At 41.1% G+C, this 70,244-nt stretch overlaps 35 pseudogenes; 31 read left to right on the top strand and 4 right to left on the bottom strand.

Annotated features, from left to right (window-relative positions):
- The first annotated feature begins 10,398 nt into the window (after positions 1–10,398).
- Positions 10,399–10,518, top strand: LOC146727221 (5S ribosomal RNA; annotated as a pseudogene).
- A 96-nt stretch (positions 10,519–10,614) lies between these two features.
- Positions 10,615–10,734, top strand: LOC146727222 (5S ribosomal RNA; annotated as a pseudogene).
- Positions 10,735–10,830: 96 nt separating this feature from the next.
- Positions 10,831–10,950, top strand: LOC146727223 (5S ribosomal RNA; annotated as a pseudogene).
- A 312-nt stretch (positions 10,951–11,262) lies between these two features.
- On the top strand, positions 11,263–11,382 carry LOC146727224 (5S ribosomal RNA; annotated as a pseudogene).
- Positions 11,383–24,432: 13,050 nt separating this feature from the next.
- On the bottom strand, positions 24,433–24,552 carry LOC146727225 (5S ribosomal RNA; annotated as a pseudogene).
- Positions 24,553–24,648: 96 nt separating this feature from the next.
- LOC146727226 (5S ribosomal RNA) lies at positions 24,649–24,767 on the bottom strand (annotated as a pseudogene).
- A 96-nt stretch (positions 24,768–24,863) lies between these two features.
- On the bottom strand, positions 24,864–24,983 carry LOC146727227 (5S ribosomal RNA; annotated as a pseudogene).
- A 747-nt stretch (positions 24,984–25,730) lies between these two features.
- Positions 25,731–25,850, bottom strand: LOC146727228 (5S ribosomal RNA; annotated as a pseudogene).
- A 305-nt stretch (positions 25,851–26,155) lies between these two features.
- Positions 26,156–26,274, top strand: LOC146727229 (5S ribosomal RNA; annotated as a pseudogene).
- Positions 26,275–26,801: 527 nt separating this feature from the next.
- LOC146727230 (5S ribosomal RNA) lies at positions 26,802–26,921 on the top strand (annotated as a pseudogene).
- A 96-nt stretch (positions 26,922–27,017) lies between these two features.
- LOC146727231 (5S ribosomal RNA) lies at positions 27,018–27,137 on the top strand (annotated as a pseudogene).
- Positions 27,138–28,285: 1,148 nt separating this feature from the next.
- LOC146727232 (5S ribosomal RNA) lies at positions 28,286–28,405 on the top strand (annotated as a pseudogene).
- Positions 28,406–29,120: 715 nt separating this feature from the next.
- Positions 29,121–29,240, top strand: LOC146727233 (5S ribosomal RNA; annotated as a pseudogene).
- Positions 29,241–29,336: 96 nt separating this feature from the next.
- On the top strand, positions 29,337–29,460 carry LOC146727234 (5S ribosomal RNA; annotated as a pseudogene).
- Positions 29,461–29,556: 96 nt separating this feature from the next.
- LOC146727235 (5S ribosomal RNA) lies at positions 29,557–29,676 on the top strand (annotated as a pseudogene).
- Positions 29,677–29,772: 96 nt separating this feature from the next.
- On the top strand, positions 29,773–29,892 carry LOC146727236 (5S ribosomal RNA; annotated as a pseudogene).
- A 95-nt stretch (positions 29,893–29,987) lies between these two features.
- Positions 29,988–30,107, top strand: LOC146727237 (5S ribosomal RNA; annotated as a pseudogene).
- A 96-nt stretch (positions 30,108–30,203) lies between these two features.
- Positions 30,204–30,323, top strand: LOC146727238 (5S ribosomal RNA; annotated as a pseudogene).
- Positions 30,324–30,636: 313 nt separating this feature from the next.
- Positions 30,637–30,756, top strand: LOC146727239 (5S ribosomal RNA; annotated as a pseudogene).
- A 312-nt stretch (positions 30,757–31,068) lies between these two features.
- LOC146727240 (5S ribosomal RNA) lies at positions 31,069–31,188 on the top strand (annotated as a pseudogene).
- A 96-nt stretch (positions 31,189–31,284) lies between these two features.
- LOC146727241 (5S ribosomal RNA) lies at positions 31,285–31,404 on the top strand (annotated as a pseudogene).
- Positions 31,405–31,498: 94 nt separating this feature from the next.
- On the top strand, positions 31,499–31,618 carry LOC146727242 (5S ribosomal RNA; annotated as a pseudogene).
- Positions 31,619–31,714: 96 nt separating this feature from the next.
- Positions 31,715–31,834, top strand: LOC146727243 (5S ribosomal RNA; annotated as a pseudogene).
- Positions 31,835–31,931: 97 nt separating this feature from the next.
- Positions 31,932–32,051, top strand: LOC146727244 (5S ribosomal RNA; annotated as a pseudogene).
- Positions 32,052–32,147: 96 nt separating this feature from the next.
- On the top strand, positions 32,148–32,267 carry LOC146727245 (5S ribosomal RNA; annotated as a pseudogene).
- A 96-nt stretch (positions 32,268–32,363) lies between these two features.
- Positions 32,364–32,483, top strand: LOC146727246 (5S ribosomal RNA; annotated as a pseudogene).
- A 96-nt stretch (positions 32,484–32,579) lies between these two features.
- LOC146727247 (5S ribosomal RNA) lies at positions 32,580–32,699 on the top strand (annotated as a pseudogene).
- Positions 32,700–33,008: 309 nt separating this feature from the next.
- LOC146727248 (5S ribosomal RNA) lies at positions 33,009–33,128 on the top strand (annotated as a pseudogene).
- A 96-nt stretch (positions 33,129–33,224) lies between these two features.
- LOC146727249 (5S ribosomal RNA) lies at positions 33,225–33,344 on the top strand (annotated as a pseudogene).
- Positions 33,345–33,440: 96 nt separating this feature from the next.
- On the top strand, positions 33,441–33,560 carry LOC146727250 (5S ribosomal RNA; annotated as a pseudogene).
- Positions 33,561–33,872: 312 nt separating this feature from the next.
- Positions 33,873–33,992, top strand: LOC146727251 (5S ribosomal RNA; annotated as a pseudogene).
- Positions 33,993–34,088: 96 nt separating this feature from the next.
- On the top strand, positions 34,089–34,208 carry LOC146727252 (5S ribosomal RNA; annotated as a pseudogene).
- Positions 34,209–34,304: 96 nt separating this feature from the next.
- LOC146727253 (5S ribosomal RNA) lies at positions 34,305–34,424 on the top strand (annotated as a pseudogene).
- A 96-nt stretch (positions 34,425–34,520) lies between these two features.
- LOC146727254 (5S ribosomal RNA) lies at positions 34,521–34,640 on the top strand (annotated as a pseudogene).
- A 96-nt stretch (positions 34,641–34,736) lies between these two features.
- Positions 34,737–34,855, top strand: LOC146727255 (5S ribosomal RNA; annotated as a pseudogene).
- The last annotated feature ends 35,389 nt before the right edge of the window (positions 34,856–70,244 follow it).

Here is a 70,244-nt window from a genome sequence, read left to right on the forward strand (position 1 = left end):
TTTCAGTACTTTGCCACAACTTTTCAGTACTTTGCCACACATTTCAGTACTTTGCCATGATTTTGCCACAACTTTTCAGTACTTTGCCACACTTTTCAGTACTTTGCCACTACTTTTCAGCACTTTGCCACAACTTTTCTGTACTTTGCCACACTTTTTCAGTACTTTGCCATGACTTTGCCACAACTTTTCAGTACTTTGCCACACTTTTCAATACTTTGCCACTACTTTTCAGCACTTTGCCACACTTTTCAGTACTTTGCCACTACTTTTCATCACTTTGCCACACTTTTCAACTCTTTGCCACTGCTTTTCACTACTTTGCCACTAATTTTCATCACTTTGCCACAACTTTTCAGTACTTGGCCACAATTTTCAGGAGTTTGCCACACTTTTCAGTGCTTTGCCGCTACTTTTCAGCACTTTGCCACAAATTTTCAGTACTTTGCCACACTTCTCAGCACTTTGCCACTACTTTTCAGTACTTTGCCACTACTTTTCAGCACTTTGCCACAACTTGTCAGTACTTTGCCACACTTTTCAGTACTTTGCCTCTACTTTTCAGCACATTGCCACAACTTTTCAGTACTTTGCCACACTGTTGAGTAATTTGCCACGACTTTGCCACAACTTTTCAGTACTTTGCCACACTTTTCATTACTTTGCCACTGCTTTTCAGTACTTTGCCACAACTTTTCAGCACTTTGCCACAACTTTTCAGTACTTTGCCACACTTTTCAGCACTTTGCCACAACTTTTCAGTACATTGCCACAACTTTTCAGCACTTTGCCACAACTTTTCAGTACTTTGCCACACTTTTCAGCACTTTGCCACTACCTTTCAGTACTTTGCCACTGCTTTTCAGAACTTTGCCACAACTTTTCAGTAATTTGCCACACTTTTCAGTACTTTTCCACGACTTTGCCACAACTTTTCAGTACTTTGCCACACTTTTCAGCACATTGCCACAACATTTCAGTACTTTGCCATAACTTTGCCACAACTTTTCAGTACTTTGCCACACTTTTCAGTACTTTGCCACGACTTTGCCACAACTTTGCAGTCCTTTGCCACCATTTTCATTACTTTGCAACTGCTTTTCAGTACTTTGCCACTAATTGTCAGCACTTTGCCACAACTTTCCAGTACCTTGCACACTTTTCAGCACTTTGCCACTACTTTTCAGTACTTTGCCACTGCTTTTCAGCACTTTGCCACGAATTTGCCACAAGTTTTCAGTACTTTGCTACACTTTTCAGTACGTTGCCACTACTTTTCAGCACTTTACCACAACTTTTCTGTACTTTGCCACGCTTTTCAGTACTTTGCCACGACTTTGCCACAACTTTTGAGTACTTTGCCACACTTTTCAATACTTTGCCACTAATTTTCAGCACTTTGCCACAACTTTTCAGTACTTTGCCACTACTTTTCAGCACTTTGCCACAACTTTTCAGGACTTTGCCACACTTTTCAGTCCTTTGCCACTACTTTTCAGCACTTTGCCACAACTTTTCTATACTTTGCCACACTTTTCAGTACTTTGCCACGACTTTGCCACTACTTTTCAGCACTTTGCCACATCTTTTCAGTACTTGGCCACACTTTTCAGGAGTTTGCCACACTTTTCAGTACTTTGCCACTACTTTTCACCACTTTGCCACAACTTTTCAGTACTTTGCCACACTTTTCAGTACTTTGCCACGACTTTGCCACAACTTCTCAGTACTTTGCTAAACTTTTCAGTACTTTGCCACTGCTTTTCAGTACTTTGCCAAGGCTTTTCAGCACTTTGCCACAACTTTTCAATACTTTGCCACACTTTTCAGTACTTTGCCACTACTTTTCAGCATTTTGACAAAACTTGTCAGTACTTTGCCACACTTTTCAGTACTTTGCCACGACTTTGCCACAACTTTTCATTACTTTGCCACACTTTTCAGTACTGTTCCACTGCTTTTCAGTACTTTGCCACAACTTTTCAGCACTTTGCCACAACTTTTCAGTACATTGCCACACTTTTCAGCACTTTGCCACTACCTTTCAGTACTTTGCCACTACTTTTCAGAACTTTGTCACAACTTTTCAGTACTTTGCCACACTTTTCAGTACTTTGCCACACTTTTCAGTAATTTGCCTCTACTTTTCAGCACATTGCCACAACTTTTCAGTAATTTGCTACACTGTTGAGTACTTTGCCACGACTTTGCCACAACTTTTCAGTACTTTGCCACACTTTTCAGTACTTTGTCACAGCTTTTCAGTACTTTGCCACAACTTTTCAGCACTTTGCCACAACTTATCAGTACTTTGCCACTGCTTTTCAGTACTTTGCCACAACTTTTCAGCACTTTGCCACAACGTTTCAGTACTTTGCCACACTTTTTCAGTACTTTGCCACTACTTTTCAGCACTTCGCCACTGCCTTTCAGTACTTTGCCACAACTTTTCAGTACTTTGCCACACTTTTCAGTACATTGCCACGACTTTGCCACAACTTTTCAGTACTTTGCCACACTTTTCAGTACTTTGCCACTACCTTTCAGCACTTTGCCACACTTTTCAGTACTTTGCCACTACTTTTCAGCACTTTGCCACAAGTTTTCAGTACTTTGCCACCCTTTTCAGCACTTTGCTACTACCTTTCAGTACTTTGCCACAATTTTTCAGTACTTTGCCACACATTTCAGTACTTTGCCATGACTTTGCCACAACTTTTCAGTACTTTGCCACACTTTTCAGTAGTTTGCCACTAATTTTCAGCACTTTGCCACAACTTTTCTGTACTTTGCGACACTTTTTCAGTACTTTGCCACGACTTTGCCACAACTTTGCAGTACTTTGCCACCATTTTCAGTACTTTGCAACTGCTTTTCAGTACTTTGCCACTAATTTTCAGATCTTTGCCACAACTTTTCAGTACTTTGCCACACTTTTCAGTACTTTGCCACTACCTTTCAGCACTTTGCCACAACTTTTCAATACTTTGCCACACTTTTCAGTACTTTGCCACTACTTTTCAGCATTTTGACAAAACTTGTCAGTACTTTGCCACACTTTTCAGTACTTTGCCACGACTTTGCCACAACTTTTCATTACTTTGCCACACTTTTCAGTACTGTTCCACTGCTTTTCAGTACTTTGCCACAACTTTTCAGCACTTTGCCACAACTTTTCAGTACATTGCCACACTTTTCAGCACTTTGCCACTACCTTTCAGTACTTTGCCACTACTTTTCAGAACTTTGTCACAACTTTTCAGTACTTTGCCACACTTTTCAGTACTTTGCCACACTTTTCAGTAATTTGCCTCTACTTTTCAGCACATTGCCACAACTTTTCAGTAATTTGCTACACTGTTGAGTACTTTGCCACGACTTTGCCACAACTTTTCAGTACTTTGCCACACTTTTCAGTACTTTGTCACAGCTTTTCAGTACTTTGCCACAACTTTTCAGCACTTTGCCACAACTTATCAGTACTTTGCCACTGCTTTTCAGTACTTTGCCACAACTTTTCAGCACTTTGCCACAACGTTTCAGTACTTTGCCACACTTTTTCAGTACTTTGCCACTACTTTTCAGCACTTCGCCACTGCCTTTCAGTACTTTGCCACAACTTTTCAGTACTTTGCCACACTTTTCAGTACATTGCCACGACTTTGCCACAACTTTTCAGTACTTTGCCACACTTTTCAGTACTTTGCCACTACCTTTCAGCACTTTGCCACACTTTTCAGTACTTTGCCACTACTTTTCAGCACTTTGCCACAAGTTTTCAGTACTTTGCCACCCTTTTCAGCACTTTGCTACTACCTTTCAGTACTTTGCTACAATTTTTCAGTACTTTGCCACACATTTCAGTACTTTGCCATGACTTTGCCACAACTTTTCAGTACTTTGCCACACTTTTCAGTAGTTTGCCACTAATTTTCAGCACTTTGCCACAACTTTTCTGTACTTTGCGACACTTTTTCAGTACTTTGCCACGACTTTGCCACAACTTTGCAGTACTTTGCCACCATTTTCAGTACTTTGCAACTGCTTTTCAGTACTTTGCCACTAATTTTCAGATCTTTGCCACAACTTTTCAGTACTTTGCACACTTTTCAGCACTTTGCCACTACTTTTCAGTACTTTGCCACTACTTTTCAGCACTTTGCCACGACTTTGCCACAACTTTTCAGTACTTTGCCACCCTTTTCAGCACTTTGCCACTACCTTTCAGTACTTTGCCACAACTTTTCAGTACTTTGCCATGACTTTGCCACAACTTTTCAGTACTTTGCCACACTTTTCAGTACTTTGCCACTATTTTTCAGCACTTTGCCACAACTTTTCTGTACTTTGCCACACTTTTTCAGTACTTTGCCATGACTTTGCCACAACTTTTCAGTACTTTGCCACACTTTTCAATACTTTGCCACTACTTTACAGCACTTTGCCACAACTTTTCAGTACTTTGCCACTACTTTTCATCACTTTGCCACACTTTTCAACTCTTTGCCACTGCTTTTCACTACTTTGCCACTAATTTTCATCACTTTGCCACAACTTTTCAGTACTTGGCCACAATTTTCAGGAGTTTGCCACACTTTTCAGTGCTTTGCCGCTACTTTTCAGCACTTTGCCACAAATTTTCAGTACTTTGCCACACTTCTCAGCACTTTGCCACTACTTTTCAGTACTTTTACACTACTTTTCAGCACTTTGCCACAACTTGTCAGTACTTTGCCACACTTTTCAGTACTTTGCCTCTACTTTTCAGCACATTGCCACAACTTTTCAGTACTTTGCCACACTGTTGAGTACTTTGCCACGACTTTGCCACAACTTTTCAGTACTTTGCCACACTTTTCATTACTTTGCCACTGCTTTTCAGTACTTTGCCACAACTTTTCAGCACTTTGCCACAACTTTTCAGTACTTTGCCACACTTTTCAGCACTTTGCCACAACTTTTCAGTACTTTGCCACAACTTTTCAGCACTTTGCCACAACTTTTCAGTACTTTGCCACACTTTTCAGCACTTTGCCACTACCTTTCAGTACTTTGCCACTGCTTTTCAGAACTTTGCCACAACTTTTCAGTAATTTGCCACATTTTTCAGTACTTTTCCACGACTTTGCCACAACTTTTCAGTACTTTGCCACACTTTTCAGCACTTTGCCACAACATTTCAGTACTTTGCCATAACTTTGCCACAACTTTTCAGTACTTTGCCACACTTTTCAGTACTTTGCCACGACTTTGCCACAACCTTGCAGTACTTTGCCACCATTTTCATTACTTTGCAACTGCTTTTCAGTACTTTGCCACTAATTGTCAGCACTTTGCCACAACTTTCCAGTACCTTGCACACTTTTCAGCACTTTGCCACTACTTTTCAGTACTTTGCCACTGCTTTTCAGCACTTTGCCACGAATTTGCCACAAGTTTTCAGTACTTTGCCACACTTTTCAGTACGTTGCCACTACTTTTCAGCACTTTACCACAACTTTTCTGTACTTTGCCACGCTTTTCAGTACTTTGCCACGACTTTGCCACAACTTTTGAGTACTTTGCCACACATTTCAGTACTTTGCCATGACTTTGCCACAACTTTTCAGCACTTTGCCACAACTTTTCAGTACTTTGCCACAACTTTTCAGCACTTTGCCACAACTTTTCAGTACTTTGCCACACTTTTCAGCACTTTGCCACTACCTTTCAGTACTTTGCCACTGCTTTTCAGAACTTTGCCACAACTTTTCAGTAATTTGCCACATTTTTCAGTACTTTTCCACGACTTTGCCACAACTTTTCAGTACTTTGCCACACTTTTCAGCACTTTGCCACAACATTTCAGTACTTTGCCATAACTTTGCCACAACTTTTCAGTACTTTGCCACACTTTTCAGTACTTTGCCACGACTTTGCCACAACCTTGCAGTACTTTGCCACCATTTTCATTACTTTGCAACTGCTTTTCAGTACTTTGCCACTAATTGTCAGCACTTTGCCACAACTTTCCAGTACCTTGCACACTTTTCAGCACTTTGCCACTACTTTTCAGTACTTTGCCACTGCTTTTCAGCACTTTGCCACGAATTTGCCACAAGTTTTCAGTACTTTGCCACACTTTTCAGTACTTTGCTACTACCTTTCAGTATTTTGCCACAACTTTTCAGTACTTTTCCACACATTTCAGTACTTTGCCATGACTTTGCCACAACTTTTCATTACTTTGCCACACTTTTCAGTACTGTTCCACTGCTTTTCAGTACTTTGTCACAACTTTTCAGCACTTTGCCACAACTTTTCAGTACATTGCCACACTTTTCAGTACTTTGCCACTACCTTTCAGTACTTTGCCACTACTTTTCAGAACTTTGTCACAACTTTTCAGTACTTTGCCACACTTTTCAGTACTTTGCCACACTTTTCAGTAATTTGCCTCTACTTTTCAGCACATTGCCACAACTTTTCAGTAATTTGCTACACTGTTGAGTACTTTGCCACGACTTTGCCACAACTTTTCAGTACTTTGCCACACTTGTCAGTACTTTGTCACAGCTTTTCAGTACTTTGCCACAACTTTTCAGCACTTTGCCACAACTTATCAGTACTTTGCCACTGCTTTTCAGTACTTTGCCACAACTTTTCAGCACTTTGCCACAACGTTTCAGTACTTTGCCACACTTTTTCAGTACTTTGCCACTACTTTTCAGCACTTCGCCACTGCCTTTCAGTACTTTGCCACAACTGTTCAGTACTTTGCCACACTTTTCAGTACATTGCCACGACTTTGCCACAACTTTTCAGTACTTTGCCACACTTTTCAGTACTTTGCCACTACTTTTCAGCACTTTGCCACACTTTTCAGTACTTTGCCACTACTTTTCAGTACTTTGCCACAAGTTTTCAGTACTTTGCCACCCTTTTCAGCACTTTGCTACTACCTTTCAGTATTTTGCCACAACTTTTCAGTACTTTGCCACACATTTCAGTACTTTGCCATGACTTTGCCACAACTTTTCAGTACTTTGCCACACTTTTCAGTAGTTTGCCACTAATTTTCAGCACTTTGCCACAACTTTTCTGTACTTTGCGACACTTTTTCAGTACTTTGCCACGACTTTGCCACAACTTTGCAGTACTTTGCCACCATTTTCAGTACTTTGCAACTGCTTTTCAGTACTTTGCCACTAATTTTCAGATCTTTGCCACAACTTTTCAGTACTTTGCACACTTTTCAGCACTTTGCCACTACTTTTCAGTACTTTGCCACTACTTTTCAGCACTTTGCCACGACTTTGCCACAACTTTTCAGTACTTTGCCACCCTTTTCAGCACTTTGCCACTACCTTTCAGTACTTTGCCACAACTTTTCAGGACTTTGCCACACATTTCAATACTTTGCCATGACTTTGCCACAACTTTTCAGTACTTTGCCACACTTTTCAGTACTTTGCCACTACTTTTCAGCACTTTGCCACAACTTTTCTGTACTTTGCCACACTTTTTCAGTACTTGGCCATGACTTTGCCACAATTTTTCAGTACTTTGCCACACTTTTCAATACTTTGCCACTACTTTTCAGCACTTTGCCACAACTTTTCAGTACTTTGCCACTACTTTTCATCACTTTGCCACACTTTTCAACTCTTTGCCACTGCTTTTCACTACTTTGCCACTAATTTTCATCACTTTGCCACAACTTTTCAGTACTTGGCCACAATTTTCAGGAGTTTGCCACACTTTTCAGTGCTTTGCCGCTACTTTTCAGCACTTTGCCACAAATTTTCAGTACTTTGCCACACTTCTCAGCACTTTGCCACTACTTTTCAGTACTTTTACACTACTTTTCAGCACTTTGCCACAACTTGTCAGTACTTTGCCACACTTTTCAGTACTTTGCCTCTACTTTTCAGCACATTGCCACAACTTTTCAGTACTTTGCCACACTGTTGAGTACTTTGCCACGACTTTGCCACAACTTTTCAGTACTTTGCCACACTTTTCATTACTTTGCCACTGCTTTTCAGTACTTTGCCACAACTTTTCAGCACTTTGCCACAACTTTTCAGTACTTTGCCACACTTTTCAGCACTTTGCCACAACTTTTCAGTACTTTGCCACAACTTTTCAGCACTTTGCCACAACTTTTCAGTACTTTGCCACACTTTTCAGCACTTTGCCAATACCTTTCAGTACTTTGCCACTGCTTTTCAGAACTTTGCCACAACTTTTCAGTAATTTGCCACACTTTTCAGTACTTTTCCACGACTTTGCCACAACTTTTCAGTACTTTGCCACACTTTTCAGCACTTTGCCACAACATTTCAGTACTTTGCCATAACTTTGCCACAACTTTTCAGTACTTTGCCACACTTTCAGTACTTTGCCACGACTTTGCCACAACTTTGCAGTACTTTGCCACCATTTTCATTACTTTGCAACTGCTTTTCAGTACTTTGCCACTAATTGTCAGCACTTTGCCACAACTTTCCAGTACCTTGCACACTTTTCAGCACTTTGCCACTACTTTTCAGTACTTTGCCACTGCTTTTCAGCACTTTGCCACGAATTTGCCACAAGTTTTCAGTACTTTGCCACACTTTTCAGTACGTTGCCACTACTTTTCAGCACTTTACCACAACTTTTCTGTACTTTGCCACGCTTTTCAGTACTTTGCCACGACTTTGCCACAACTTTTGAGTACTTTGCCACACATTTCAGTACTTTGCCATGACTTTGCCACAACTTTTCAGTACTTTGCCACACTTTTCAGTACTTTGCCACTACTTTTCAGCACTTTGCCACAACTTTTCTGTACTTTGCCACACTTTTTCAGTACTTTGCCATGACTTTGCCACAACTTTTCAGTACTTTGCCACACTTTTCAATACTTTGCCACTACTTTTCAGCACTTTGCCACAACTTTTCAGTACTTCGCCACTACTTTTCATCACTTTGCCACACTTTTCAACTCTTTGCCACTGCTTTTCACTACTTTGCCACTAATTTTCATCACTTTGCCACAACTTTTCTGTACTTGGCCACAATTTTCAGGAGTTTGCCACACTTTTCAGTGCTTTGCCGCTACTTTTCAGCACTTTGCCACAAATTTTCAGTACTTTGCCACACATCTCAGCACTTTGCCACTACTTTTCAGTACTTTTACACTACTTTTCAGCACTTTGCCACAACTTGTCAGTACTTTGCCACCCTTTTCAGTACTTTGCCTCTACTTTTCAGCACATTGCCACAACTTTTCAGTACTTTGCCACACTGTTGAGTACTTTGCCACGACTTTGCCACAACTTTTCAGTACTTTGCCACACTTTTCATTACTTTGCCACTGCTTTTCAGTACTTTGCCACAACTTTTCAGCACTTTGCCACAACTTTTCAGTACTTTGCCACACTTTTCAGCACTTTGCCACAACTTTTCAGTACTTTGCCACAACTTTTCAGCACTTTGCCACAACTTTTCAGTACTTTGCCACACTTTTCAGCACTTTGCCACTACCTTTCACTACTTTGCCACTGCTTTTCAGAACTTTGCCACAACTTTTCAGTAATTTGCCACACTTTTCAGTACTTTTCCACGACTTTGCCACAACTTTTCAGTACTTTGCCACACTTTTCAGCACTTTGCCACAACATTTCAGTACTTTGCCATAACTTTGCCACAACTTTTCAGTACTTTGCCACACTTTTCAGTACTTTGCCACGACTTTGCCACAACTTTGCAGTACTTTGCCACCATTTTCAACACTTTGGCACTGCTTTTCACTACTTTGCCACTAATTTTCATCACTTTGCCACAACTTTTCAGTACTTGGCCACACTTTTCAGGAGTTTGCCACACTTTTCAGTGCTTTGCCGCTACTTTTCAGCACTTTGCCACAAATTTTCAGTACTTTGCCACACTTCTCAGCACGTTGCCACTACTTTTTAGTACTTTGCCACTACTTTTCAGCACTTTGCCACAACTTTTCAGTACTTTGCCACACTTTTCAGTACTTTGCCTCTACTTTTCAGCACATTGCCACAACTTTTCAGTACTTTGCCACACTGTTGAGTACTTTGCCACGACTTTGCCACAACTTTTCAGTACTTTGCCACACTTTTCAGTACTTTGCCACTGCTTTTCAGTACTTTGCCACAACTTTTCAGCATTTTGCCACAACTTTCCAGTACTTTGCCACACTTTTCAGCACTTTGCCACTACTTTTCAGTACTTTGCCACAACTTTTCAGCACTTTGCCACAACTTTTCAGTACTTTGCCACACTTTTCAGCACTTTGCCACTACTTTTCAGTACTTTGCCACTGCTTTTCAGCATTTAATGCTTCGTCTAGGCAAACAATCATGGGAAAAAGTTAGTATATACAATTCGGACGAATATTCAGCCTACTGCCAAACCATTGCAGAATACACCAGTTCTCGTCCGATCACTGAAGTTAAGCTGCATCGGGCGTGGTTAGTACTTGAATGGGAGGACGGCTGAGAATACCACGTGCATTAGGCTCATCAATATTTTTATTCCACCGTACATACTAACATTTTCCCGGGATTTTTTGCCTAGCCGAAGTATTAAATTACATCCAATTCCGACGAATATTCAGCCTACTGCCAAACCATTGCAGAATACACCGGTTCTCGTCCGATCAATGAAGTTAAGCTGCATCGGGTGTGGTTAGTACTTGCATGGGAGACTGGCTGGAAATACCACGTGCAGTAGGCATATCAACGTTTTAATTCCACCGTACATACCAACTTTTTCCCGGGATTTTTTGCCTTGCCCAAGCATTAAACGACATCCAATTCTGACGAATACTCAGCCTACTGCCAAACAATTGCAGAACACACCAGTTCTTGTCCGATCACTGAAGTTAAGCTGCATTGGGCGTGGTTAGTACTTGCATGGGAGACCGGCTGGGAATACCACGTGCAGTAGGGTCATCAACATTTTTATTCCACATTACATAGTAACTTTTTCCTATGATTTTTTGCCTAGCCGAAGCATTGAATGACATCCAATTGCGACAAATGTTTAGCCTACTGAAAAACAATTGCAGAATTCACCAGTTCTCGTCCGATCACTGAAGTTAAGTTGCATTGGGTGTGGTTAGTACTTGCATGGGAGACCGGCTGGGAACACCACGTGCATTAGGCTCATCAATAATTTTATTCTACCGTACATACTACCTTTTTACAGGGATTTTTTGCCTAGCCGAAGTATTAAATTACATCCAATTCCGACGAATATTCAGCCTACTGCCAAACCATTGCAGAATACACCAGTTCTCGTCCGATCACTGAAGTTAAGCCGCATCGGGCGTGGTTAGTACTTGCACGGGAGACCTGCTGGGAATACCACGTGCAGTAGGCTCATCAACATTTTTATTCCACATTACATACTAACTTTTTTTCCATGATTTTTTGCCTAGCCGAAGCATTAAATGACATCCAATTCCGACGAATATTCAGCCTACTGCCAAACCATTGCAGAATACACCAGTTCTCGTACAATCACTGAAGTTAAGCTGCATGAAAAGTGTGGCAAAGTACTGAAAAGTTGTGGCAAATTACTGAAAAGGGTGGCAAAGTACTGCAAAGTTGTGGCAATGACGTGGCAAAATACTGAAAAGTGTGGCAAAGTACTGAAAAGTTGTGGCAAAGTGCTGAAAAGTGTGGCAAAGTACTGAAAAGTTGTGGCAAAGTCGTGGCAAAGTACCGAAAAGTTGTGGCAAAGTACTGAAAAGTGTGGCAAAGTACTGAAAAGTTGTGGCAAAGTACTGAAAAGTTGTGGCAAAGTGCTGAAAAGTAGTGGCAAAGTACTGAAAAGCTGTGGCAAAGTACTGAAAAGTGTGGCAAAGTACTGAAAAGTTGTGGCAAAGTCGTGGCAAAGTACAGAAAAGTTGTGGCAAAGTGCTGAAAAGTAGTGGCAAAGTACTGAAAAGTGTGGCAAGGTCCTGAAAAGTGTGGCCAAGTACTGAAAAGTTGTGGCAAAGTGCTGAAAAGTAGTGGCAAAGTGCTGAAAAGTGTGCAAGGTACTGAAAAGTTGTGGCAAAATGCTGAAAAGTAGTGGCAAAGTACAGAAAAGTTGTGGCAAAGTCGTGGCAAAGTGCTGAAAAGTAGTGGCAAAGTAGTGGCAAAGTGCTGAAAAGTGTGCAAGGTACTGAAAAGTTGTGGCAAAGTGCTGAAAATTAGTGGCAAAGTACTGAAAAGCAGTTGCAAAGTAATGGAAATGGTGGCAAAGTACTGCAAAGTTGTGGCAAAGTCATGGCAAAGTACTGAAATGTTGTGGCAAAGTGCTGAAAAGTGTGGCAAAGTAATGAAAAGTTGTGGCAAAGTCGCGGAAATGTACTGAAAAGTGTGTTAATGTACTGAAAATTGTGGCAAAGTACTGAAAAGTTGTGGCAAAGTCGTTGCAAAGTACTGAAAAGTATGGCAAAGTACTGAAAAGTTGTGGCAAAGTGCTGAAAAGTAGTGGCAAAGTACTGAAAAGCAGTGGCAAAGTACTGAACAGAGTGGCAAAGTGCTGAAAAGTTGTGGCAAAGTCGTGGCAAAGTATTGAAAAGTGTGGCAAAGTAATGAAAAGTTGTGGCAAAGTACTGAAAGGCAGTGGCGAAGTGCTGAAAAGTAGTGGCAAAGTACTGAAAAGCAGTGGCAAAGAACTGAAAAGTTGTTGCAAAGTGCTGAAAAGTTGTGGCAAAGTACTGAAAAGCAGTGGCAAAGTACTGAAAAGCAGTGGCAAAGTACTGAAAAGTGTGGCAAAGTCGTGGCAAAGTACTCAACAGTATGGCAAAGTACTGAAAAGTTGTGGCAAAGTGCTGAAAAGTAGAGGCAAAGTCGTTGCAAAGTACTGAAAAGTATGGCAAAGTACTGAAAAGTTGTGGCAAAGTGCTGAAAAGTAGTGGCAAAGTACTGAAAAGCAGTGGCAAAGTACTGAACAGAGTGGCAAAGTGCTGAAAAGTTGTGGCAAAGTCGTGGCAAAGTACTGAAAAGTGTGGCAAAGTAATGAAAAGTTGTGGCAAAGTACTGAAAGGCAGTGGCGAAGTGCTGAAAAGTAGTGGCAAAGTACTGAAAAGCAGTGGCAAAGAACTGAAAAGTTGTTGCAAAGTGCTGAAAAGTTGTGGCAAAGTAGTGAAAAGCAGTGGCAAAGTACTGAAAAGCAGAGGCAAAGTACTGAAAAGTGTGGCAAAGTCGTGGCAAAGTACTCAACAGTGTGGCAAAGTACTGAAAAGTTGTGGCAAAGTGCTGAAAAGTAGAGGCAAAGTACTGAAAAGTGTGGCAAAGTACTGAAAAGTTGTGGCAAAGTGCTGAAAAGTAGTGGCAAAGTACTGAAAAGTAGTGGCAAAGTGCTGAAAAGTGTGGCAAAGTACTGAAAAGTTGTGGCAAAGTGCTGAAAAGTAGTGGCAAAGTACTGAAAAGTGTGGCAAAGTCCTGAAAAGTGTGGCCAAGTACTGAAAAGTTGTGGCAAAGTGCTGAAAAGTAGTGGCAAAGTAGTGAAAAGCTGTGGCAAAGTGTTGAAAAGTGTGGCAAAGTGATGAAAAGTAGTGGCAAAGTACTGAAATGTTGTGGCAAAGTGCTGAAAAGTGTGGCAAAGTAGTGAAAAGTTGTGGCAAAGTCGTGGCAAAGTACTGAAAAGTGTGGCAAAGTACTGAAAAGTTGTGACAGAGTTCTGAAAAGTAGTGGCAAAGTACTGAAAGGTAGTGGCAAAGTGCTGGAAATTGTGGCAAAGTACTGAAAAGTAGTGGCAAAGTACTGAAAAGCAGTGGCAAAGTACTGAAAAGCAGTGTCAAAGTACTGAAAAGTGTGGCAAAGTACTGAAAAGTTGTGGCAAAGTCGTGGTAATGTACTGAAAAGTGTGGCAAAGTACTGAAAAGTTGTGGCAAAGTCGTTGCAAAGTACTGAAAAGTATGGCAAAGTACTGAAAAGTTGTGGCAAAGTGCTGAAAAGTAGTGGCAAAGTACTGAAAAGCAGTGGCAAAGTACTGAAAAGAGTGGCAAAGTACTGAAAAGTTGTGGCAAAGTCGTGGCAAAGTACTGAAAAGTGTGGCAAAGTAATGAAAAGTTGTGGCAAAGTACTGAAAGGCAGTGGCGAAGTGCTGAAAAGTAGTGGCAAAGTACTGAAAAGCAGTGGCAAAGAACTGAAAAGTTGTTGCAAAGTGCTGAAAAGTTGTGGCAAAGTACTGAAAAGCAGTGGCAAAGTACTGAAAAGTGTGGCAAAGTCGTGGCAAAGTACTCAACAGTGTGGCAAAGTACTGAAAAGTTGTGGCAAAGTGCTGAAAAGTAGTGGCAAAGTACTGAAAAGTAGTGGCAAAGTGCTGAAAAGTGTGGCAAAGTACTGAAAAGTTGTGGCAAAGTGCTGAAAAGTAGTGGCAAAGTAATGAAAAGTGTGGCAAAGTCCTGAAAAGTGTGGCCAAGTACTGAAAAGTTGTGGCAAAGTGCTGAAAAGTAGTGGCAAAGTAGTGAAAAGCTGTGGCAAAGTGTTGAAAAGTGTGGCAAAGTGATGAAAAGTAGTGGCAAAGTACTGAAATGTTGTGGCAAAGTGCTGAAAAGTGTGGCAAAGTAGTGAAAAGTTGTGGCAAAGTCGTGGCAAAGTACTGAAAAGTGTGGCAAAGTACTGAAAAGTTGTGACAGATTTCTGAAAAGTAGTGGCAAAGTACTGAAAGGTAGTGGCAAAGTGCTGGAAATTGTGGCAAAGTACTGAAAAGTAGTGGCAAAGTACTGAAAAGCAGTGGCAAAGTACTGAAAAGCAGTGTCAAAGTACTGAAAAGTGTGGCAAAGTACTGAAAAGTTGTGGCAAAGTCGTGGTAATGTACTGAAAAGTGTGGCAAAGTACTGAAAAGTTGTGGCAAAGTCGTTGCAAAGTACTGAAAAGTATGGCAAAGTACTGAAAAGTTGTGGCAAAGTGCTGAAAAGTAGTGGCAAAGTACTGAAAAGCAGTGGCAAAGTACTGAACAGAGTGGCAAAGTACTGAAAAGTTGTGGCAAAGTCGTGGCAAAGTACTGAAAAGTGTGGCAAAGTAATGAAAAGTTGTGGCAAAGTACTGAAAGGCAGTGGCGAAGTGCTGAAAAGTAGTGGCAAAGTACTGAAAAGCAGTGGCAAAGAACTGAAAAGTTGTTGCAAAGTGCTGAAAAGTTGTGGCAAAGTACTGAAAAGCAGTGGCAAAGTACTGAAAAGTGTGGCAAAGTCGTGGCAAAGTACTCAACAGTGTGGCAAAGTACTGAAAAGTTGTGGCAAAGTGCTGAAAAGTAGTGGCAAAGTACTGAAAAGTAGTGGCAAAGTGCTGAAAAGTGTGGCAAAGTACTGAAAAGTTGTGGCAAAGTGCTGAAAAGTAGTGGCAAAGTACTGAAAAGTGTGGCAAAGTCCTGAAAAGTGTGGCCAAGTACTGAAAAGTTGTGGCAAAGTGCTGAAAAGTAGTGGCAAAGTAGTGAAAAGCTGTGGCAAAGTGTTGAAAAGTGTGGCAAAGTGATGAAAAGTAGTGGCAAAGTACTGAAATGTTGTGGCAAAGTGCTGAAAAGTGTGGCAAAGTAGTGAAAAGTTGTGGCAAAGTCGTGGCAAAGTACTGAAAAGTGTGGCAAAGTACTGAAAAGTTGTGACAGAGTTCTGAAAAGTAGTGGCAAAGTACTGAAAGGTAGTGGCAAAGTGCTGAAAAGTGTGGCAAAGTACTGAAAAGTAGTGGCAAAGTACTGAAAAGCAGTGGCAAAGTACTGAAAAGTGTGGCAAAGTACTGAAAAGTTGCGGCAAAGTCGTGGTAAAGTACTGAAAAGTGTTGTCAAAATGCTGAAAAGTAGTGGCAAAGTACTGAAAAGTGTTGCAAAGTACTGAAAAGTTGTGGCAAAGTGCTGAAAAGCCTTGGCAAAGTACTGAAAAGTGTGGCAAAGTACTGAAAAGTTGTGGCAAAGTGCTGAAAAGTAGTGGCAAAGTACTGAAAAGTAGTGGCAAAGTGCTGAAAAGTGTGGCAAAGTACTAAAAAGTTGTGGCAAAGTGCTGAAAAGTAGTGGCATAGTACTGAAAAGTTGTGGCAAAGTACTGAAAGGCAGTGGCGAAGTGCTGAAAAGTAGTGGCATAGTACTGAAAAAGTGTGGCAAAGTACTGAAAAGTTGTGGCAAAGTGCTGAAAAGTTGTGGCAAAGTACTGAAAAGCAGTGGCAAAGTACTGAAAAGTGTGGCAAAGTACTGAAAAGTTGTGGCAAAGTCGTGGCAAAGTACTGAAAAGTGTGGCAAAGTAATGAAAAGTTGTGGCAAAGTACTGAAAGGCAGTGGCGAAGTGCTGAAAAGTAGTGGCAAAGTACTGAAAAGCAGTGGCAAAGAACTGAAAAGTTGTTGCAAAGTACTGAAAGGTTGTGGCAAAGTCGTGGCAAAGTGCTGAAAAGTAGTGGCAAAATGCTGACAAGTGTGGTAAAGTACTAAAAAGTTGTGGCAAATTACTGAAAAGGGTGGCAAAGTACTGCAAAGTTGTGGCAATGACGTGGCAAAATACTGAAAAGTGTGGCAAAGTACTGAAAAGTTGTGGCAAAGTGCTGAAAAGTGTGGCAAAGTACTGAAAAGTTGTGGCAAAGTCGTGGCAAAGTACCGAAAAGTTGTGGCAAAGTACTGAAAAGTGTGGCAAAGTACTGAAAAGTTGTGGCAAAGTACTGAAAAGTTGTGGCAAAGTGCTGAAAAGTAGTGGCAAAGTACTGAAAAGCTGTGGCAAAGTACTGAAAAGTGTGGCAAAGTACTGAAAAGTTGTGGCAAAGTCGTGGCAAAGTACAGAAAAGTTGTGGCAAAGTGCTGAAAAGTAGTGGCAAAGTACTGAAAAGTGTGGCAAGGTCCTGAAAAGTGTGGCCAAGTACTGAAAAGTTGTGGCAAAGTGCTGAAAAGTAGTGGCAAACTGCTGAAAAGTGTGCAAGGTACTGAAAAGTTGTGGCAAAATGCTGAAAAGTAGTGGCAAAGTACAGAAAAGTTGTGGCAAAGTCGTGGCAAAGTGCTGAAAAGTAGTGGCAAAGTAGTGGCAAAGTGCTGAAAAGTGTGCAAGGTACTGAAAAGTTGTGGCAAAGTGCTGAAAATTAGTGGCAAAGTACTGAAAAGCAGTTGCAAAGTAATGGAAATGGTGGCAAAGTACTGCAAAGTTGTGGCAAAGTCATGGCAAAGTACTGAAATGTTGTGGCAAAGTGCTGAAAAGTGTGGCAAAGTAATGAAAAGTTGTGGCAAAGTCGCGGAAATGTACTGAAAAGTGTGTTAATGTACTGAAAATTGTGGCAAAGTACTGAAAAGTTGTGGCAAAGTCGTTGCAAAGTACTGAAAAGTATGGCAAAGTACTGAAAAGTTGTGGCAAAGTGCTGAAAAGTAGTGGCAAAGTACTGAAAAGCAGTGGCAAAGTACTGAACAGAGTGGCAAAGTGCTGAAAAGTTGTGGCAAAGTCGTGGCAAAGTATTGAAAAGTGTGGCAAAGTAATGAAAAGTTGTGGCAAAGTACTGAAAGGCAGTGGCGAAGTGCTGAAAAGTAGTGGCAAAGTACTGAAAAGCAGTGGCAAAGAACTGAAAAGTTGTTGCAAAGTGCTGAAAAGTTGTGGCAAAGTACTGAAAAGCAGTGGCAAAGTACTGAAAAGCAGTGGCAAAGTACTGAAAAGTGTGGCAAAGTCGTGGCAAAGTTCTCAACAGTATGGCAAAGTACTGAAAAGTTGTGGCAAAGTGCTGAAAAGTAGAGGCAAAGTCGTTGCAAAGTACTGAAAAGTATGGCAAAGTACTGAAAAGTTGTGGCAAAGTGCTGAAAAGTAGTGGCAAAGTACTGAAAAGCAGTGGCAAAGTACTGAACAGAGTGGCAAAGTGCTGAAAAGTTGTGGCAAAGTCGTGGCAAAGTACTGAAAAGTGTGGCAAAGTAATGAAAAGTTGTGGCAAAGTACTGAAAGGCAGTGGCGAAGTGCTGAAAAGTAGTGGCAAAGTACTGAAAAGCAGTGGCAAAGAACTGAAAAGTTGTTGCAAAGTGCTGAAAAGTTGTGGCAAAGTAGTGAAAAGCAGTGGCAAAGTACTGAAAAGCAGAGGCAAAGTACTGAAAAGTGTGGCAAAGTCGTGGCAAAGTACTCAACAGTGTGGCAAAGTACTGAAAAGTTGTGGCAAAGTGCTGAAAAGTAGAGGCAAAGTACTGAAAAGTGTGGCAAAGTACTGAAAAGTTGTGGCAAAGTGCTGAAAAGTAGTGGCAAAGTACTGAAAAGTAGTGGCAAAGTGCTGAAAAGTGTGGCAAAGTACTGAAAAGTTGTGGCAAAGTGCTGAAAAGTAGTGGCAAAGTACTGAAAAGTGTGGCAAAGTCCTGAAAAGTGTGGCCAAGTACTGAAAAGTTGTGGCAAAGTGCTGAAAAGTAGTGGCAAAGTAGCGAAAAGCTGTGGCAAAGTGTTGAAAAGTGTGGCAAAGTGATGAAAAGTAGTGGCAAAGTACTGAAATGTTGTGGCAAAGTGCTGAAAAGTGTGGCAAAGTAGTGAAAAGTTGTGGCAAAGTCGTGGCAAAGTACTGAAAAGTGTGGCAAAGTACTGAAAAGTTGTGACAGAGTTCTGAAAAGTAGTGGCAAAGTACTGAAAGGTAGTGGCAAAGTGCTGGAAATTGTGGCAAAGTACTGAAAAGTAGTGGCAAAGTACTGAAAAGCAGTGGCAAAGTACTGAAAAGCAGTGTCAAAGTACTGAAAAGTGTGGCAAAGTACTGAAAAGTTGTGGCAAAGTCGTGGTAATGTACTGAAAAGTGTGGCAAAGTACTGAAAAGTTGTGGCAAAGTCGTTGCAAAGTACTGAAAAGTATGGCAAAGTACTGAAAAGTTGTGGCAAAGTGCTGAAAAGTAGTGGCAAAGTACTGAAAAGCAGTGGCAAAGTACTGAAAAGAGTGGCAAAGTACTGAAAAGTTGTGGCAAAGTCGTGGCAAAGTACTGAAAAGTGTGGCAAAGTAATGAAAAGTTGTGGCAAAGTACTGAAAGGCAGTGGCGAAGTGCTGAAAAGTAGTGGCAAAGTACTGAAAAGCAGTGGCAAAGAACTGAAAAGTTGTTGCAAAGTGCTGAAAAGTTGTGGCAAAGTACTGAAAAGCAGTGGCAAAGTACTGAAAAGTGTGGCAAAGTCGTGGCAAAGTACTCAACAGTGTGGCAAAGTACTGAAAAGTTGTGGCAAAGTGCTGAAAAGTAGTGGCAAAGTACTGAAAAGTAGTGGCAAAGTGCTGAAAAGTGTGGCAAAGTACTGAAAAGTTGTGGCAAAGTGCTGAAAAGTAGTGGCAAAGTACTGAAAAGTGTGGCAAAGTCCTGAAAAGTGTGGCCAAGTACTGAAAAGTTGTGGCAAAGTGCTGAAAAGTAGTGGCAAAGTAGTGAAAAGCTGTGGCAAAGTGTTGAAAAGTGTGGCAAAGTGATGAAAAGTAGTGGCAAAGTACTGAAATGTTGTGGCAAAGTGCTGAAAAGTGTGGCAAAGTAGTGAAAAGTTGTGGCAAAGTCGTGGCAAAGTACTGAAAAGTGTGGCAAAGTACTGAAAAGTTGTGACAGAGTTCTGAAAAGTAGTGGCAAAGTACTGAAAGGTAGTGGCAAAGTGCTGGAAATTGTGGCAAAGTACAGAAAAGTAGTGGCAAAGTACTGAAAAGCAGTGGCAAAGTACTGAAAAGCAGTGTCAAAGTACTGAAAAGTGTGGCAAAGTACTGAAAAGTTGTGGCAAAGTCGTGGTAATGTACTGAAAAGTGTGGCAAAGTACTGAAAAGTTGTGGCAAAGTCGTTGCAAAGTACTGAAAAGTATGGCAAAGTACTCAAAAGTTGTGGCAAAGTGCTGAAAAGTAGTGGCAAAGTACTGAAAAGCAGTGGCAAAGTACTGAACAGAGTGGCAAAGTACTGAAAAGTTGTGGCAAAGTCGTGGCAAAGTACTGAAAAGTGTGGCAAAGTAATGAAAAGTTGTGGCAAAGTACTGAAAGGCAGTGGCGAAGTGCTGAAAAGTAGTGGCAAAGTACTGAAAAGCAGTGGCAAAGAACTGAAAAGTTGTTGCAAAGTGCTGAAAAGTTGTGGCAAAGTACTGAAAAGCAGTGGCAAAGTACTGAAAAGTGTGGCAAAGTCGTGGCAAAGTACTCAACAGTGTGGCAAAGTACTGAAAAGTTGTGGCAAAGTGCTGAAAAGTAGTGGCAAAGTACTGAAAAGTAGTGGCAAAGTGCTGAAAAGTGTGGCAAAGTACTGAAAAGTTGTGGCAAAGTGCTGAAAAGTAGTGGCAAAGTACTGAAAAGTGTGGCAAAGTCCTGAAAAGTGTGGCCAAGTACTGAAAAGTTGTGGCAAAGTGCTGAAAAGTAGTGGCAAAGTAGTGAAAAGCTGTGGCAAAGTGTTGAAAAGTGTGGCAAAGTGATGAAAAGTAGTGGCAAAGTACTGAAATGTTGTGGCAAAGTGCTGAAAAGTGTGGCAAAGTAGTGAAAAGTTGTGGCAAAGTCGTGGCAAAGTACTGAAAAGTGTGGCAAAGTACTGAAAAGTTGTGACAGAGTTCTGAAAAGTAGTGGCAAAGTACTGAAAGGTAGTGGCAAAGTGCTGAAAAGTGTGGCAAAGTACTGAAAAGTAGTGGCAAAGTACTGAAAAGCAGTGGCAAAGTACTGAAAAGTGTGGCAAAGTACTGAAAAGTTGCGGCAAAGTCGTGGTAAAGTACTGAAAAGTGTGGCAAAGTACTGAAAAGTGTTGTCAAAATGCTGAAAAGTAGTGGCAAAGTACTGAAAAGTGTTGCAAAGTACTGAAAAGTTGTGGCAAAGTGCTGAAAAGCCTTGGCAAAGTACTGAAAAGTGTGGCAAAGTACTGAAAAGTTGTGGCAAAGTGCTGAAAAGTAGTGGCAAAGTACTGAAAAGTAGTGGCAAAGTGCTGAAAAGTGTGGCAAAGTACTAAAAAGTTGTGGCAAAGTGCTGAAAAGTAGTGGCATAGTACTGAAAAGTTGTGGCAAAGTACTGAAAGGCAGTGGCGAAGTGCTGAAAAGTAGTGGCATAGTACTGAAAAAGTGTGGCAAAGTACTGAAAAGTTGTGGCAAAGTGCTGAAAAGTTGTGGCAAAGTACTGAAAAGCAGTGGCAAAGTACTGAAAAGTGTGGCAAAGTACTGAAAAGTTGTGGCAAAGTCGTGGCAAAGTACTGAAAAGTGTGGCAAAGTAATGAAAAGTTGTGGCAAAGTACTGAAAGGCAGTGGCGAAGTGCTGAAAAGTAGTGGCAAAGTACTGAAAAGCAGTGGCAAAGAACTGAAAAGTTGTTGCAAAGTACTGAAAGGTTGTGGCAAAGTCGTGGCAAAGTGCTGAAAAGTAGTGGCAAAATGCTGACAAGTGTGGTAAAGTACTAAAAAGTTGTGGCAAAGTGCTGAAAAGTAGTTGCAAAGTAATGAAAAGTGTGGCAAAGTCATGAAAAGTGTGGCCAAGTACTGAAAAGTTGTGGCAAAGTGCTGAAAAGTAGTGGCAAAGTACTGAAAAGCAGTGGCAAAGTGTTGAAAAGTGTAGCAAAGTGATGAAAAGTAGTAGCAAAGTACTGAAAATTTGTGGCAAAGTGCTGAAAAGTAGTGGCAAAGTACTGAAAAGTGTGGCAAAGTACTGAAAAGTTGTGGCAAAATCGTGGCAAAGTACTGAAAAGTGTGGCAAAGTACTGCAAAGTTGTGGCAAAGTGCTGAAAAGTAGTGGCAAAGTACTGAAAAGTAGTGGCAAAGTGCTGAAAAGCGTGGCAAAGTACTGAAAATTGTGGCAAAGTACTGCAAAGTTGTGGCAAAGTCGTGGCAAAGTACTGAAAAAGTGTGGCAAAGTACAGAAAAGTTGTGGCAAAGTGCTGAAAAGTAGTGGCAAAGTACTGAAAAGTGTGGCAATGTACTGAAAAGTTGTGGCAAAGTCATGGCAAAGTACTGAAATGTTGTGGCAAAGTGTTGAAAAGTGTGGCAAAGTACTGAAAATTTGTGGCAAAGTCGTGGCAAAGTACTGAAAAGTGTGACAAAGTACTGAAAAGTTGTGACAAAGTTCTGAAAAGTAGTGGCAAAGTACTGAAAGGTAGTGGCAAAGTGCTGAAAAGTGTGGCAAAGTACTGAAAAGTTGTGGCAAAGTACTGAAAAGCAGTGGAAAAGTACTGAAAAGTGTGGCAAAGTACTGAAAAGTTGTGGCAAAGTCGTGCAAAGTACTGAAAAGTGTGGCAAAGTACCGAAAAGTTTTGTCAAAATGCTGAAAAGTAGTGGCAAAGTACGGAAAAGTGTGGCAAAGTACTGAAAAGTTGTGGCAAAGTGCTGAAAAGCCTTGGCAAAGTACAGAAAAGTGCCACTGCTTTTCAGTACTTTGCCACTACTTTTCAGCACTTTGCCACAACTTTTCAGTACTTTGCCACACTTTTCAGCTCTTTGCCACTAACTTTCAGTACTTTGCCACTACTTTTCAGAACTTTGTCACAACTTTTCAGTACTTTGCCACACTTTTCAGTACTTTGTCACAACTTTTCAGTACTTTGTCACACTTTTCAGTACTTTGCCACGACTTTGCCACAAATTTTCAGTACATTGCCACACTTTTCAGTACTTTGCCACTACTTTTCAGCACTTTGCCACAACTTTTCTGTACTTTGCCACACTTTTCAGCTCTTTGCCACTAACTTTCAGTACTTTGCCACTACTTTTCAGAACTTTGTCACAACTTTTCAGTACTTTGCCACACTTTTCAGTACTTTGCCACGACTTTGCCACAACTTTTCAGTACTTTGCCACACTTTTCAGTACTTTGCCACACTTTTCAGTACTTTTCCAAGAATTTGCCACAACTTTTCAGTACTTTGCCACACTTTTCAGCACTTTACCACAACCTTTCAGTACTTTGCCATGACTTTGCCACAACTTTTCAGTACTTTGCCACGCTTTTCAGTACTTTGCCACTACTTTTCAGCACTTTGCCACAACTTTTCTGTACTTTGCCACACTTGTTCAGTACTTTGCCACGACTTTGCCACAACTTTGCAGTACTTTGCCACCATTTTCAGTACTTTGCAACTACTTTTCAGCACTTTGCCACAACTTTTCAGTACTTTGCCACTACTTTTCATCACTTTGCCACACTTTTCAACTTTTTGCCACTGCTTTTCACTACTTTGCCACCAATTTTCATCACTTTGCCACAACTTTTCAGTACTTGGCCACACTTTTCAGGAGTTTGCCGCACTTTTCAGTGCTTTGCCGCTACTTTTCAGCACTTTGCCACAAATTGTCAGTACTTTGCCACACTTCTCAGCACTTTGCCACAACTTTTCTGTACTTTGCCACACTTTTCAGCTCTTTGCCACTAACTTTCAGTACTTTGCCACTACTTTTCAGAACTTTGTCACAACTTTTCAGTACTTTGCCACACTTTTCAGTACTTTGCCACGACTTTGCCACAACTTTTCAGTACTTTGCCACACTTTTCAGTACTTTGCCACACTTTTCAGTACTTTTCCAAGAATTTGCCACAACTTTTCAGTACTTTGCCACACTTTTCAGCACTTTACCACAACCTTTCAGTACTTTGCCATGACTTTGCCACAACTTTTCAGTACTTTGCCACGCTTTTCAGTACTTTGCCACTACTTTTCAGCACTTTGCCACAACTTTTCTGTACTTTGCCACACTTGTTCAGTACTTTGCCACGACTTTGCCACAACTTTGCAGTACTTTGCCACCATTTTCAGTACTTTGCAACTACTTTTCAGCACTTTGCCACAACTTTTCAGTACTTTGCCACTACTTTTCATCACTTTGCCACACTTTTCAACTTTTTGCCACTGCTTTTCACTACTTTGCCACCAATTTTCATCACTTTGCCACAACTTTTCAGTACTTGGCCACACTTTTCAGGAGTTTGCCGCACTTTTCAGTGCTTTGCCGCTACTTTTCAGCACTTTGCCACAAATTGTCAGTACTTTGCCACACTTCTCAGCACTTTGCCACTACTTTTCAGTACTTTGCCACTACTTTTCAGCACTTTGCCACAACTTTTCAGTACTTTGCCACACTTTTCAGCACTTTGCCACTACTTTTCAGTACTTTGCCACTACTTTTCAGCACTTTGCCCCAACTTTTCAGTACTTTGCCACACTTTTCAGAACTTTGCCTCTACTTTTCAGCACATTGCCACAACTTTTCAGTACTTAGCCACACTGTTGAGTACTTTGCCACGACTTTGCCACAACTTTTCAGTACTTTGCCACACTTTTCAGTACTTTGCCACTGCTTTTCAGTACTTTGCCAAAACTTTTCAGCACTTTGCCACAACTTTTCAGTACTTTGCCACACTTTTCAGCACTTTGCCACTACTTTTCAGTACTTTGCCACAACTTTTCAGCACTTTGCCACAACTTTTCAGTACTTTGCCACACTTTTCAGCACTTTGCCACTACTTTTCAGAACTTTGCCACTGCTTTTCAGCATTTAATGCTTCGTCTAGGCAAAAAATCATGGGAAAAAGTTAGTATGTAATGTGGAATAAAAATGTTGATGAGCCTACTTCACGTGGTATTCCCAGCTTGTCTCCCGTGCAAGTACTAACCACGCCCGATGCGGCTTAACTTCAGTGATCGGACGAGAACTGGTGTATTCTGCATTGGTTTGACAGTAGGCTGAATATTCGTCGCAATTTGATGTCATTTAATGCTTCGACTAGGCAAAAAATCATGGAAAAAAGTTATTATGAACGGTGGAATAAAAATGTTCATCAGCCTACTGCACGTGGTATTCCCAGGCGGTCTCCCATGCAAGTACTAACCACGACGATGCAGCTTAACTTCAGTGTTCGGACGAGAACTGGTGTATTCTGCAATAGTTTGGCAGTAGGCTGAATATTTGTCGGAATTGGATGTCATTTAATGTTACGGCTAGGCAAAAAATCATAGGAAAAAGTTAGTATGTAATGTGGAATAAAAATGTTGATGTGCCTACTGCACGAGGTATTCCCAGCCGGTCTCCCATGCAAGTACTAACCACGCCCGATGCAGCTTAACTTCAGTGATCGGACGTGAACTGGTGTATTTTGCAATGGGTTGGCAGCAGGCTGAATATTTTTTTTTCGTCGGAATTGGATGTCGTTTTATGCTTCGGCTAGGCAAAAAATCCCGCGAAAAAGTTAGTATGTACAGTGGACTAAAAATGTTGATGAGCCTATTGCATGTGGTATTCTCAGCCGGTCTCCCATGCAAGTACTAACCACGTCCGGTGGGCTTAACTTCAGTGATCGGAAGAGAACTGGTGTATTCTGCAATGGTTTGTCAGTAGGCTAAAAATTCGTCGGAATTGGATGACATTTAATGCTTCGACTAGGCAAAAAATCCCCGGAAAAAGTTAGTATGTATAGTGGAATAAAAATGTTGATGAGCCTACTGCATGTGGTATTCTCAGCCGGTCTCCCATGCAAGTACTAACCACATCCGGTGGGCTTAACTTCAGTGATCGGACGAGAACTGGTGTATTATGCAATAGTTTGGAAGTAGGCTGAATATTCGTCGGAATTGAATTTCGTTTAACGCTTTGGCTAGACAAAAAATCGCGGGAAAATGTTAGTATGTACGGGAGAATAAAAATGTTGATGAGCCTACTGCACTTGGTATTCTCAGTCAGTCTCCCATGCAAGTACTAACCACGTCCGGTGAGCTTAACTTCAGTGATCGGACGAGAACTGGTGTATTCTGCATTGGTTTGTCAGTAGGATGAAAATTCGTCGGAATTGGATGACATTTAATGCTTCGGCGAGGCAAAGAATCCTGAAAAATGTTAGTATGTACTGTGGAATCACATTTTTGATGAGCCTACTGCACGTGGTATTCCCAGCCGGTCTCCGATACAAGTACTAACCATGCCCGATGCAGATTAACTTCAGTGATCGGACGAGAACTGGTGTATTATGCACTGGTTTGGAAGTAGGCTGAATACTCTTTGCAATTGGAGGTCATTTATTGCTTCGACTAGGCAAACAATTATGGAAAAAGTTAGTATGTACAGTGGAATGAAAATGTTCATCAGCCTTCTGCACGTGGTATTCCGTGCCTGTCTCCCATGCAAGTACTGACCACGCCTGATGCAGCTTAACTTCAGTGATTGTACGATAAATAGGTGTATTCTGCAATGGTTTGGCAGTAGGCTGAATATTCGCCGGAATTGGATATCACTTTTCCCATGATTTTTTGCCTAGACGAAGCAATAAATGACATCCAATTGCAACGAATATTCAGCCTACTGCCAAACCAATGCAGAATACACCAGTTCTTGACCGATCACTGTAGTTAATCTGCATCGGGCATGGTTAGTACTTGCATGGGAGACTGGTGGGAATACCACGTGCAGTAGGCTCATCAAAAATGTTATTCCACAGTACATACTAAAGTTTTTCCTGGATTCTTTGCCTAGCCGAAGCGTTAAATGACATTCAATTCCGACGAATATTCAGCCTACTGCCAATCCATTGCAAAATACACCAGTTCTCGTCCGATCATTGACGTTAAGCCCACCGGACGTCGTTAGTACTTGCATGGGAGACCGGCTGAGAATACCACATGCAGTAGGCTCATCAACATTTTTATTCCACCGTACATACTAACTTTTTCGCGGGATTTTTTGCCTAGCCGAAGCATTAAACGACATCCAAGTCCGACGAATATTCAGCCTACTGCCAACCCATTGCAGAATACACCAGTTCTCGTCCTATCACTGAAGTTAAGCTGCATCGGGCGCGGTTAGTACTTGCATGGGAGACTGGCTGGAAATACCACGTGCAGTACACTCATCAATATTTTTATTCCACATTACATAATAACTTTTTCCCATGATTTTTTGCCTAGACAAAGCATTAAATGATATACAATTCGGACGAATATTCAGCCTACTGCCAAACCATTGCAGAATACACCAGTTCTCGTCCGATCACTGAAGTTAAGCTGCATCGGGCGTGGTTAGTACTTGAATGGGAGGACGGCTTAGAATACCACGTGCATTAGGCTCATCAATATTTTTATTCCACCTTACATACTAACTTATTCTCGGGATTATTTGCCTAGCCATAGTATTTAATGATATACAATTCCGACGAATATCCAGCCTACTGCCAAACCATCGCAGAATACATCAGTTCTCGTTCGATCACTGAAGTTAAGCTGCATCGGGCGTGGTTAGTACTTGCATGGGAGACCGGCTGGGAATATCACGTGCAGTAGGCTCATCAACATTTTTATTCCACCGTTCATACTAACTTTTCCCCGGGATTGTTTGCCTATCCGATGCATTAAATGGCATCCAATTCCGACAAATTTTCAGCCTACCGACAATCCATTGCAGAATACACCACTTCTCGACCGATCACTGAAGTTAAGCTCATTGGACGTGGTTAGTACTTGCATGGGAGACCTGCTGAGAATATCACTTGCAGTAGGCTCATCAAAATTCTTATTCCGCATTACTTACTAACTTTTTCCCATGATTTTTCCCTAGCCGTAGCATTAAATGACATCCAATTCCGACGAATATTCAGCCTACTGCCAAACCATTGCAGAATACACCAGTTCTCGTCCGATCACTGAAGTTAAGCTGCATCGGGCGTGGTTAGTACTTGAATGGAAGACCAACATTTTATTCCACCGTACATACAAACTTTTTTCCATGATTTTTTGCCTAGCCGAAGCATTAAATGACATCCAATTGCGACGAATATTCAGCCTACTGTCAAACCAATGCAGAATAAACCAGTTCTCGTCCGATCGCTGAAGTTAATCTGCATCGGCATGGTTAGTACTTGCATGGGAGATTGGATGGGAATACCACGTGCAGTAGGCTCATCAAAAAATTTATTCCGCTGAACATAGTAACATTTTTCCTGGATTCTTTGCCTAGCCGAAGCATTAAACGACATCCAATTCCGACGAAAAAAAAATATTCACCCTACTGCCAACCCATTGCAGAATACACCAGTTCTCGTCCTATTTCTGAAGTTAAGCTGCATCGGGCGCGGTTAGTACTTGCATGGGAGACCGGCTGGGAATACCACATGCAGTACACTCATCAATATTTTTTATTCCACATTACATAATAACTTTTTCCCATGATTTTTTGCCTAGACAAAGCATTAAATGATATACAATTCGGACGAATATTCAGCCTACTGCCAAACCATTGCAGAATACACCAGTTCTTGTCCGATCACTGCAGTTAAGCTGCATCGGCGTGGTTAGTACTTGAATGGGAGGACGGCTTAGAATACCACGTGCATTAGGCTCATCAATATTTTTATTCCACCGTACATACTAACTTATTCCCGGGATTATTTGCCTAGCCATAGTATTAAATTACATCCAATTTCGACGAATATACAGCCTACTGCCAAACCATTGCAGAGTACACCAGTTCTCGTCCGATCACTGAAGTTAAGCTGCATCGGGCGTGCTTAGTACTTGCATGAGAGACCGGCTGAGAATATTACGTGCAGTAGGCACATTTACATTTTTATTCCACCGTACATACTAACTTTTTCCCGGGATTGTTTGCCTATCCGATGCATTAAATGGCATCCAATTCCGCCAAATTTTCAGCCTACTGACAATCCATTGCAGAATACACCACTTCTCGACCGATCACTGAAGTTAAGCTCATTGGACGTGGTTAGTACTTGCATGGGAGACCTGCTGAGAATATCACTTGCAGTAGGCTCATCAAAATTCTTATTCCGCATTACTTACTAACTTTTTCCCATGATTTTTCCCTAGCCGTAGCATTAAATGACATCCAATTCCGACGAATATTCAGCCTACTGCCAAACCATTGCAGAATACACCAGTTCTCGTCCGATCACTGAAGTTAAGCTGCATCGGGCGTGGTTAGTACTTGAATGGAAGACCATCATTTTATTCCACCGTACATACAAACTTTTTTCCATGATTTTTTGCCTAGCCGAAGCATTAAATGACATCCAATTGCGACGAATATTCAGCCTACTGTCAAACCAATGCAGAATAAACCAGTTCTCGTCCGATCACTGAAGTTAATCTGCATCGGCATGGTTAGTACTTGCATGGGAGATTGGATGGGAATACCACGTGCGGTAGGCTCATCAAAAATTTTATTCCGCTGAACATAGTAACATTTTTCCTGGATTCTTCGCCTAGCCGAAGCATTAAACGACATCCAATTCCGATGAAAAAAAATATTCACCCTACTGCCAACCCATTGCAGAATACACCAGTTCTCGTCCGATCACTGAAGTTAAGCTGCATCGGGTGTGGTTAGTACTTGCATGGGAGACTGGCTGGAAATACCACGTGCAGTAGGCTTATCAACATTTTTATTCCACCGTACATACCAACTTTTTCCCGGGATTTTTTGCCTTGCCCAAGCGTTAAACGACATCCAATTCTGACGAATACTCAGCCTACTGCCAAACAATTGCAGAACACACCAGTTCTTGTCCAATCACTGAAGTTAAGCTGCATTCCTTTGGCGTGGTTAGTACTTGCATGGGAGACCTGCTGGGAATACCACGTGCAGTTGGCTTATCAAAAATTTTATTCCGCAGTACATGCTAACTTTTTCCCGGGATTTTTTGCCTAGCCGAAGTATTAAATTACATCCAATTCCGACGAATATTCAACCTACTGCCAAACCATTGCAGAATACACCAGTTCTCGTCCGATCACTGAATTTAAGCTGCATCGGGCGTGGTTAGTACTTGCATGTGAGACCTGCTGGGAATACCACGTGCAGTAGGCTTATCAACATTTTTATTCCACATTACATACTAAATTTTTCCCATGATTTTTTGCCTAGACGAGGCATAAAATGACATACAATTCGGACGAATATTCAGCCTACTGCCAAACCATTGCAGAATACACCAGTTCTCGTCCGATCACTGAAGTTAAGCTGCATCGGGCGAGGTTAGTACTTGCATGGGAGACCGGCTGGGAATAATACATGCAGTAGGCTGATGAACATTTTTATTCCACCATACATACAAAATTTTCCATGATTTTTTTGCCTAGCCGAAGCATTAAATGACATCCAATTCCGACGAAAATTCAGCCTACTGCCAATCCATTGCAGAATACACCAGTTCTCGTCCAATCACTGAAGTTAAGCCGCATCGGGCGTGGTTAGTACTTGCACGGGAGACCTGCTGGGAATACCACGTGCAGTAGGCTCATCAATATTTTTATTCTACCGTACATACTAACTTTTTCCAGGGATTTTTTGCCTAGCCGAAGTATTAAATTACATCCAATTCCGACGAATATTCAGCCTACTGCCAAACCATTGCAGAATACACCAGTTCTCGTCCGATCACTGAAGTTAAGCCGCATCGGGCGTGGTTAGTACTTGCACGGGAGACCTGCTGGGAATACCACGTGCAGTAGGCTCATCAACATTGTTATTCCACATTACATACTAACTTTTTTTCCATGATTTTTTGCCTAGCCGAAGCATTAAATGACATCCAATTGCGACGAATATTCAGCCTACTGCCAAATAAATGCAGAATAAACCAGTTCTCGTCCGATCACTGAAGATAATCTGCATCGGGCATGGTTAGTACTTGCATGGGAGATCGGCTGCGAATACCACGTGCAGTAGGCTCATCAAAAATTTTATTCCGCTATACATAGTAACATTTTTCCTGGATTCTTTGCCTAGCCGAAGTATTACATTACATCCAATTCCGACGAATATTCAGCCTACTGCCAAACCATTGCAGAATACACCAGTTCTTGTCAGATCACTGAATTTAAGCTGCATCGGGCGTGGTTAGTACTTGCATGGGAGACCGGCTGGGAATACCACGTGCAGTAGGCTCATCAACATTTTTATTCCACATTACATAGTAACTTTTTCCTATGATTTTTTGCCTAGCCGAAGCATTGAATGATATTCAATTGCTACGAATATTCAGGCTACTGCCAAACCAATGCAGAATACACCAGTTTTCGTCCGATCTCTGAAATTAATCTGCATCGAGCATGGTTAGTACTTGCATGGGAGACCTGCTGGGAATACCACGTGCAGTTGGCTTATCAAAAAATTTATTCCGCAGTACATGCTAACTTTTTCCCGGGATTTTTTGCCTAGCCGAAGTATTAAATTACATCCAATTCCGACGAATATTCAACCTACTGCCAAACCATTGCAGAATACACCAGTTCTCGTCCGATCACTGAATTTAAGCTGCATCGGGCGTGGTTAGTACTTGCATGTGAGACCTGCTGGGAATACCACGTGCAGTAGGCTTATCAACATTTTTATTCCACATTACATACTAAATTTTTCCCATGATTTTTTGCCTAGACGAAGCATAAAATGACATACAATTCGGACGAATATTCAGCCTACTGCCAAACCATTGCAGAATACACCAGTTCTCGTCCGATCACTGAAGTTAAGCTGCATCGGGCGAGGTTAGTACTTGCATGGGAGACCGGCTGGGAATAATACATGCAGTAGGCTGATGAACATTTTTATTCCACCATACATACAAAATTTTCCATGATTTTTTGCCTAGCCGAAGCATTAAATGACATCCAATTCCGACGAAAATTCAGCCTACTGCCAATCCATTGCAGAATACACCAGTTCTCGTCCAATCACTGAAGTTAAGCCGCATCGGGCGTTGTTAGTACTTGCACGGGAGACCTGCTGGGAATACCACGTGCAGTAGGCTCATCAATATTTTTATTCTACCGTACATACTAACTTTTTCCAGGGATTTTTTGCCTAGCCGAAGTATTAAAATACATCCAATTCCGACGAATATTCAGCCTACTGCCAAACCATTGCAGAATACACCAGTTCTCGTCCGATCACTGAAGTTAAGCCGCATCGGGCGTGGTTAGTACTTGCACGGGAGACCTGCTGGGAATACCACGTGCAGTAGGCTCATCAACATTGTTATTCCACATTACATACTAACTTTTTTTCCATGAGTTTTTGCCTAGCCGAAGCATTAAATGACATCCAATTGCGACGAATATTCAGCCTACTGCCAAACCAATGCAGAATAAACCAGTTCTCGTCCGATCACTGAAGATAATCTGCATCGGGCATGGTTAGTACTTGCATGGGAGATCGGCTGCGAATACCACGTGCAGTAGGCTCATCAAAAATTTTATTCCGCTATACATAGTAACATTTTTCCTGGATTCTTTGCCTAGCCGAAGTATTAAATTACATCCAATTCCGACGAATATTCAGCCTACTGCCAAACCATTGCAGAATACACCAGTTCTTGTCCGATCACTGAATTTAAGCTGCATCGGGCGTGGTTAGTACTTGCATGGGAGACCTGCTGGGAATACCACGTGCAGTAGGCTTATCAAAAGTTTTATTCCGCAGTACATACTAACTTTTTCCCGGGATTTTTTGCCTAGCCGAAGTATTAAATTACATCCAATTCCGACGAATATTCAGCCTACTGCCAAACCATTGTAGAATACACCAGTTCTCGTCCGATCACTGAATTTAAGCTGCATCGGGCGTGGTTAGTACTTGCATGGGAGACCTGCTGGGAATACCACGTGCAGTAGGCTTATCAACATTTTTATTCCACATTACATACTAACTTTTTCCCATGATTTTTTGCCTAGACGAAGCATTAAATGACATAAAATTCGGACGAATATTCAGTCTACTGCCAAACCATTGCAGAATACACCAGTTCTCGTCCGATCACTGAAGTTAAGCCGCATCGGGAGTGGTTAGTACTTGCATGGGAGACCGGCTGGGAATACTACGTACAGTAGGCTGATGAACATTTTTATTCCACTGCACATGCACAATTTTCCATGATTTTTTGCCTAGCCGAAGCGTTAAATGACATTCAATTCCGACGAATATTCAGCCTACTGCCAATCTATTGCAAAATACACAAGTTCTCGTCCGATCATTGACGTTAAGCCCACCGGACGTCGTTAGTACTTGCATGGGAGACCGGCTGAGAATACCACATGCAGTAGGCTCATCAACATTTTTATTCCCCCGTACATACTAACTTATTCCCGGGATTATTTGCCTAGCCGAAGTATTAATTTACATCCAATTCCGACAAATATACAGCCTACTTCCAAACCATTGCATAATACACCAGTTCTCGTCCGATCACTGAAGTTAATCTGCATCGGGCATGGTTAGTACTTGCATGGGAGACCGGCTGGGAATACCACGTGCAGTAGGCTTATTAACATTTTTATTCCACCGTACATACCAACTTTTTCCAGGGACTTTTTGCCTAGCCCAAGCGTTAAATGACATCCAATTCTGATGAATACTTAGCCTACTGCCAAACCATTGCAGAATACATCAGTTCTCGTCCGTTCACTGAAGTTAAGCTGCATCGGGCGTGGTTAGTACTTGCATGGGAGACCGGCTGGGAATGCCACGTGCAGTAGGCTCATCAACAATTTTATTCCACATTACATACTAACTTTTTCCTATGATTTTTTGCCTAGCCGTAGCATTAAATGACATCCAATTCAGACAAATATTCAGCCTACTGCCAAACTATTGCAGAGTACACCAGTTCTCGTCCGATCACTGAAGTTCAGCTGCATCGGGCGTGGTTAGTACTTGCATAGGAGACCAGCTGGGAATACCACGAGCAGTACGCTGATGAAAATTTTTATTCCACCATATGTACAAACTTTTTTCAATGATTTTTTGCCTAGCCGAAGCATTAAATGACATCCAATTCGGTCGAATATTCAGCCTACTGCCAACCCATTGCAGAATACACCACTACTCGTCTGATCACTGAAGTTTAGCTGCATCGGGCATGGTTAGTACTTGCATGGGAGACCGGCTGGGAATACCACGTGCAGTCGGCTTATTAACATTTTTATTCCACCGTACATACCAACTTTTTCCAGGGACTTTTTGCCTAGCCCAAGCGTTAAATGACATCCAATTCTGATGAATACTTAGCCTACTGCCAAACCATTGCAGAATACATCAGTTCTCGTCCGTTCACTGAAGTTAAGCTGCATCGGGCGTGGTTAGTACTTGCATGGGAGACCGGCTGGGAATACCACGTGCAGTAGGCTCATCAACAATTTTATTCCACATTACATACTAACTTTTTCCTATGATTTTTTGCCTAGCCGTAGCATTAAATGACATCCAATTCAGACAAATATTCAGCCTACTGCCAAACTATTGCAGAATACACCAGTTCTCGTCCGATCACTGAAGTTCAGCTGCATCGGGCGTGGTTAGTACTTGCATAGGAGACCAGCTGGGAATACCACGAGCAGTACGCTGATGAAAATTTTTATTCCACCATATGTACAAACTTTTTTCAATGATTTTTTGCCTAGCCGAAGCATTAAATGACATCCAATTCGGTCGAATATTCAGCCTACTGCCAACCCATTGCAGAATACACCACTACTCGTCTGATCACTGAAGTTTAGCTGCATCGGGCATGGTTAGTACTTGCATGGGAGACCGGCTGGGAATACCACGTGCAGTAGGCTTATTAACATTTTTATTCCACCGTACATACCAACTTTTTCCAGGGACTTTTTGCCTAGCCCAAGCGTTAAATGACATCCAATTCTGATGAATACTTAGCCTACTGCCAAACCATTGCAGAATACATCAGTTCTCGTCCGTTCACTGAAGTTAAGCTGCATCGGGCGTGGTTAGTACTTGCATGGGAGACCGGCTGGGAATACCACGTGCAGTAGGCTCATCAACAATTTTATTCCACATTACATACTAACTTTTTCCTATGATTTTTTGCCTAGCCGTAGCATTAAATGACTTCCAATTCAGACAAATATTCAGCCTACTGCCAAACTATTGCAGAATACACCAGTTCTCGTCCGATCACTGAAGTTAAGCTGCATCGTCGTGGTTAGTACTTGCATGGGAGACCGCATGGGAATACCACGTGCAGTAGGCTGATGAACATTTTTATTCCACCGTTCATAATAACTTTTTTCCATGATTTTTTGCCTAGTCGAAGCATTAAATGACATCCAATTGCGACGAATATTCAGCCTACTGTCAAACCAATGCATAATACACCAGTTCTCGTCCGATCACTGAAGTTAAGCCGCATCCTTCGTGGTTAGTACTTGCACGGGAGACCAGCTGGGAATACCACGTTATGTAGGCTCATCAAGATTTTTATTCCACATTACATAAAAACTTTTTCCCATGATTTTTTGCCTAGACGAAGCATTAAATGCAGAAAAGCAGTGGCAAAGTACTGAAAAGTAGTGGCAAAGTGCTGAAAATTGTGGCAAAGTACTGAAAAGTTGTGGTAAAGTACTGAAAAGGGTGGCAAAGTACTGCAAAGTTGTGGCAATGACGTGGCAAAGTAATGAAAAGAGTGGCAAAGTACAGACAATTTGTGGCAAAGTGCTGAAAAGTAGTGGCAAAGTACTGAAATGTGTGGCAAAGTACTGAAAAATTGTGGCAAAGTCGTGGCAAAGTACTGAAAAGTTGTGGCAAAGTGCTGAAAAGTGTGGCAAAGTACTGAAAAGTTGTGGCAAAGTCGTGGCAAAGTACCGAAAAGTTGTGGCAAAGTACTGAAAAGTGTGGCAAAGTCCTGAAAAGTTGTGGCAAAGTCGTGGCAAAGTACTGAAAAGTGTGGCAAAGTACTGAAAAGTTTTGGCAAAGTGCTGAAAAGTAGAGGAAAAGTACTGAAAAGTGTGGCAAAGTACTGAAAAGTTGTGGCAAAGTACTGAAAATTAGTGGCAAAGTGCTGAAAAGTGTGGCAAAGTACTGAAAAGTTGTGGCAAAGTGCTGAAAAGTAGTGGCAAAGTACTGAAAAGCTGTGGCAAAGTACTGAAAAGTGTGGCAAAGTACTGAAAAGTTGTGGCAAAGTCGTGGCAAAGTACAGAAAAGTTGTGGCAAAGTGCTGAAAACTAGTGGCAAAGTACTGAAAAGTGTGGCAAGGTCCTGAAAAGTGTGGCCAAGTACTGAAAAGTTGTGGCAAAGTGCTGAAAAGTAGTGGCAAAGTGCTGAAAAGTGTGCAAGGTACTGAAAAGTTGTGGCAAAGTGCTGAAAAGTAGTGGCAAAGTACAGAAAAGTTGTGGCAAAGTCGTGGCAAAGTGCTGAAAAGTAGTGGCAAAGTAGTGGCAAATTGCTGAAAAGTGTGCAAGGTACTGAAAAGTTGTGGCAAAGTGCTGAAAATTAGTGGCAAAGTAATGAAAAGCAGTTGCAAAGTAATGAAAATGGTGGCAAAGTACTGCAAAGTTGTGGCAAAGTCATGGCAAAGTACTGAAATGTTGTGGCAAAGTGCTGAAAAGTGTGGCAAAGTAATGAAAAGTTGTGGCAAAGTCGTGGAAATGTACTGAAAAGTGTGTTAATGTACTGAAAATTGTGGCAAAGTACTGAAAAGTTGTGGCAAAGTCGTTGCAAAGTACTGAAAAGTATGGCAAAGTACTGAAAAGTTGAGGCAAAGTACTGAACAGAGTGGCAAAGTACTGAAAAGTTGTGGCAAAGTCGTGGCAAAGTACTGAAAAGTGTGGCAAAGTAATGAAAAGTTGTGGCAAAGTACTGAAAGGCAGTGGCGAAGTGCTGAAATGTTGTGGCAAAGTGCTGAAAAGTGTGGCAAAGTAATGAAAAGTTGTGGCAAAGTCGTGGAAATGTACTGAAAAGTGTGTTAATGTACTGAAAATTGTGGCAAAGTACTGAAAAGTTGTGGCAAAGTCGTTGCAAAGTACTGAAAAGTATGGCAAAGTACTGAAAAGTTGTGGCAAAGTACTGAACAGAGTGGCAAAGTACTGAAAAGTTGTGGCAAAGTCGTGGCAAAGTACTGAAAAGTGTGGCAAAGTAATGAAAAGTTGTGGCAAAGTACTGAAAGGCAGTGGCGAAGTGCTGAAAAGTAGTGGCAGAGTACTGAAAAGCAGTGGCAAAGAACTGAAAAGTTGTTGCAAAGTGCTGAAAAGTTGTGGCAAAGTAATAAAAAGCAGTGGCAAAGTACTGAAAAGTGTGGCAAAGTCGTGGCAAAGTACTCAACAGTGTGGCAAAGTACTGAAAAGTTGTGGCAAAGTGCTGAAAAGTAGAGGCAAAGTACTGAAAAGTGTGGCAAAGTACTGAAAAGTTGTGGCAAAGTGCTGAAAAGTAGTGGCAAAGTACTGAAAAGTAGTGGCAAAGTGCTGAAAAGTGTGGCAAAGTACTGAAAAGTTGTGGCAAAGTGCTGAAAAGTAGTGGCAAAGTACTGAAAAGTGTGGCAAAGTCCTGAAAAGTGTGGCCAAGTACTGAAAAGTTGTGGCAAAGTGCTGAAAAGTAGTGGCAAAGTAGTGAAAAGCAGTGGCAAAGTGTCGAAAAGTGTGGCAAAGTGATGAAAAGTAGTGGCAAAGTACTGAAAAATTGTGGCAAAGTGCTGACAAGTAGTGGCAAAGTACTGAAAAGTGTGGCAAAGTACTGAAAAGTTGTGGCAAAGTCGTGGCAAAGTGCTGAAAAGTAGTGGCAAAGTAGTGGCAAAGTGCTGAAAAGTGTGCAAAGTACTGACAAGTTGTGGCAAAGATCTGAAAATTAGTGGCAAAGTACTGAAAAGCAGTTGCAAGTACTGAAAATGGTGGCAAAGTACAGCAAAGTTGTGGCAAAGTCGTGGCAAAGTACTGAAAAAGAGTGGCAAAGTACAGAAAAGTTGTGGCAAAGTGCTGAAAAGTAGTGGCAAAGTACTGAAAAGTGTGGCAAAGAACTGAAAAGTTGTGGCAAAGTCATGGCAAAGTACTGCAATGTTGTGGCAAAGTGCTGAAAAGAGTGGCAAAGTACTGAAAAGTTGTGGCAAAATCGTGGAAAAGTACTGAAAAGTGTGGCAAAGTACTGAAAAGTGTGGCAAAGTACTGAACAGTTGTGGCAAAGTCGTGGCAAAGTAATGACAAGTGTGGCAAAGTACTGAAAAGTTGTGACACAGTTCTGAAAAGTAGTGGCAAAGTACTGAAAGGTAGTGGCAAAGTGCTGAAAAGTTTGGCAAAGTACTGAAAAGTTGTGGCAAAGTGCTGAGAAATAGTGGCAAAGTACTGAAAAGCAGTGGAAAAGTATTGAAAAGTGTGGCAAAGTACTGAAAAGTTGTGGCAAAGTCGTGGCAAAGTACTGAAATGTGTGGCAAATTGCTGAAAAGTTTTGCAAAATGCTGAAAAGTAGTGGCAAAGTAATGAAAAGTGTGGCAAAGTACTGAAAACTTGAGGCAAAGTGCTGAAAAGCCTTGGCAAAGTACTGAAAACTGTGGCAAAGTACAGAAAAGTTGTGGCAAAGTGCTGAAAAGTAGTGGCAAAGTACTGAAAAGTGTAGCAAAGTACTGAAAAGTTGAGGCAAAGTCATGGCAAAGTACTGAAATGTTGTGGCAAAGTGCTGAAAAGTGTGGCAAAGTAGTGAAAAGTTGTGGCAAAGTCGTGGAAAAGTACTGAAAAGTGTGGCAAAGTACTGAAAAGTTGTGGCAAAGTCGTGGCAAAGTACTGAAAAGTGTGGCAAAGTACTGAAAAGTTGTGACAGAGTTCTGAAAAGTAGTGGCAAAGTACTGAAAGGTAGTGGCAATGTGCTGAAAAGTGTGGCAAAGTACTGAAAAGTTGTGGCAAAGTGCTGTAAAGTAGTGGCAAAGTACTGAAAAGCAGTGGCAAAGTACTGAAAAGTGTGGCAAAGTACTGAAAAGTTGTGGCAAAGTCGTGGCAAAGTACTGAAAAGTGTGGCAAAGTACTGAAAAGTTTTGGCAAAATGCTGAAAAGTAGTGGCAAAGTATTGAAAAGTGTTGCAAAGTACTGAAAAGTTGTGGCAAAGTGCTGAAAAGCCTTGGCAAAGTACTGAAAAGTGTGGCAAAGTACTGAAAAGTTGTGGCAAAGTGCTGAAAAGTAGTGGCAAGGTACTGAAAAGTAGTGGCAAAGTGCTGAAAAGTGTTGCAAAGTACTAAAAAGTTGTGGCAAAGTGCTGAAAAGTAGTGGCAAAGTACTGAAAAGTTGTGGCAAAGTACTGAAAGGCAGTGGCGAAGTGCTGAAAAGTAGTGGCAAAGTACTGAAAAAGTGTGGCAAAGTACTGAAAAGTTGTGGCAAAGTGCTGAAAAGTTGTGGCAAAGTACTGAAAAGCAGTGGTAAAGTACTGAAAAGTGTGGCAAAGTACTGAAAAGTTGTGGCAAAGTCGTGGCAAAGTACTGAACAGTGTGGCAAAGTACTGAAAAGTTGTGGCAAAGTGCTGAAAAGTAGAGGCAAAGTACTGAAAAGTGTGGCAAAGTACTGAAAAATTGTGGCAAAGTGCTGGAAAATAGTGGCAAAGTGCTGAAAAGTAGTTGCAAAGTAATGAAAAGTGTGGCAAAGTCATGAAAAGTGTGGCCAAGTACTGAAAAGCGTGGCAAAGTACAGAAAAGTTGTGGCAAAGTGCTGAAAAGTAGTGGCAAAGTACTGAAAAGTGTGGCAAAGTACTCAAAAGTTGTGGCAAAATCGTGGCAAAGTACTGAAAAGTGTGGCAAAGTACTGCAAAGTTGTGGCAAAGTGCTGAAAAGTAGTGGCAAAGTACTGAAAAGTAGTGGCAAAGTGCTGAAAAGCGTGGCAAAGTACAGAAAAGTTGTGGGAAAGTGCCGAAAAGTAGTGACAAAGTACTGAAAAGTGTGGCAAAGTACTGAAAAGTTGTGGCAAAGTCGTGGCAAAGTGCTGAAAAGTAGTGGCAAAGTGCTGAAAAGCAGTGGCAGAGTACTGAAAAGTAGTGGCAAAGTGCTGAAAAGCGTGGCAAAGTACAGAAAAGTTGTGGGAAAGTGCCGAAAAGTAGTGGCAAAGTACTGAAAAGTGTGGCAAAGTAATGACAAGTTGTGGCAAAGTCGTGTCAAAGTGCTGAAAAGTAGTGGCAAAGTGCTGAAAAGTGTGCAAAGTACTGAAAAGTTGTGGCAAAGATCTGAAAATTAGGGGCAAAGTACTAAAAAGCAGTTGCAATGTACTGAAAATAGTGGCAAAGTACTGCAAAGTTATGGCAAAGTCGTGGCAAAGTACTGATAAAGTGTGGCAAAGTACAGAAAAGTTGTGGCAAAGTGCTGAAAAGTAGTGGCAAAGTACTGAAAAGTGTGGCAAAGTACTGAAAAGTAGTGGCAATGTACTGAAAAGTGTGGCAAAGTGCTGAAAAGTAGTGGCAAATTACTGAAAAGTGTGGCAAAGTACTGAAAAGTTGTGGCATAGTGCTGAAAAGTAGTGGCAAAGTAGGAAAAGTGTGGCAAAGTGCTGAAAAGTAGTGGCAAAGTACTGAAAAGTGTGGCAAAGTACTGAAAAGTTGTGGCAAAGTGCTGACAAGTAGTGGCAAAGTACTGAAAAGTGTGGCAAATTACTGAAAAGTGTGGCAAAGTACTCAAAAGTTGTGGCAAAATCGTGGCAAAGTACTGAAAAGTGTGGCAAAGTACTGCAAAGTTGTGGCAAAGTCCTGAAAAGTAGTGGCAAAGTACTGAAAAGCAGTGGCAAAGTGTTGAAAAGTGTAGCAAAGTGATGAAAAGTAGTAGCAAAGAACTGAACATTTGTGGCAAAGTGCTGAAAAGTAGTGGCAAAGTACTGAAAAGTGTGGCAAAGTACTCAAAAGTTGTGGCAAAATCGTGGCAAAGTACTGAAAAGTGTGGCAAAGTACTGCAAAGTTGTTGCAAAGTGCTGAAAAGTAGTGGCAGAGTACCGAAAAGTAGTGGCAAAGTGCTGAAAAGCGTGGCAAAGTACAGAAAAGTTGTGGGAAAGTGCCGAAAAGTAGTGGCAAAGTACTGAAAAGTGTGGCAAAGTAATGACAAGTTGTGGCAAAGTCGTGGCAAAGTGCTGAAAAGTAGTGGCAAAGTGCTGAAAAGTGTGCAAAGTACTGAAAAGTTGTGGCAAAGATCTGAAAATTAGGGGCAAAGTATTAAAAAGCAGTTGCAATGTACTGAAAATAGTGGCAAAGTACTGCAAAGTTATGGCAAAGTCGTGGCAAAGTACTGATAAAGTGTGGCAAAGTACAGAAAAGTTGTGGCAAAGTGCTGAAAAGTAGTGGCAAAGTACTGAAAAGTGTGGCAAAGTACTGAAAAGTTGTGGCAAAGTCATGGCAAAGTATTGAAATGTTGTGGCAAAGTGCCGAAAAGTAGTGGCAAAGTACTGAAAAGTGTGGCAAAGTACTGAAAGGTTGAGGCAAAGTCGTGGCAAAGTGCTGAAAAGTAGTGGCAAAGTACTGAAAAGTGTGGCAAAGTACTGAAAAGTTGAGGCAAAGTCATGGCAAAGTACTGAAAAGTGTGGCAAATTACTGAAAAGTGTGGCAAAGTACTCAAAAGTTGTGGCAAAATCGTGGCAAAGTACTGAAAAGTTTGGCAAAGTACTGAAAAGTAGTGGCAAAGTCCTGAAAAGTAGTGGCAAAGTACTGAAAAGTAGTGGCAAAGTGCTGGAAACTGTGGCAAAGTACTGAAAAGTTGTGGCAAAGTACTGAAAAGCGTGGCAAAGTACAGAAAAGTTGTGGCAATGTGCCGAAAAGTAGTGGCAAAGTACTGAAAAGTGTGGCAAAGTAATGAAAGGTTGTGGCAAAGTGCTGAAAAGTACTTTGCCACGACTTTGCCACAACTTTTCAATACTTTGCCACAACTTTTCATTACTTTGCCACACTTTTCAGCACTTGCCACTACTTTTCAGTACCTTTCCACAACTTTTCAGTACTTTGCCACACTTTTCTGTGCTTTGCCACTACTTTGCCACAACTTGTCAGTACTTTGCCACACTTTTCAGCACTTTGCCACTACTTTTCAGTACTTTGCCACTACTTTTCAGCACTTTGCCACTACTTTTCAGTACTTTGCCAAACTTTTCAGTACTTTGCCACGATTTTGCCACAACTTTTGAGTACTTTGCCACACTTTTCAGTAATTTGCCACACTTTTCAGTACTTTGCCATGACTTTGCCACAACTTTTCAATACTTTGCCACAACTTTTCATTACTTTGCCACACTTTTCAGCACTTGCCACTACTTTTCAGTACCTTTCCACAACTTTTCAGTACTTTGCCACACTTTTCTGTGCTTTGCCACTACTTTGCCACAACTTGTCAGTACTTTGCCACACTTTTCAGCACTTTGCCACTACTTTTCAGTACTTTGCCACTACTTTTCAGCACTTTGCCACAACTTTTCAGTACTTTGCCACAACTTTTCATTACTTTGCCTCACTTTTCCGCACTTTGCCACTGCTTTTCAGTACTTTGCCACTACTTTTCAGCACTTTGCCACAACTTTGCAGTACTTTGCCACACATTTCAGTGCTTTGCCACTACTTTGCCACAACTTTTCAGTACTTTGCCACACTTTTCAGCACTTTGACACAACTTTTCAGTACTTTGCCACACTTTTCAGTGCTATGCCACTACTTTGCCACAACTTTTCAGTATTTTGCCACACTTTTCAGCACTTTGCCACTGCTTTTCAGTAGTTTGCCACTACTTTACAGCACTTGCCTCAACTTGTCAGTACTTTGCCACACTTTTCAGCACTTTGCCACTACTTTTCAGTACTTTGCCACTACTTTTCAGCACTTTGCCACAACTTTTCAGTACTTTGCCACAACTTATCAGTACTTTGCCACACTTTTCGGCACTTTGCCACTGCTTGTCAGTACTTTGCCACTACTTTTCAGCACTTTGCCACAACTTTGCAGTACTTTGCCACACATTTCAGTGCTTTGCCACTACTTTGCCACAACTTTTCAGTACTTTGTCACACTTTTCATCACTTTGCCACTACTTTTCAGTACTTTGCCTCTAGTTTTCAGCAATTTGCCACTACTTTTCAGTACTTTGCCACACTTTTCAGCACTTTGCCACAACTTTTCAGTACTTTGCCACGCTTTTCAGTCCTTTGCCACTACTTTTCAGCACTTTGCCACACTTTTCAGTACTTTGCCACTACTTTTCAGCACTTTGCCACAACTTTTCAGTACTTTGCCACACTTTTCAGCACTTTGCCACGACTTTGCCACAACTTTTCAGTACTTTGCCACACTTCTCAGCACTTTGCCACTACTTTTCAGTACTTTGCCACTACTTTTCAGCACTTTGCCACAACTTTTCAGTACTTTGCCACAACTTTTCAGTACTTTGCCACACTTTTCAGCACTTTGCCAATGCTTTTCAGTACTTTGCCACTACTTTTCAGCACTTTGCCACAACTTTTCAGTACTTTGCCACACTTTTCTGTGCTTTGCCACTACTTTGCCACAACTTGTCAGTACTTTGCCACACTTTTCAGCACTTTGCCACTACTTTTCAGTACTTTGCCACTACTTTTCAGCACTTTGCCACAACTTTTCAGTACTTTGCCACAACTTTTCATTACTTTGCCTCACTTTTCCGCACTTTGCCACTGCTTTTCAGTACTTTGCCACTACTTTTCAGCACTTTGCCACAACTTTGCAGTACTTTGCCACACATTTCAGTGCTTTGCCACTACTTTGCCACAACTTTTCAGTATTTTGCCACACTTTTCAGCACTTTGACACAACTTTTCAGTACTTTGCCACACTTTTCAGTGCTATGCCACTACTTTGCCACAACTTTTCAGTATTTTGCCACACTTTTCAGCACTTTGCCACTGCTTTTCAGTAGTTTGCCACTACTTTACAGCACTTGCCTCAACTTGTCAGTACTTTGCCACACTTTTCAGCACTTTGCCACTACTTTTCAGTACTTTGCCACTACTTTTCAGCACTTTGCCACAACTTTTCAGTACTTTGCCACAACTTATCAGTACTTTGCCACACTTTTCAGCACTTTGCCACTGCTTTTCAGTACTTTGCCACTACTTTTCAGCACTTTGCCACAACTTTGCAGTACTTTGCCACACATTTCAGTGCTTTGCCACTACTTTGCGACAACTTTTCAGTACTTTGTCACACTTTTCATCACTTTGCCACTACTTTTCAGTACTTTGCCACTAGTTTTCAGAAATTTGCCACTACTTTTCAGTACTTTGCCACACTTTTAAGCACTTTGCCACAACTTTTCAGTACTTTGCCACACTTTTCAGTCCTTTGCCACTACTTTTCAGCACTTTGCCACACTTTTCAATACTTTGCCACTACTTTTCAGCACTTTGCCACAACTTTTCAGTACTTTGCCACACTTTTCAGCACTTTGCCACGACTTTGCCACAACTTTTCAGTACTTTGCCACACTTCTCAGCACTTTGCCACTACTTTTCAGTACTTTGCCACTACTTTTCAGCACTTTGCCACAACTTTTCAGTACTTTGCCACAACTTTTCAGTACTTTGCCACACTTTTCAGCACTTTGCCAATGCTTTTCAGTACTTTGCCACTACTTTTCAGCACTTTGCCACAACTTTGCAGTACTTTGCCACACATTTCAGTGCTTTGCCACTACTTTGCCACAACTTTTCAGTACTTTGTCACACTTTTCATCACTTTGCCACTACTTTTCAGTACTTTGCCACTACTTTTCAGCAATTTGCCACTACTTTTCAGTACTTTGCCACACTTTTCAGCACTTTGTCACAACTTTTCAGTACTTTGCCACACTTTTCAGTCCTTTGCCACTACTTTTCAGCACTTTGCCACACTTTTCAGTACTTTGCCACTACTTTTCAGCACTTTGCCACAACTTTTCAGTACTTTGCCACACTTTTCAGCACTTTGCCACGACTTTGCCACAACTTTTCAGTACTTTGCCACACTTCTCAGTACTTTGCCACTACTTTTCAGCACTTTGCCACAACTTTTCATTACTTTGCCACACTTCTCATTACTTTAACACTACTTTTCAGTACTTTGCCACTACTTTTCAGCACTTTGCCACAACTTTTCAGTACATTGCCACACTTTTCAGTACTTTGCCACTACTTTTCAGCACTTTGCCACAACTTTTCAGTACTTTGCCACACTTTTAGGTACTTTGCCACTACTTTTCAGCACTTTGCCACACATTTCAGTGCTTTGCCACTACTTTGCCACAACTTTTCAGTACATTGCCACACTTTTCAGTACTTTGCCACTACTTTTCAGTACTTTGCCACTACTTTTCAGCACTTTGCCACACATTTCAGTGCTTTGCCACTACTTTGCCACAACTTTTCAGTTTTTTGCCACACTTTTCAGTGCTTTGCCACTATTTGCCACAACTTTTCAGTACTTTGCCACAATGTTCAGCACTTTGCCACTGCTTTTCAGTAGTTTGCCACTTCTTTTCAGCACTTTGCCACAACTTGTCAGTACTTTGCCACACTTTTCAGCACTTTGCCACTGCTTTTCAGTACTTTGCCACTACTTTTCAGCACATTGCCACAACTTTTCTGTACTTTGACACACTTTTCAGTACTTTGCCACTACATTTCAGCACTTTGCCTCACATTTCAGTGCTTTGCCAGTACTTTGCCACAACTTTTCAGTACTTTGCCACACTTTTCAGTGCTATGCCACTACTTTGCCACAACTTTTCAGTACTTTGCCACACTTTTCAGCACTTTGCCACTGCTTTTCAGTAGTTTGCCACTACTTTTCAGCACTTTGCCTCAACTTGTCAGTACTTTGCCACACTTTTCAGCATTTCGTCACTGCTTTTCAGTACTTTGCCATTACTTTTCAGCACATTGCCACAACTTTTCTGTACTTTGACACACTTCTCAGTACTTTGCCACTACTTTTCAGCACTTTGCCACAACTTTTCAGTACTTTGTCAAATTTTTCAGTACTTTGCCACGACTTTGCCACAACTTTTCATTACTTTGCCACACTTTTCAGCACTTTGCCACTACTTTTCAGTACTTTTCCACTACATTTCAGTACTTTGCCACTACTTTTCAGCACTTTGCCACACTTGTCAGTACTTTGCCACTACTTGTCAGCACTTTGCCACAACTTTTCAGTACTTTGCCACACTTTTCAGTACTTTGCCACTACTTTTCAGCACTTTGCCACACTTTTCATACTTTGCCACTACTTTTCAGCACTATGCCACAACTTTTCAGTACTTTGCCACACTTTTCAGTAATTTGCCACTACTTTTCAGCACTTTGCCACACTTTTCAGTACATTGCCACTACTTTTCAGCACTTTGCCACAACTTTTCAGTACTTTGCCACACTTTTCAGCACTTTGCCACGACTTTGCAACTACTTTTCAGCACTTTGCCACAACTTTTCATTACTTTGCCACACTTCTCAGTACTTTAACACTATTTTTCATTACTTTGCCACAACTTTTCATTACTTTGCCACACTTTTCAGCACTTTGCCACTACTTTTTAGTACTTTGCCACTACTTTTCAGCACTTTGCCACAACTTTTCAGTACTTTGCCACTCTTTTCAGTACTTTGCCAGTACTTTTCAGCACTTTGCCACAACTGTTCAGTACTTTGCCACACTTTTCAGTACTTTGCCACTACTTTTCAGCACTTTGCCACACTTTTCAGTACTTTGCCACTACTTTTCAGCACTTTGCCACTAATTTTCAGTACATTGCCACTACTTTTCACTACTTTGCCACTACTTTTCAGCACTTTGCCACAACTTTTCAGTACTTTGCCACACTTTTCAGTACTTTGCCACTACTTTTCAGCACTTTGCCACAACTTTTCAGTACATTGCCACACTTTTCAGTACTTTGCCACTACTTTTCAGCACTTTGCCACAACTTTTCAGTACTTTGCCACAATTTTCAGTACTTTGCCACTACTTTTCAGCACTTTGCCTCACATTTCAATGCTTTGCCACAACTTTGCCACAACTTTTCAGTACTTTGCCACACTTTTCAGTGCTATGCCACTACTTTGCCACTACTTGTCAGCACTTTGCCACAACTTTTCAGTACTTTGCCACACTTTTCAGTACTTTGCCACTACTTTTCAGCACTTTGCCACACTTTTCATACTTTGCCACTACTTTTCAGCACTATGCCACAACTTTTCAGTACTTTGCCACACTTTTCAGTAATTTGCCACTACTTTTCAGCACTTTGCCACACTTTTCAGTACATTGCCACTACTTTTCAGCACTTTGCCACAACTTTTCAGTACTTTGCCACACTTTTCAGCACTTTGCCACGACTTTGCAACTACTTTTCAGCACTTTGCCACAACTTTTCATTACTTTGCCACACTTCTCAGTACTTTAACACTATTTTTCATTACTTTGCCACAACTTTTCATTACTTTGCCACACTTTTCAGCACTTTGCCACTACTTTTTAGTACTTTGCCACTACTTTTCAGCACTTTGCCACAACTTTTCAGTACTTTGCCACTCTTTTCAGTACTTTGCCAGTACTTTTCAGCACTTTGCCACAACTGTTCAGTACTTTGCCACACTTTTCAGTAATTTGCCACTACTTTTCAGCACTTTGCCACACTTTTCAGTACTTTGCCACTACTTTTCAGCACTTTGCCACAACTTTTCAGTACATTGCCACACTTTTCACTACTTTGCCACTACTTTTCAGTACTTTGCCACTACATTTCAGCACTTTGCCTCACATTTCAGTGCTTTGCCAGTACTTTGCCACAACTTTTCAGTACTTTGCCACACTTTTCAGTGCTATGCCACTACTTTGCCACAACTTTTCAGTACTTTGCCACACTTTTCAGCACTTTGCCACTGCTTTTCAGTAGTTTGCCACTACTTTTCAGCACTTTGCCTCAACTTGTCAGTACTTTGCCACACTTTTCAGCATTTCGTCACTGCTTTTCAGTACTTTGCCATTACTTTTCAGCACATTGCCACAACTTTTCTGTACTTTGACACACTTCTCAGTACTTTGCCACTACTTTTCAGCACTTTGCCACAACTTTTCAGTACTTTGTCACATTTTTCAGTACTTTGCCACGACTTTTCAGTACTTTGCCACTACATTTCAGCACTTTGCCTCACATTTCAGTGCTTTGCCAGTACTTTGCCACAACTTTTCAGTACTTTGCCACACTTTTCAGTGCTATGCCACTACTTTGCCACAACTTTTCAGTACTTTGCCACACTTTTCAGCACTTTGCCACTGCTTTTCAGTAGTTTGCCACTACTTTTCAGCACTTTGCCTCAACTTGTCAGTACTTTGCCACACTTTTCAGCATTTCGTCACTGCTTTTCAGTACTTTGCCATTACTTTTCAGCACATTGCCACAACTTTTCTGTACTTTGACACACTTCTCAGTACTTTGCCACTACTTTTCAGCACTTTGCCACTACTTTTCAGTACTTTGCCACTACTTTTCAGCAATTTGCCACTACTTTTCAGTACTTTGCCACACTTTTCAGCACTTTGTCACAACTTTTCAGTACTTTGCCACACTTTTCAGTCCTTTGCCACTACTTTTCAGCACTTTGCCACACTTTCCAGTACTTTGCCACTACTTTTCAGCACTTTGCCACAACTTTTCAGTACTTTGCCACACTTTTCAGCACTTTGCCACGACTTTGCCACAACTTTTCAGTACTTTGCCACACTTCTCAGTACTTTGCCACTACTTTTCAGCACTTTGCCACAACTTTTCATTACTTTGCCACACTTCTCATTACTTTAACACTACTTTTCAGTACTTTGCCACTACTTTTCAGCACTTTGCCACAACTTTTCAGTACATTGCCACACTTTTCAGTACTTTGCCACTACTTTTCAGCACTTTGCCACAACTTTTCAGTACTTTGCCACACTTTTAGGTACTTTGCCACTACTTTTCAGCACTTTGCCACACATTTCAGTGCTTTGCCACTACTTTGCCACAACTTTTCAGTACATTGCCACACTTTTCAGTACTTTGCCACTACTTTTCAGTACTTTGCCACTACTTTTCAGCACTTTGCCACACATTTCAGTGCTTTGCCACTACTTTGCCACAACTTTTCAGTTTTTTGCCACACTTTTCAGTGCTTTGCCACTATTTGCCACAACTTTTCAGTACTTTGCCACAATGTTCAGCACTTTGCCACTGCTTTTCAGTAGTTTGCCACTTCTTTTCAGCACTTTGCCACAACTTGTCAGTACTTTGCCACACTTTTCAGTAATTTGCCACTACTTTTCAGCACTTTGCCACACTTTTCAGTACATTGCCACTACTTTTCAGCACTTTGCCACAACTTTTCAGTACTTTGCCACACTTTTCAGCACTTTGCCACGACTTTGCAACTACTTTTCAGCACTTTGCCACAACTTTTCATTACTTTGCCACACTTCTCAGTACTTTAACACTATTTTTCATTACTTTGCCACAACTTTTCATTACTTTGCCACACTTTTCAGCACTTTGCCACTACTTTTTAGTACTTTGCCACTACTTTTCAGCACTTTGCCACAACTTTTCAGTACTTTGCCACTCTTTTCAGTACTTTGCCAGTACTTTTCAGCACTTTGCCACAACTGTTCAGTACTTTGCCACACTTTTCAGTAATTTGCCACTACTTTTCAGCACTTTGCCACACTTTTCAGTACTTTGCCACTACTTTTCAGCACTTTGCCACAACTTTTCAGTACATTGCCACACTTTTCACTACTTTGCCACTACTTTTCAGTACTTTGCCACTACATTTCAGCACTTTGCCTCACATTTCAGTGCTTTGCCAGTACTTTGCCACAACTTTTCAGTACTTTGCCACACTTTTCAGTGCTATGCCACTACTTTGCCACAACTTTTCAGTACTTTGCCACACTTTTCAGCACTTTGCCACTGCTTTTCAGTAGTTTGCCACTACTTTTCAGCACTTTGCCTCAACTTGTCAGTACTTTGCCACACTTTTCAGCATTTCGTCACTGCTTTTCAGTACTTTGCCATTACTTTTCAGCACATTGCCACAACTTTTCTGTACTTTGACACACTTCTCAGTACTTTGCCACTACTTTTCAGCACTTTGCCACAACTTTTCAGTACTTTGTCACATTTTTCAGTACTTTGCCACGACTTTTCAGTACTTTGCCACTACATTTCAGCACTTTGCCTCACATTTCAGTGCTTTGCCAGTACTTTGCCACAACTTTTCAGTACTTTGCCACACTTTTCAGTGCTATGCCACTACTTTGCCACAACTTTTCAGTACTTTGCCACACTTTTCAGCACTTTGCCACTGCTTTTCAGTAGTTTGCCACTACTTTTCAGCACTTTGCCTCAACTTGTCAGTACTTTGCCACACTTTTCAGCATTTCGTCACTGCTTTTCAGTACTTTGCCATTACTTTTCAGCACATTGCCACAACTTTTCTGTACTTTGACACACTTCTCAGTACTTTGCCACTACTTTTCAGCACTTTGCCACTACTTTTCAGTACTTTGCCACTACTTTTCAGCAATTTGCCACTACTTTTCAGTACTTTGCCACACTTTTCAGCACTTTGTCACAACTTTTCAGTACTTTGCCACACTTTTCAGTCCTTTGCCACTACTTTTCAGCACTTTGCCACACTTTCCAGTACTTTGCCACTACTTTTCAGCACTTTGCCACAACTTTTCAGTACTTTGCCACACTTTTCAGCACTTTGCCACGACTTTGCCACAACTTTTCAGTACTTTGCCACACTTCTCAGTACTTTGCCACTACTTTTCAGCACTTTGCCACAACTTTTCATTACTTTGCCACACTTCTCATTACTTTAACACTACTTTTCAGTACTTTGCCACTACTTTTCAGCACTTTGCCACAACTTTTCAGTACATTGCCACACTTTTCAGTACTTTGCCACTACTTTTCAGCACTTTGCCACAACTTTTCAGTACTTTGCCACACTTTTAGGTACTTTGCCACTACTTTTCAGCACTTTGCCACACATTTCAGTGCTTTGCCACTACTTTGCCACAACTTTTCAGTACATTGCCACACTTTTCAGTACTTTGCCACTACTTTTCAGTACTTTGCCACTACTTTTCAGCACTTTGCCACACATTTCAGTGCTTTGCCACTACTTTGCCACAACTTTTCAGTTTTTTGCCACACTTTTCAGTGCTTTGCCACTATTTGCCACAACTTTTCAGTACTTTGCCACAATGTTCAGCACTTTGCCACTGCTTTTCAGTAGTTTGCCACTTCTTTTCAGCACTTTGCCACAACTTGTCAGTACTTTGCCACACTTTTCAGCACTTTGCCACTGCTTTTCAGTACTTTGCCACTACTTTTCAGCACATTGCCACAACTTTTCTGTACTTTGACACACTTTTCAGTACTTTGCCACTACATTTCAGCACTTTGCCTCACATTTCAGTGCTTTGCCAGTACTTTGCCACAACTTTTCAGTACTTTGCCACACTTTTCAGTGCTATGCCACTACTTTGCCACAACTTTTCAGTACTTTGCCACACTTTTCAGCACTTTGCCACTGCTTTTCAGTAGTTTGCCACTACTTTTCAGCACTTTGCCTCAACTTGTCAGTACTTTGCCACACTTTTCAGCATTTCGTCACTGCTTTTCAGTACTTTGCCATTACTTTTCAGCACATTGCCACAACTTTTCTGTACTTTGACACACTTCTCAGTACTTTGCCACTACTTTTCAGCACTTTGCCACAACTTTTCAGTACTTTGTCAAATTTTTCAGTACTTTGCCACGACTTTGCCACAACTTTTCATTACTTTGCCACACTTTTCAGCACTTTGCCACTACTTTTCAGTACTTTTCCACTACATTTCAGTACTTTGCCACTACTTTTCAGCACTTTGCCACACTTTTCAGTACTTTGCCACTACTTGTCAGCACTTTGCCACAACTTTTCAGTACTTTGCCACACTTTTCAGTACTTTGCCACTACTTTTCAGCACTTTGCCACACTTTTCAGTACATTGCCACTACTTTTCAGCACTTTGCCACAACTTTTAAGTACTTTGCCACACTTTTCAGCACTTTGCCACGACTTTGCAACTACTTTTCAGCACTTTGCCACAACTTTTCATTACTTTGCCACACTTCTCAGTACTCTAACACTATTTTTCATTACTTTGCCACAACTTTTCATTACTTTGCCACACTTTTCAGCACTTTGCCACTACTTTTTAGTACTTTGCCACTACTTTTCAGCACTTTGCCACAACTTTTCAGTACTTTGCCACTCTTTTCAGTACTTTGCCAGTACTTTTCAGCACTTTGCCACAACTGTTCAGTACTTTGCCACACTTTTCAGTACTTTGCCACTACTTTTCAGCACTTTGCCACACTTTTCAGTACTTTGCCACTACTTTTCAGCACTTTGCCACAAATTTTCAGTACATTGCCACTACTTTTCACTACTTTGCCACTGCTTTTCAGCACTTTGCCACAACTTTTCAGTACTTTGCCACACTTTTCAGTACTTTGCCACTACTTTTCAGCACTTTGCCACAACTTTTCAGTACATTGCCACACTTTTCAGTACTTTGCCACTACTTTTCAGCACTTTGCCACAACTTTTCAGTACTTTGCCACAATTTTCAGTACTTTGCCACTACTTTTTAGCACTTTGCCTCACATTTCAATGCTTTGCCACAACTTTGCCACAACTTTTCAGTACTTTGCCACACTTTTCAGTGCTATGCCACTACTTGTCAGCACTTTGCCACAACTTTTCAGTACTTTGCCACACTTTTCAGTACTTTGCCACTACTTTTCAGCACTTTGCCACACTTTTCATACTTTGCCACTACTTTTCAGCACTATGCCACAACTTTTCAGTACTTTGCCACACTTTTCAGTAATTTGCCACTACTTTTCAGCACTTTGCCACACTTTTCAGTACATTGCCACTACTTTTCAGCACTTTGCCACAACTTCTCAGTACTTTGCCACACTTTTCAGCACTTTGCCACGACTTTGCAACTACTTTTCAGCACTTTGCCACAACTTTTCATTACTTTGCCACACTTCTCAGTACTTTAACACTATTTTTCATTACTTTGCCACAACTTTTCAATACTTTGCCACACTTTTCAGCACTTTGCCACTACTTTTTAGTACTTTGCCACTACTTTTCAGCACTTTGCCACAACTTTTCAGTACTTTGCCACTCTTTTCAGTACTTTGCCAGTACTTTTCAGCACTTTGCCACAACTGTTCAGTACTTTGCCACACTTTTCAGTACTTTGCCACTACTTTTCAGCACTTTGCCACACTTTTCAGTACTTTGCCACTACTTTTCAGCACTTTGCCACAACTTTTCAGTACATTGCCACACTTTTCACTACTTTGCCACTACTTTTCAGTACTTTGCCACTACATTTCAGCACTTTGCCTCACATTTCAGTGCTTTGCCAGTACTTTGCCACAACTTTTCAGTACTTTGCCACACTTTTCAGTGCTATGCCACTACTTTGCCACAACTTTTCAGTACTTTGCCACACTTTTCAGCACTTTGCCACTGCTTTTCAGTAGTTTGCCACTACTTTTCAGCACTTTGCCTCAACTTGTCAGTACTTTGCCACACTTTTCAGCATTTCGTCACTGCTTTTCAGTACTTTGCCATTACTTTTCAGCACATTGCCACAACTTTTCTGTACTTTGACACACTTCTCAGTACTTTGCCACTACTTTTCAGCACTTTGCCACAACTTTTCAGTACTTTGTCACATTTTTCAGTACTTTGCCACGACTTTGCCACAACTTTTCATTACTTTGCCACACTTTTCAGCACTTTGCCACTACTTTTCAGTACTTTTCCACTACATTTCAGTACTTTGCCACTACTTTTCAGCACTTTGCCACACTTTTCAGTACTTTGCCACTACTTGTCAGCACTTTGCCACAACTTTTCAGTACTTTGCCACACTTTTCAGTACTTTGCCACTACTTTTCAGCACTTTGCCACACTTTTCATACTTTGCCACTACTTTTCAGCACTATGCCACAACTTTTCAGTACTTTGCCACACTTTTCAGTAATTTGCCACTACTTTTCAGCACTTTGCCACACTTTTCAGTACATTGCCACTACTTTTCAGCACTTTGCCACAACTTTTCAGTACTTTGCCACACTTTTCAGCACTTTGCCACGACTTTGCAACTACTTTTCAGCACTTTGCCACAACTTTTCATTACTTTGCCACACTTCTCAGTACTTTAACACTATTTTTCATTACTTTGCCACAACTTTTCATTACTTTGCCACACTTTTCAGCACTTTGCCACTACTTTTTAGTACGTTGCCACTACTTTTCAGCACTTTGCCACAACTTTTCAGTACTTTGCCACTCTTTTCAGTACTTTGCCACTACTTTTCAGCACTTTGCCACACTTTTCAGTACTTTGCCACTACTTGTCAGCACTTTGCCACAACTTTTCAGTACTTTGCCACACATTTCAGTACTTTGCCACTACTTTTCAGCACTTTGCCACACTTTTCATACTTTGCCACTACTTTTCAGCACTATGCCACAACTTTTCAGTACTTTGCCACACTTTTCAGTAATTTGCCACTACTTTTCAGCACTTTGCCACACTTTTCAGTACATTGCCACTACTTTTCAGCACTTTGCCACAACTTTTCAGTACTTTGCCACACTTTTCAGCACTTTGCCACGACTTTGCAACTACTTTTCAGCACTTTGCCACAACTTTTCATTACTTTGCCACACTTCTCAGTACTTTAACACTATTTTTCATTACTTTGCCACAACTTTTCATTACTTTGCCACACTTTTCAGCACTTTGCCACTACTTTTTAGTACTTTGCCACTACTTTTCAGCACTTTGCCACACTTTTCAGTACTTTGCCAGTACTTTTCAGCACTTTGCCACAACTGTTCAGTACTTTGCCACACTTTTCAGTACTTTGCCACTACTTTTCAGCACTTTGCCACACTTTTCAGTACTTTGCCACTACTTGTCAGCACTTTGCCACAACTTTTCAGTACATTGCCACTACTTTTCACTACTTTGCCACTACTTTTCAGCACTTTGCCACAACTTTTCAGTACTTTGCCACACTTTTCAGTACTTTGCCACTACTTTTCAGCACTTTGCCACAACTTTTCAGTACTTTGCCACACTTTTCAGTACTTTGCCACTACTTTTCAGCATTTTGCCTCACATTTCAATGCTTTGCCACAACTTTGCCACAACTTTTCAGTACTTTGCCACACTTTTCAGTGCTATGCCACTACTTTGCCACTACTTGTCAGCACTTTGCCACAACTTTTCAGTACTTTGCCACACTTTTCAGTACTTTGCTACTACTTTTCAGCACTTTGCCACACTTTTCATACTTTGCCACTACTTTTCAGCACTATGCCACAACTTTTCAGCACTTTGCCACACTTTTCAGTACATAGCCACTACTTTTCAGCACTTTGCCACAACTTTTCAGTACTTTGCCACACTTTTCAGCACTTTGCCACGACTTTGCAACTACTTTTCAGCACTTTGCCACAACTTTTCATTACTTTGCCACACTTTTCAGCACTTTGCCACTACTTTTTAGTACTTTGCCACTACTTTTCAGCACTTTGCCACAACTTTTCAGTACTTTGCCACTCTTTTCAGTACTTTGCCAGTACTTTTCAGCACTTTGCCACAACTGTTCAGTACTTTGCCACACTTTTCAGTACTTTGCCACTACTTTTCAGCACTTTGCCACACTTTTCAGTACTTTGCCACTACTTTTCAGCACTTTGCCACAACTTTTCAGTACATTGCCACACTTTTCACTACTTTGCCACTACTTTTCAGCACTTTGCCACAACTTTTCAGTACTTTGCCACACTTTTCAGTACTTTGCCACTACTTTTCAGCACTTTGCCACAACTTGTCAGTACATTGCCACACTTTTCAGTACTTTGCCACTACTTTTCAGCACTTTGCCACAACTTTTCAGTACTTTGCACACTTTTCAGTACTTTGCCACTACTTTTCAGCACTTTGCCTCACATTTCAATGCTTTGCCACAACTTTGCCACAACTTTTCAGTACTTTGCCACACTTTTCAGTGCTATGGCACTACTTTGCCACAACTTTTCAGTACTTTGCCACACTTTTCAGCACTTTGCCACTGCTTTTCAGTAGTTTGCCACTACTTTTCAGCACTTTGCCTCAACTTGTCAGTACTTTGCCACACTTTTCAGCACTTTGCCACTGCTTTTCAGTACTTTGACACACTTCTCAGTACTTTGCCATTACTTTTCAGCACATTGCCACAACTTTTCTGTACTTTGACACACTTCTCAGTACTTTGCCACTACTTTTCAGCACTTTGCCACAACTTTTCAGTACTTTGTCACATTTTTCAGTACTTTGCCACGACTTTGCCACAACTTTTCACTACTTTGCCACACTTTTCAGCACTTTGGCACACTTTTCAGTACTTTGCCACTACTTTTCAGCACTTTGCCACAACTTTTCAGTACTTTGCCACACTTTTCAGTACTTTGCCACTACTTTTCAGCACTTTGCCACACTTTTCATACTTTGCCACTACTTCTCAGCACTTTGCCACAACTTTTCAGTACTTTGCCACACTTTTCAGCACTTTGCCACGACTTTGCAACAACTTTTCAGTACTTTGCCACACTTCTCAGTACTTTGCCACTATTTTTCATTACTTTGCCACAACTTTTCATTACTTTGCCACACTTTTCAGCACTTTGCCACTACTTTTCAGCACTTTGCCACAACTTTTCAGTACTTTGCCACACTTTTCAGTACTTTGCCACTACTTTTCAGCATTTTGCCTCACATTTCAATGCTTTGCCACAACTTTGCCACAACTTGTCAGTACTTTGCACACTTTTCAGCACTTTGCCACTACTTTGCCACTACTTTTCAGCACTTTGCCACGACTTTGCCACAACTTTTCAGTACTTTGCCACACTTTTCAGTACTTTGCCACTACTTGTCAGCACTTTGCCACAATTTTTCAGTACTTTGCCACTACTTTTCATCACTTTGCCACACTTTTCGACACTTTGCCACTGCTTTTCACTACTTTGCCACTACTTTTCAGCACTTTGCCACAACTTTTCAGTACTTGGCCACACTTTTCAGGACTTTGCCACACTTTTCAGTACTTTGCCACTACTTTTCAGCACTTTGCCACAACTTTTCAGTACTTTGCCACACTTTTCAGCACTTTGCCACTACTTTTCAGTACTTTGCCACTACTTTTCAGCACTTTGCCACAACTTTTCAGTACTTTGCCACACTTTTCAGTACTTTGCCTCTACTTTTCAGCACTTTGCCACAACTTTTCAGTACTTTGCCACACTGTTGAGTACTTTGCCACGACTTTGCCACACTTTTCAGTACTTTGCCACTGCTTTTTATTACTTTGCCACAACTTTTCAGCACTTTGCAACAACTTTTCAGTTCTTTGCCACTGCTTTTCAGTACTCTGCCACTACTTTTCAGCACTTCGCCACTGCCTTTCAGTACTTTGCCACAACTTTTCATTACTTTGCCACACTTTTCAGTACTTTGCCACGACTTTGCCACAACTTTTCAGTACTTTGCCACTCTGTTCAGTACTTTGCCACAACTTTTCAGTACTTTGCCATACTTTTCAGTACTTTGCAACGACTTTGCCACAACTTTTCAGTACTTTGCCACAATTTTCAGTACATTAACACACTTTTCAGTACATTTCCACGACTTTGCCACAACTTTTCATTACTTTGCCACACTTTTCAGCACTTTGCCACAACATTTCAGCACTTCGCCACTGCCTTTCAGTACTTTGCCACAACTTTTCATTACTTTGCCACACTTTTCAGTACTTTGCCACGACTTTGCCACAACTTTTCAGTACTTTGCCACTCTGTTCAGTACTTTGCCTCAACTTTTCAGTACTTTGCCATACTTTTCAGTACTTTGCAACGACTTTGCCACAACTTTTCAGTACTTTGCCACAATTTTCAGTACATTAACACACTTTTCAGTACATTTCCACGACTTTGCCACAACTTTTCATTACTTTGCCACACTTTTCAGCACTTTGCCACAACATTTCAGTACTTTGCCATGACTTTGCCACAACTTTGCAGTACTTTGCCACCATTTTCATTACTTTGCAACTGCTTTTCATTACTTTGCCACTAATTTTCAGCACTTTGCCACAACTTTTCAGTACCTTGCACACTTTTCAGCAATTTGCCACTACTTTGCCACAACTTTGCCACAACTTTTCAGTACTTTGCCACTACTTGTCAGTACTTTGCCACTAGTTTTCAGCACTTTGCCACAACTTTTCTGTACTTTGCCACGACTTTGCCACAACTTTTCAGTACTTTGCCACACTTTTCAGCACTTTGCCACTACTTTTCAGTACTTTGCCACTACTTTTCAGCACTTTGCCACTACTTTTCAGTACTTTGCCAAACTTTTCAGTACTTTGCCACGATTTTGCCACAACTTTTGAGTACTTTGCCACACTTTTCAGTAATTTGCCACACTTTTCAGTACTTTGCCATGACTTTGCCACAACTTTTCAATACTTTGCCACAACTTTTCATTACTTTGCCACACTTTTCAGCACTTGCCACTACTTTTCAGTACCTTTCCACAACTTTTCAGTACTTTGCCACACTTTTCTGTGCTTTGCCACTACTTTGCCACAACTTGTCAGTACTTTGCCACACTTTTCAGCACTTTGCCACTACTTTTCAGTACTTTGCCACTACTTTTCAGCACTTTGCCACAACTTTTCAGTACTTTGCCACAACTTTTCATTACTTTGCCTCACTTTTCCGCACTTTGCCACTGCTTTTCAGTACTTTGCCACTACTTTTCAGCACTTTGCCACAACTTTGCAGTACTTTGCCACACATTTCAGTGCTTTGCCACTACTTTGCCACAACTTTTCAGTACTTTGCCACACTTTTCAGCACTTTGACACAACTTTTCAGTACTTTGCCACACTTTTCAGTGCTATGCCACTACTTTGCCACAACTTTTCAGTATTTTGCCACACTTTTCAGCACTTTGCCACTGCTTTTCAGTAGTTTGCCACTACTTTACAGCACTTGCCTCAACTTGTCAGTACTTTGCCACACTTTTCAGCACTTTGCCACTACTTTTCAGTACTTTGCCACTACTTTTCAGCACTTTGCCACAACTTTTCAGTACTTTGCCACAACTTATCAGTACTTTGCCACACTTTTCGGCACTTTGCCACTGCTTGTCAGTACTTTGCCACTACTTTTCAGCACTTTGCCACAACTTTGCAGTACTTTGCCACACATTTCAGTGCTTTGCCACTACTTTGCCACAACTTTTCAGTACTTTGTCACACTTTTCATCACTTTGCCACTACTTTTCAGTACTTTGCCTCTAGTTTTCAGCAATTTGCCACTACTTTTCAGTACTTTGCCACACTTTTCAGCACTTTGCCACAACTTTTCAGTACTTTGCCACGCTTTTCAGTCCTTTGCCACTACTTTTCAGCACTTTGCCACACTTTTCAGTACTTTGCCACTACTTTTCAGCACTTTGCCACAACTTTTCAGTACTTTGCCACACTTTTCAGCACTTTGCCACGACTTTGCCACAACTTTTCAGTACTTTGCCACACTTCTCAGCACTTTGCCACTACTTTTCAGTACTTTGCCACTACTTTTCAGCACTTTGCCACAACTTTTCAGTACTTTGCCACAACTTTTCAGTACTTTGCCACACTTTTCAGCACTTTGCCAATGCTTTTCAGTACTTTGCCACTACTTTTCAGCACTTTGCCACAACTTTTCAGTACTTTGCCACACTTTTCTGTGCTTTGCCACTACTTTGCCACAACTTGTCAGTACTTTGCCACACTTTTCAGCACTTTGCCACTACTTTTCAGTACTTTGCCACTACTTTTCAGCACTTTGCCACAACTTTTCAGTACTTTGCCACAACTTTTCATTACTTTGCCTCACTTTTCCGCACTTTGCCACTGCTTTTCAGTACTTTGCCACTACTTTTCAGCACTTTGCCACAACTTTGCAGTACTTTGCCACACATTTCAGTGCTTTGCCACTACTTTGCCACAACTTTTCAGTATTTTGCCACACTTTTCAGCACTTTGACACAACTTTTCAGTACTTTGCCACACTTTTCAGTGCTATGCCACTACTTTGCCACAACTTTTCAGTATTTTGCCACACTTTTCAGCACTTTGCCACTGCTTTTCAGTAGTTTGCCACTACTTTACAGCACTTGCCTCAACTTGTCAGTACTTTGCCACACTTTTCAGCACTTTGCCACTACTTTTCAGTACTTTGCCACTACTTTTCAGCACTTTGCCACAACTTTTCAGTACTTTGCCACAACTTATCAGTACTTTGCCACACTTTTCAGCACTTTGCCACTGCTTTTCAGTACTTTGCCACTACTTTTCAGCACTTTGCCACAACTTTGCAGTACTTTGCCACACATTTCAGTGCTTTGCCACTACTTTGCGACAACTTTTCAGTACTTTGTCACACTTTTCATCACTTTGCCACTACTTTTCAGTACTTTGCCACTAGTTTTCAGAAATTTGCCACTACTTTTCAGTACTTTGCCACACTTTTAAGCACTTTGCCACAACTTTTCAGTACTTTGCCACACTTTTCAGTCCTTTGCCACTACTTTTCAGCACTTTGCCACACTTTTCAATACTTTGCCACTACTTTTCAGCACTTTGCCACAACTTTTCAGTACTTTGCCACACTTTTCAGCACTTTGCCACGACTTTGCCACAACTTTTCAGTACTTTGCCACACTTCTCAGCACTTTGCCACTACTTTTCAGTACTTTGCCACTACTTTTCAGCACTTTGCCACAACTTTTCAGTACTTTGCCACAACTTTTCAGTACTTTGCCACACTTTTCAGCACTTTGCCAATGCTTTTCAGTACTTTGCCACTACTTTTCAGCACTTTGCCACAACTTTGCAGTACTTTGCCACACATTTCAGTGCTTTGCCACTACTTTGCCACAACTTTTCAGTACTTTGTCACACTTTTCATCACTTTGCCACTACTTTTCAGTACTTTGCCACTACTTTTCAGCAATTTGCCACTACTTTTCAGTACTTTGCCACACTTTTCAGCACTTTGTCACAACTTTTCAGTACTTTGCCACACTTTTCAGTCCTTTGCCACTACTTTTCAGCACTTTGCCACACTTTTCAGTACTTTGCCACTACTTTTCAGCACTTTGCCACAACTTTTCAGTACTTTGCCACACTTTTCAGCACTTTGCCACGACTTTGCCACAACTTTTCAGTACTTTGCCACACTTCTCAGTACTTTGCCACTACTTTTCAGCACTTTGCCACAACTTTTCATTACTTTGCCACACTTCTCATTACTTTAACACTACTTTTCAGTACTTTGCCACTACTTTTCAGCACTTTGCCACAACTTTTCAGTACATTGCCACACTTTTCAGTACTTTGCCACTACTTTTCAGCACTTTGCCACAACTTTTCAGTACTTTGCCACACTTTTAGGTACTTTGCCACTACTTTTCAGCACTTTGCCACACATTTCAGTGCTTTGCCACTACTTTGCCACAACTTTTCAGTACATTGCCACACTTTTCAGTACTTTGCCACTACTTTTCAGTACTTTGCCACTACTTTTCAGCACTTTGCCACACATTTCAGTGCTTTGCCACTACTTTGCCACAACTTTTCAGTTTTTTGCCACACTTTTCAGTGCTTTGCCACTATTTGCCACAACTTTTCAGTACTTTGCCACAATGTTCAGCACTTTGCCACTGCTTTTCAGTAGTTTGCCACTTCTTTTCAGCACTTTGCCACAACTTGTCAGTACTTTGCCACACTTTTCAGCACTTTGCCACTGCTTTTCAGTACTTTGCCACTACTTTTCAGCACATTGCCACAACTTTTCTGTACTTTGACACACTTTTCAGTACTTTGCCACTACATTTCAGCACTTTGCCTCACATTTCAGTGCTTTGCCAGTACTTTGCCACAACTTTTCAGTACTTTGCCACACTTTTCAGTGCTATGCCACTACTTTGCCACAACTTTTCAGTACTTTGCCACACTTTTCAGCACTTTGCCACTGCTTTTCAGTAGTTTGCCACTACTTTTCAGCACTTTGCCTCAACTTGTCAGTACTTTGCCACACTTTTCAGCATTTCGTCACTGCTTTTCAGTACTTTGCCATTACTTTTCAGCACATTGCCACAACTTTTCTGTACTTTGACACACTTCTCAGTACTTTGCCACTACTTTTCAGCACTTTGCCACAACTTTTCAGTACTTTGTCAAATTTTTCAGTACTTTGCCACGACTTTGCCACAACTTTTCATTACTTTGCCACACTTTTCAGCACTTTGCCACTACTTTTCAGTACTTTTCCACTACATTTCAGTACTTTGCCACTACTTTTCAGCACTTTGCCACACTTGTCAGTACTTTGCCACTACTTGTCAGCACTTTGCCACAACTTTTCAGTACTTTGCCACACTTTTCAGTACTTTGCCACTACTTTTCAGCACTTTGCCACACTTTTCATACTTTGCCACTACTTTTCAGCACTATGCCACAACTTTTCAGTACTTTGCCACACTTTTCAGTAATTTGCCACTACTTTTCAGCACTTTGCCACACTTTTCAGTACATTGCCACTACTTTTCAGCACTTTGCCACAACTTTTCAGTACTTTGCCACACTTTTCAGCACTTTGCCACGACTTTGCAACTACTTTTCAGCACTTTGCCACAACTTTTCATTACTTTGCCACACTTCTCAGTACTTTAACACTATTTTTCATTACTTTGCCACAACTTTTCATTACTTTGCCACACTTTTCAGCACTTTGCCACTACTTTTTAGTACTTTGCCACTACTTTTCAGCACTTTGCCACAACTTTTCAGTACTTTGCCACTCTTTTCAGTACTTTGCCAGTACTTTTCAGCACTTTGCCACAACTGTTCAGTACTTTGCCACACTTTTCAGTACTTTGCCACTACTTTTCAGCACTTTGCCACACTTTTCAGTACTTTGCCACTACTTTTCAGCACTTTGCCACTAATTTTCAGTACATTGCCACTACTTTTCACTACTTTGCCACTACTTTTCAGCACTTTGCCACAACTTTTCAGTACTTTGCCACACTTTTCAGTACTTTGCCACTACTTTTCAGCACTTTGCCACAACTTTTCAGTACATTGCCACACTTTTCAGTACTTTGCCACTACTTTTCAGCACTTTGCCACAACTTTTCAGTACTTTGCCACAATTTTCAGTACTTTGCCACTACTTTTCAGCACTTTGCCTCACATTTCAATGCTTTGCCACAACTTTGCCACAACTTTTCAGTACTTTGCCACACTTTTCAGTGCTATGCCACTACTTTGCCACTACTTGTCAGCACTTTGCCACAACTTTTCAGTACTTTGCCACACTTTTCAGTACTTTGCCACTACTTTTCAGCACTTTGCCACACTTTTCATACTTTGCCACTACTTTTCAGCACTATGCCACAACTTTTCAGTACTTTGCCACACTTTTCAGTAATTTGCCACTACTTTTCAGCACTTTGCCACACTTTTCAGTACATTGCCACTACTTTTCAGCACTTTGCCACAACTTTTCAGTACTTTGCCACACTTTTCAGCACTTTGCCACGACTTTGCAACTACTTTTCAGCACTTTGCCACAACTTTTCATTACTTTGCCACACTTCTCAGTACTTTAACACTATTTTTCATTACTTTGCCACAACTTTTCATTACTTTGCCACACTTTTCAGCACTTTGCCACTACTTTTTAGTACTTTGCCACTACTTTTCAGCACTTTGCCACAACTTTTCAGTACTTTGCCACTCTTTTCAGTACTTTGCCAGTACTTTTCAGCACTTTGCCACAACTGTTCAGTACTTTGCCACACTTTTCAGTAATTTGCCACTACTTTTCAGCACTTTGCCACACTTTTCAGTACTTTGCCACTACTTTTCAGCACTTTGCCACAACTTTTCAGTACATTGCCACACTTTTCACTACTTTGCCACTACTTTTCAGTACTTTGCCACTACATTTCAGCACTTTGCCTCACATTTCAGTGCTTTGCCAGTACTTTGCCACAACTTTTCAGTACTTTGCCACACTTTTCAGTGCTATGCCACTACTTTGCCACAACTTTTCAGTACTTTGCCACACTTTTCAGCACTTTGCCACTGCTTTTCAGTAGTTTGCCACTACTTTTCAGCACTTTGCCTCAACTTGTCAGTACTTTGCCACACTTTTCAGCATTTCGTCACTGCTTTTCAGTACTTTGCCATTACTTTTCAGCACATTGCCACAACTTTTCTGTACTTTGACACACTTCTCAGTACTTTGCCACTACTTTTCAGCACTTTGCCACAACTTTTCAGTACTTTGTCACATTTTTCAGTACTTTGCCACGACTTTTCAGTACTTTGCCACTACATTTCAGCACTTTGCCTCACATTTCAGTGCTTTGCCAGTACTTTGCCACAACTTTTCAGTACTTTGCCACACTTTTCAGTGCTATGCCACTACTTTGCCACAACTTTTCAGTACTTTGCCACACTTTTCAGCACTTTGCCACTGCTTTTCAGTAGTTTGCCACTACTTTTCAGCACTTTGCCTCAACTTGTCAGTACTTTGCCACACTTTTCAGCATTTCGTCACTGCTTTTCAGTACTTTGCCATTACTTTTCAGCACATTGCCACAACTTTTCTGTACTTTGACACACTTCTCAGTACTTTGCCACTACTTTTCAGCACTTTGCCACTACTTTTCAGTACTTTGCCACTACTTTTCAGCAATTTGCCACTACTTTTCAGTACTTTGCCACACTTTTCAGCACTTTGTCACAACTTTTCAGTACTTTGCCACACTTTTCAGTCCTTTGCCACTACTTTTCAGCACTTTGCCACACTTTCCAGTACTTTGCCACTACTTTTCAGCACTTTGCCACAACTTTTCAGTACTTTGCCACACTTTTCAGCACTTTGCCACGACTTTGCCACAACTTTTCAGTACTTTGCCACACTTCTCAGTACTTTGCCACTACTTTTCAGCACTTTGCCACAACTTTTCATTACTTTGCCACACTTCTCATTACTTTAACACTACTTTTCAGTACTTTGCCACTACTTTTCAGCACTTTGCCACAACTTTTCAGTACATTGCCACACTTTTCAGTACTTTGCCACTACTTTTCAGCACTTTGCCACAACTTTTCAGTACTTTGCCACACTTTTAGGTACTTTGCCACTACTTTTCAGCACTTTGCCACACATTTCAGTGCTTTGCCACTACTTTGCCACAACTTTTCAGTACATTGCCACACTTTTCAGTACTTTGCCACTACTTTTCAGTACTTTGCCACTACTTTTCAGCACTTTGCCACACATTTCAGTGCTTTGCCACTACTTTGCCACAACTTTTCAGTTTTTTGCCACACTTTTCAGTGCTTTGCCACTATTTGCCACAACTTTTCAGTACTTTGCCACAATGTTCAGCACTTTGCCACTGCTTTTCAGTAGTTTGCCACTTCTTTTCAGCACTTTGCCACAACTTGTCAGTACTTTGCCACACTTTTCAGCACTTTGCCACTGCTTTTCAGTACTTTGCCACTACTTTTCAGCACATTGCCACAACTTTTCTGTACTTTGACACACTTTTCAGTACTTTGCCACTACATTTCAGCACTTTGCCTCACATTTCAGTGCTTTGCCAGTACTTTGCCACAACTTTTCAGTACTTTGCCACACTTTTCAGTGCTATGCCACTACTTTGCCACAACTTTTCAGTACTTTGCCACACTTTTCAGCACTTTGCCACTGCTTTTCAGTAGTTTGCCACTACTTTTCAGCACTTTGCCTCAACTTGTCAGTACTTTGCCACACTTTTCAGCATTTCGTCACTGCTTTTCAGTACTTTGCCATTACTTTTCAGCACATTGCCACAACTTTTCTGTACTTTGACACACTTCTCAGTACTTTGCCACTACTTTTCAGCACTTTGCCACAACTTTTCAGTACTTTGTCAAATTTTTCAGTACTTTGCCACGACTTTGCCACAACTTTTCATTACTTTGCCACACTTTTCAGCACTTTGCCACTACTTTTCAGTACTTTTCCACTACATTTCAGTACTTTGCCACTACTTTTCAGCACTTTGCCACACTTTTCAGTACTTTGCCACTACTTGTCAGCACTTTGCCACAACTTTTCAGTACTTTGCCACACTTTTCAGTACTTTGCCACTACTTTTCAGCACTTTGCCACACTTTTCAGTACATTGCCACTACTTTTCAGCACTTTGCCACAACTTTTAAGTACTTTGCCACACTTTTCAGCACTTTGCCACGACTTTGCAACTACTTTTCAGCACTTTGCCACAACTTTTCATTACTTTGCCACACTTCTCAGTACTCTAACACTATTTTTCATTACTTTGCCACAACTTTTCATTACTTTGCCACACTTTTCAGCACTTTGCCACTACTTTTTAGTACTTTGCCACTACTTTTCAGCACTTTGCCACAACTTTTCAGTACTTTGCCACTCTTTTCAGTACTTTGCCAGTACTTTTCAGCACTTTGCCACAACTGTTCAGTACTTTGCCACACTTTTCAGTACTTTGCCACTACTTTTCAGCACTTTGCCACACTTTTCAGTACTTTGCCACTACTTTTCAGCACTTTGCCACAAATTTTCAGTACATTGCCACTACTTTTCACTACTTTGCCACTGCTTTTCAGCACTTTGCCACAACTTTTCAGTACTTTGCCACACTTTTCAGTACTTTGCCACTACTTTTCAGCACTTTGCCACAACTTTTCAGTACATTGCCACACTTTTCAGTACTTTGCCACTACTTTTCAGCACTTTGCCACAACTTTTCAGTACTTTGCCACAATTTTCAGTACTTTGCCACTACTTTTCAGCACTTTGCCTCACATTTCAATGCTTTGCCACAACTTTGCCACAACTTTTCAGTACTTTGCCACACTTTTCAGTGCTATGCCACTACTTGTCAGCACTTTGCCACAACTTTTCAGTACTTTGCCACACTTTTCAGTACTTTGCCACTACTTTTCAGCACTTTGCCACACTTTTCATACTTTGCCACTACTTTTCAGCACTATGCCACAACTTTTCAGTACTTTGCCACACTTTTCAGTAATTTGCCACTACTTTTCAGCACTTTGCCACACTTTTCAGTACATTGCCACTACTTTTCAGCACTTTGCCACAACTTCTCAGTACTTTGCCACACTTTTCAGCACTTTGCCACGACTTTGCAACTACTTTTCAGCACTTTGCCACAACTTTTCATTACTTTGCCACACTTCTCAGTACTTTAACACTATTTTTCATTACTTTGCCACAACTTTTCAATACTTTGCCACACTTTTCAGCACTTTGCCACTACTTTTTAGTACTTTGCCACTACTTTTCAGCACTTTGCCACAACTTTTCAGTACTTTGCCACTCTTTTCAGTACTTTGCCAGTACTTTTCAGCACTTTGCCACAACTGTTCAGTACTTTGCCACACTTTTCAGTACTTTGCCACTACTTTTCAGCACTTTGCCACACTTTTCAGTACTTTGCCACTACTTTTCAGCACTTTGCCACAACTTTTCAGTACATTGCCACACTTTTCACTACTTTGCCACTACTTTTCAGTACTTTGCCACTACATTTCAGCACTTTGCCTCACATTTCAGTGCTTTGCCAGTACTTTGCCACAACTTTTCAGTACTTTGCCACACTTTTCAGTGCTATGCCACTACTTTGCCACAACTTTTCAGTACTTTGCCACACTTTTCAGCACTTTGCCACTGCTTTTCAGTAGTTTGCCACTACTTTTCAGCACTTTGCCTCAACTTGTCAGTACTTTGCCACACTTTTCAGCATTTCGTCACTGCTTTTCAGTACTTTGCCATTACTTTTCAGCACATTGCCACAACTTTTCTGTACTTTGACACACTTCTCAGTACTTTGCCACTACTTTTCAGCACTTTGCCACAACTTTTCAGTACTTTGTCACATTTTTCAGTACTTTGCCACGACTTTGCCACAACTTTTCATTACTTTGCCACACTTTTCAGCACTTTGCCACTACTTTTCAGTACTTTTCCACTACATTTCAGTACTTTGCCACTACTTTTCAGCACTTTGCCACACTTTTCAGTACTTTGCCACTACTTGTCAGCACTTTGCCACAACTTTTCAGTACTTTGCCACACTTTTCAGTACTTTGCCACTACTTTTCAGCACTTTGCCACACTTTTCATACTTTGCCACTACTTTTCAGCACTATGCCACAACTTTTCAGTACTTTGCCACACTTTTCAGTAATTTGCCACTACTTTTCAGCACTTTGCCACACTTTTCAGTACATTGCCACTACTTTTCAGCACTTTGCCACAACTTTTCAGTACTTTGCCACACTTTTCAGCACTTTGCCACGACTTTGCAACTACTTTTCAGCACTTTGCCACAACTTTTCATTACTTTGCCACACTTCTCAGTACTTTAACACTATTTTTCATTACTTTGCCACAACTTTTCATTACTTTGCCACACTTTTCAGCACTTTGCCACTACTTTTTAGTACGTTGCCACTACTTTTCAGCACTTTGCCACAACTTTTCAGTACTTTGCCACTCTTTTCAGTACTTTGCCACTACTTTTCAGCACTTTGCCACACTTTTCAGTACTTTGCCACTACTTGTCAGCACTTTGCCACAACTTTTCAGTACTTTGCCACACATTTCAGTACTTTGCCACTACTTTTCAGCACTTTGCCACACTTTTCATACTTTGCCACTACTTTTCAGCACTATGCCACAACTTTTCAGTACTTTGCCACACTTTTCAGTAATTTGCCACTACTTTTCAGCACTTTGCCACACTTTTCAGTACATTGCCACTACTTTTCAGCACTTTGCCACAACTTTTCAGTACTTTGCCACACTTTTCAGCACTTTGCCACGACTTTGCAACTACTTTTCAGCACTTTGCCACAACTTTTCATTACTTTGCCACACTTCTCAGTACTTTAACACTATTTTTCATTACTTTGCCACAACTTTTCATTACTTTGCCACACTTTTCAGCACTTTGCCACTACTTTTTAGTACTTTGCCACTACTTTTCAGCACTTTGCCACACTTTTCAGTACTTTGCCAGTACTTTTCAGCACTTTGCCACAACTGTTCAGTACTTTGCCTCACTTTTCAGTACTTTGCCACTACTTTTCAGCACTTTGCCACACTTTTCAGTACTTTGCCACTACTTGTCAGCACTTTGCCACAACTTTTCAGTACATTGCCACTACTTTTCACTACTTTGCCACTACTTTTCAGCACTTTGCCACAACTTTTCAGTACTTTGCCACACTTTTCAGTACTTTGCCACTACTTTTCAGCACTTTGCCACAACTTTTCAGTACTTTGCCACACTTTTCAGTACTTTGCCACTACTTTTCAGCATTTTGCCTCACATTTCAATGCTTTGCCACAACTTTGCCACAACTTTTCAGTACTTTGCCACACTTTTCAGTGCTATGCCACTACTTTGCCACTACTTGTCAGCACTTTGCCACAACTTTTCAGTACTTTGCCACACTTTTCAGTACTTTGCTACTACTTTTCAGCACTTTGCCACACTTTTCATACTTTGCCACTACTTTTCAGCACTATGCCACAACTTTTCAGCACTTTGCCACACTTTTCAGTACATAGCCACTACTTTTCAGCACTTTGCCACAACTTTTCAGTACTTTGCCACACTTTTCAGCACTTTGCCACGACTTTGCAACTACTTTTCAGCACTTTGCCACAACTTTTCATTACTTTGCCACACTTTTCAGCACTTTGCCACTACTTTTTAGTACTTTGCCACTACTTTTCAGCACTTTGCCACAACTTTTCAGTACTTTGCCACTCTTTTCAGTACTTTGCCAGTACTTTTCAGCACTTTGCCACAACTGTTCAGTACTTTGCCACACTTTTCAGTACTTTGCCACTACTTTTCAGCACTTTGCCACACTTTTCAGTACTTTGCCACTACTTTTCAGCACTTTGCCACAACTTTTCAGTACATTGCCACACTTTTCACTACTTTGCCACTACTTTTCAGCACTTTGCCACAACTTTTCAGTACTTTGCCACACTTTTCAGTACTTTGCCACTACTTTTCAGCACTTTGCCACAACTTGTCAGTACATTGCCACACTTTTCAGTACTTTGCCACTACTTTTCAGCACTTTGCCACAACTTTTCAGTACTTTGCACACTTTTCAGTACTTTGCCACTACTTTTCAGCACTTTGCCTCACATTTCAATGCTTTGCCACAACTTTGCCACAACTTTTCAGTACTTTGCCACACTTTTCAGTGCTATGGCACTACTTTGCCACAACTTTTCAGTACTTTGCCACACTTTTCAGCACTTTGCCACTGCTTTTCAGTAGTTTGCCACTACTTTTCAGCACTTTGCCTCAACTTGTCAGTACTTTGC

The sequence above is a fragment of the Saccoglossus kowalevskii genome, unplaced genomic scaffold, assembly GCF_978046115.1.
Source record: "Saccoglossus kowalevskii unplaced genomic scaffold, keSacKowa6.1 SCAFFOLD_24, whole genome shotgun sequence".
In the NCBI taxonomy this organism is placed as follows: domain Eukaryota; kingdom Metazoa; phylum Hemichordata; class Enteropneusta; family Harrimaniidae; genus Saccoglossus; species Saccoglossus kowalevskii.